Here is a 72,089-nt window from a genome sequence, read left to right on the forward strand (position 1 = left end):
TTACATGTGTTATATATATTAAAATGTCATGGAATCAGAGTGTAAATACCATAAGTTAATTTTATAATTACTCTTATCCCGTCATATAGTATTTACGGCAAGAGCTAAACTTATCTTCTTGGAAGATCACAATCAAAGAAAGATTTAATGATTTCAACCTATCAATTAATTCAGGTACACTTCCGCATCTAATATTTATTTTATTCTTGATGATTTGACATGATTATTTTCATATTTAATATGATCTAGTTCTAACAAGTGGCATCATCGTCAGATCGTGTTGAATCATTGAGAATCAAATTTATTTTATTTTATTTTATTTTTTCTTTTGATTTGATTTGTTACTAAAGTTTTAATAATTTTATATATTAATTTGGTGTGATTTATAAAGAATTAGGGTATTCGATAAATTTACAATTGGTTGAACCTTGGGGCTGAATAATGCGGTCAGGATTGACTTATATTTCTATATACTACTATGCTTCTGCGTTACATGTTGATGTGATTTATAAGGATATTGTTTTTTTTTGTCCATTATAGTCGTATCGACGATTCTCTTGGATATTTTGATGGTGAATACCCAAATTTTAAATTGCTATAGTGGCATAAAGTTATAATAAGGTTTCTTTAGTAATTATAATAGTAATTATTTGGTTTTGGTTTAATTTGGTAAATCCATTATTAAAAAATTATTAATAAATAATTAAAGATTTAGGTTTTCGGTTTCTAATAACGTCATTTAGACAACCTTCCTATAGGTTATTTCGGAACTATGACGTGATTAGAAAATTTAGTTTTTTTTTACTGTTATGGATTATAGAATATATATTTGGTATTGATATATTCGATTCAATTTAATTAAAGATTTAATTCACTAGTTTTTTACTTTGACCTTGTCTTTTGGTTAAATGTTGATTGTTTTGAATTCGGTCTATCATTTGTAATTTATGAATTGATTGCATGTTTAAGGAATTCTTTAAAAACAATAAAAAAACTTAAGTTTTTTATTTCTGATAGCATTTTTTTATGTAACCTTATTCTGGGTTATTTCGGATATTGTAGTGCAATAAGAAATTTTAGTTTTAACATTTGAATAGAAATATTAAATCTGAATACTAATATTTATTTTGAGACGACTTAATTAAAGCAATAATTCGTTAAAGTGACCCAGTTATGAAAAATATTTTGATTTTCAAATAAGGTTATGTACATGTAACTAAGGATATGCTACTATTGATCAGTGCAAAGCAAGATTAATAGTTGATATAATTACATGTACAACTTTGGTAATAAGCATGTGATAATTATTTAGTTTGATGTGTGAGTAATAAATAGGCCCAAAGGAATATTTTTGCTTGACATGTTTTTATTATCAGTGTTTGGTTGCCGCACTAGATATCACTTAAGGTAATATTTTGTCTAAAGATAAAATATTAATGGAGTATCTGATATCTTGAGATAAGGTTTAAGTGTTTTTAAATCTAATATTATTTTGGTAATCTTTTAATTAAAAGATAAAATTAAGAGAAATTGAATGGTTGACAATATTTTTATGGTTTTATTTATATTATTAATGCAATATATGTATATATTCAATTCAATTTTCAGTTATGATTGTTGATTATTATAATATATATTTTTTGAAACAAATTAATTCATATTTTGGCTAAGTATGATATTTTAGTAGATTTGTTGAAACAAAATGTCGCCAAAGTGACATTTTTTGTGTAAACTGATTTATTTAAAATATCAAGATGATGTGTTTCTTTTGATTCATGCGTTTATTAATTGGCCCAAAGGAAAGTTAATATTTGGTCGAATTTCAAGCGATATCTGTGGTAATAACATGTGACAATTATAAGGTATTTTTTATGTGATCATTACATTAGTCCAAAGATTAATACATTGTTCAACATAACTTATTGTCAATGATTGATTACTACAACAAGAGTACATTTTACTGTTAATATTACTCTCCAAAGACTTAATATTGATATAGTGTTTGGTATCTTGTGATGGGAATTAGCCATTATTTTGAATGCATTTGTTTACTTGGATACCATCCTTAATTGGATTTTGAGATGTGAAATTTGTTCAAATTGCATAAGTTAAGTGGTCCAAAAGCACAATATTTAGAAGCCTTTAGGGGAACATAATATGAAAATATTACTAGGGCTAATGATTTTCTTAACAAAATTAAGAATGTTTTCCCCAAAGCAGTAAGGTTTAAATGACATTACTTTTGACTTCTTTGATATCTATAAAGTATGTGTCAAGGAAATGTGAGAGAGTACGTGTAACACCCACAGACCGATACGGGTGACCCGATCCGATTCGAGGTGTCACATTAGGGTAATCGGAGCGACCCAGAATAAAAATTCAATAAAAATTTTAACTTTTTAGAAAACATGTAAGACCATTAAAGAATTTACAAATAAAATACAAGTTCAGAAAACCATTCATATACTACAAATAGAATTAAAATCATACAAGTTTCAGACTCATTATAAAAACCAAATGTGGCCTATATGCCCCCTAATTACACTTAAACCTTACTCTGCCAACTAGCCAAAGGAACTCCCATTATAGATGTTGATAGCTGAATTGGATCAAATCTTTTAAACTGAAACGGTGAGTAAAAGAGTAAACTTTGGGAAGCTCAGTAATACAGAACTACCAAATGATGCTGAATGACTTACAGATAAATGGAAAAACAAATTTTCCTTATTAATTCAAATGTCTATAGGCTTTCGGGATGAGCTGAAAGACATGAAGATTTCAGTTTAGAGGAAACATTTAGAGGCCCAAGTTCAGGAGATCGGAATAGGATGTCTAGTGTGTTCCAACAAAACATAGTAATATATATAGATCCTTTAAAAACGTTACTAGTTTAAAACATATTGTAAAATCACATTAATACCCTCCAACCGAACACCTATATGCAGTTTCCCCATAACTGCATCCATAAGGACTTACCTTAAGCACACAACAAAGGAGCCACCCTAAGGGAGTACCTTGGGGTATATGGGCCTACCCAAGGGTCTCTTTAGGTCCGTAAAAAATTACCAGCTTGATAGATCTGAACCTCCATACTCCAGAATCCTACCTATACAATATCCGGTAGAAATCAGATTTAGCAGTAACTTTCAAAATCATGATCCAGTAGAATATCGTAAGAGTGACAATGAATGTAACCCCCTCAAACTGATGCGGATAACTCGATCCGATCTGGAGTGTCACATTAGGGCCACCGGAGTGACCCACTGTAAAAAACTCAGAAAATTTAAAACTTTTATTAAAACATGTAACTAACAAATTGATTTATCATTGTTCAGAAATAAAACATGTTTTCATACTCGTGTATAAAACAAAATACAATTACATGCCCCCTAATCACTTGTACCATACTCTGTAAGCAACGCCGGAAGAACTCCCTTATTGATATCGATAACTGCACTGATATAATTCTTTTAACCTGCAATGATGAGTAATAGAGTGAGCTTTGGAAAGCTCAGTAATACAGAACTACCTGATGATGCTAAAGAACATGCAGATAAATGGAAAGTCATAATTTTCTTATTGAATCAGACGTATACAAATTTTTAGAATAATCTGAGGTTCCACTGGTAGTTCATCGAATAGAATCCATGAATATCTCAGTTCATAGGAAGCATTCATAGTATCACGTTTTTAGGATATCGAATAGGATGTCTAGTATGTTCCAACAATACAATAAAATCATAATAGGGAACATTCATAGTCACATTAGGCCCATTCTGTTTATTAGCTTGATCAGAGCTATACTATTGTAATTCAATCCAAAAGTTCAATTACACCTTGACACAAATTCCATAAATCATCACATTAAATTGGTGCATCAATAAAACAGTAATCAAAGAACTCAGTGTACCTCATATTAAAACCAATAAAACAGTTCAGTAATAATTAGGGAACACACTAGAGGATCCAAGTATTTTTCAGAGGCATTTTGTAATTATCGGTAAGGATAACATGAAGCTCGTGCAATTTGATCGGATTCTAAGAACAAGGTCCTATTAGAGAGAATCGATTATTAACCAATCTAATCAGACATTTAAAGTTGATACTTTAGAATTCCACTATGATTCATGTGCATCAGGAAAGCGTTCCAGAATGCCCAGAGTGATTTGAGCTAATAAAGGAGAAACGAAGCTTCAAGACATTTACAATCCATGTTAATCGATCGGTTTATCGAACAATTCGAATTGAACAAGATCTCTGAACTAATGCATGTTGACCCGTCAATTTACTGCCTTTTCAGAGTATTTACTCTTTAATACCAAAATTCTTGTCCATAAATCATCTTCGTAATCATCGCTGAATAGATATTCCAATAGTCTTTATTTCATTTCCATATTTCAACGATATCAGGAAATACATACGTACTTGATTCATGTTTTATGACCCATAAGGATAATTCATCATGTAAGTTCAACAATGTTCCCAAACTCATCAAATCACATATTTAATCCTCAGTCATTGAGGTTACTCAGTTCGTTTATCAGTCAAGTTTATCCCGATTACTTTAGAGCTTTCCATATAATCCAGACGTTTCTGAATTTCATATATATATATATTGTACTTCCGTTTAATTTAATTTGGTCTTCCTAGTTGATTTGTCTAACAAACATTCATTTCTTATTATCGAATGCGACCTAGAGTTGAGTTGAGCTGAGTACTTTCAAAATTATCATTGAACCACACTTGAGAAGACGAACACGCATTCAAGTAACATCTATACATTTCAGGTACTGACATATACACTAGCATTGATTGCTCGGCTTAATATGTGATCCATAACTTTTAAGAGCAGTACCATATCCATGTTTATTTGGATTCCTTAATTAATCCAACACTTCTACTAATTTTAGGTCATAAGGGTATTTTGGTCATTCTGGTGCCCAGTTTTATTCCATTCTTTTCAGAGCTCAAGGATATCCAATCATTCCTGAGCTTGGTAATATTCTTGAGTCTTTTTCATTACAGGGGTATTCTGATCATTTTACAGATCCGATGTATTTCAATTCTTTCCTTCAATTCTGTCTTATTATTTAATTCCAACTTATCATTTATTCCAGACCTTTAAAATAATTCTTATAAAAGAGCACCCTCGATAATTTATTCTTAACTCGAAGATTTTCAGATCGATTGTCTTCTCAGATGTTACCAATAGGTTATCAGAAATTTTATGTACAAAGACAAGATCTTAACAATTAAATATGTAATTCATTGAGTTAAGTAAAAATCCTCCAAGAACTTTCTCATTCAGGGTCAACTCGACCTATTTTTACCTTTCAAGGACATTTTCATAATTTTTTAACCAGATGATTTCGGTATTAACTCTTAACGAGCATACTTATAATTTAAAGATCCTGTGGTTAGTTGTTTCCTCGAACATTCTCTGATCTTGAAATGATTCCTTAACAGACTTCTAGTATCTTGCAAAATCCCTATTGAGGTTAAAAACCGGTTATCCATAATTTCCAAGTAAAACTAACATTTCTTATGCACATCAATAAATTTATCAGATCAATATGTCTTTTCAGATTTACTAATCCACTTCCAGTGACAATTCTTGTCATTTTCCAATATAAGGGTAATTTCATAATTTTACCTAATCGAAATATTCTCATAATTTCTCATATAAGTACCTTTAACATTTAACCTTTGATGATATAAAATATAAGTTACAAATCTAGGGCTGATTTCTTTATCATTTATCACAAACTTATAATTTAATTCTAACAATTCCTCAATCTCTTATATTAGTCATTCAATCCGTATTCAGTTACAGAATTTCTACCACATTCATATCGAGTGAATAAATTATTCAACTCCACAAAAGTGACCAACGTTATCTTATTCATGCATTTACCAATATCAACATATTCCATAAAGCATAAAGAGGTAGTAAAGTATTACCTCGATTTTTGTGCCATACTGATCGACCATTAATTTCCATTTGAACGCCCTCGATCTTGAAATCAACTTCCAATAATTCCTCAGATGTATATCAACAGAAATTACAAAAAACACGGAGCTTAATTCCGAAAAACGAATCGAATCGGGTGATAAATCAGTCAAAAACAGCTTACCGAGTTCGAATTTGACGAAACAAACTTCAGTTTAAGATTCAGGACGTTAACAAAACCCAAAATATGACTCTTAAATTTAATCTCACAAACTTGGTTTCTAACTTCCATCTTTTTCTCATGAACACGGACCATCCACCGTACAAATACGACTTCAAATAATTTTCCTTTCCATAAAAATAAATTATTAGAATCTAATTAATAATTTGGGGACTCAATTTGCAAAACTAAAAACTTGAAGAGCCAATAATATTTAATTACTAACACCATGGACTAAATTATTCTTATTTAAACCATTATGCCATAATCATAATAATACGAAAGCTAAAAGACAAGATTAAGTTTTTTTAACAAACTTGGATGACTAACCTAGTAATTTCGCCTTCCTCATTTTATCACATACTCAAACTGAAACCAATGGAATGCAAGAATACCTCCCCAGTATACCAATTTCTGATGGCTCAAAGCACCGACTCAAATGAGCTAATAATTGATCCTCGGTGATGCTGTTTGATACGTTGACTTTCAACAAAGGTTTTAGCCTCTCATCGGCTCAACAATCGCTGATTAATTGCATATCTAAAGCTTGTAACCATTGAAGAACCCTATCATCTCTATCGCTCTATTGAAGCAACAATTCCACGTCATTTTTATCAACGAATATGTCCGTCAATCGTTCCGCGAGTCTGATTCAATTCCTTATCTCACCGTTTTGTCTCGTGCCTGATCCAGATCCAACGCCACACGAGGTCTGAACAACACCTTCCTTTCATTCTTTTGATATGTTTCTTGATCTCTTGAGCACAAGCTTCACTGTGCGTGTAAAATTTCAAGATAACCTCTTGAGATTATTGAGCAGATTCTCTTTTAGATTCATCTCCTTTCTTTGCATCTTCTTAAACCTTTTTCTGCTCCATGGTCCTGACGAAGATTAAAGAGATTGACGAGGCTTATCTTGGGTCAACTATTAAAACGTTCGTTACTGTTCCGGCTTATGCATGACTTCGGCACTGCTCGTGAAATCGACGAACTCGGCTCGGTGATTGCTCAACAGCCCGGACCCTCTCTCGACCACTAACTGAAGGTTCTTTTCGGTGTTTTTGTCGATGTTAACAGTCCATATTAGCTTCTTCCTGCATATAAAATTCTGCTTTGATGTCCTGTTGTGAAATCCGCTTACTTCCACCACATCCCCTAGTCGATATCGGTATAGCCCAATAAAAGTAGTGAGATCAATCTCATATTCTTGTCTAACCTTGACTTGTGACATTAGAACAGGTTCATCTTCAATGAAATCAATGTTGCCCAAACTCGAATCTTGATTCAGGTAGTAGAGAAGGATCCAAGTTAACCCCGATGTAGTTGTTCCTTATGAAGCTGCTGTACAGGCTGGAATTTTGAGTGGTGAGGGTAACGATAAGGTTCCAGACAATGTCATTATTATTAATCTAATCCACCCAATAACTTGTCCTCTTTTACCTACTCTATCCTCATCAATTTGTTTAATAATATAAAGATATGATAAAATAATTATTTGCCAACTAACTTCATATCATTTCACATATTTAAACTTAAAGAAATCTAACCCCATATTGGGGTGTGACAATTCTCCACTCCTTAAAAGGATTTCTTCCTCGAAATTCATTCATGTCATATAATTGCATAAATGAAACCTCTATCGGTTCTTTCATATCTTTCAGTAGCTTTTTCAGAAGTATCGACACTCTATTAATCCTTAACCAGCTGAGTATACATTTTCTTCAGAACTCTCCCTCATTCCAATAAAAGAATCAGAACGATAATATCCTTGTAGAATCAATTCAGCCTTGGTTACGAAAATAAGCTCATAGAGCTGTAACATATCTCAATTCATTTCTGTAGTCAGGTCAAAATTTCTTGAATGAGTAACTCTCAAATGGCTCATGACGTACTTTACAGAATTTAAACAAACATTACTGGTATTCGTTTATGCAATAGTAGAGTCTTAACGGATAGAAAACTTAAGTTGCTCGTTACAGGTAGGGACTCAACTTTGGACTTCAGGCTCAGAGAAGTACGATTGTTGTCTAGGGGCATGTACTGATCAGACATCTTTTGACATTTGATTCGGTCGGTCTATCATGAAAATTTTGACTAAAACCAAAGCTCTGATACCACTAAATGTAACCCCCTCAAACCGATGCGGATAACCCGATCCGATCTGGAGTGTCACATTAGGGCAACCGGAGTGACCCACTGTAAAAATCTCAGAAAATTTAAAACTTTTATTAAAACATGTAACTAACAAATTGATTTATCATTGTTCGGAAATAAAACATATTTTCATACTCGTATATAAAACAAAATACAATTACATGCCCCCTAATCACTTGTACCATACTCTGTAAGCAACGCCGGAAGAACTCCCTTATTGATATCGATAACTGCACTGATACAATTCTTTTAACCTGCAATGATGAGTAATAGAGTGAGCTTCGGAAAGCTCAGTAATACAGAACTACCTGATGATGCTAAAGGACATGCAGATAAATGGAAAGTTATAATTTTCTTATTGAATCAGACGTATACAAATTTTTAGAATAATCTGAGGTTCCACTGGTAGTTCATCGAATAGAATCCATGAATATCTCAGTTCATATGAAGCATTCATAGTATCATATTTTTAGGATATCGAATAGGATGTCTAGTGTGTTCCAACAATACAATAAAATCATAATAGGTACAATAAACAAATCATAGTCTAGTAAATCTCATAAATTCATAAAAGAGTTTAACATTTGAAAATCATAGTTTAAACTCTTTTCTTGTACACCATCAGTAATTTCCAAAACTATTTTCCATATAGCTTACTCTAAGCACACAACAAAAAGAAAGGCAACCTAAGGATATGCTTTAGAGCTTGTATCCTTAAGCCCGTAAGTCCAAGTCCATATAGTTTACCCTAAGCACACAGCAAGGGAAGCCAACCTAATGTATCTTGGGGCCCCAAGAGTCACATTAGGCCCATTCTGTTTATTAGCTTGATCAGAGCTATACTATTGTAATTCAATCCAAAAGTTCAATTACACCCTGACACAAATTCCATAAATCATCACATTAAATTGGTGCATCAATAAAACAGTAATCAAAGAACTCAGTGTACCTCATATTAAAACCAATAAAACAGTTCAGTAATAATTAGGGAACACACTAGAGGATCCAAGTATTTTTCAGAGGCATTTTGTAATTATCGGTAAGGATAACATGAAGCTCGTGCAATTTGATCGGATTCTAAGAACAAGGTCCTATTGGAGAGAATCGATTATTAACCAATCTAATCAGACATTTAAAGTTGATACTTTAGAATTCCACTATGATTCATGTGCATCATGAAAGCGTTCCAGAATGCCCAGAGTGATTTGAGCTAATAAAGGAGAAACGAAGCTTCAAGACATTTACAATCCATGTTAATCGATCGGTTTATCGAACAATTCGAACTGAACAAGCTCTCTGAACTAATGCATGTTGACCCGTCAATTTACTGCCTTTTTAGAGTATTTACTCTTTAATACCAAAATTCTTGTCCATAAATCATCTTCATAATCATCGCTGAATAGATCTTCCAATAGTCTTTATTTCGTTTCCATATTTCAACGATATCAGGAAATACATACGTACTTGATTCATGTTTTATGACCCATAAGGATAATTCATCATGTAAGTTCAACAGTGTTCCCAAACTCATCAAATCACCTATTTAATCCTCAATCATTGAGGTTACTCAGTTCGTTTATCAGTCAAGTCTATCCCGATTACTTCAGAGCTTTCCAGATAATCAAGACGTTTCTGAATTTCATATATATATTGTACTTCCGTTTAATTTAATTTGGTCTTTGTGGTTGATTTGTCTAACAAACATTCATTTCTTATTATCGAATGCGACCTAGAGTTGAGTTGAGCTGAGTACTTTCAAAATTATCATTGAACCACACTTGAGAAGATGAACACGCATTCAAGTAACATCTATACATTTCAGGTACTGACATATACACTAGCATTGATTGCTCGGCTTAATATGTGATCCATAACTTTTAAGAGCAGTACCATATCCATGTTAATTTGGATTCCTTAATTAATCCAACACTTCTACTAATTTTAGGTCATAAGGGTATTTTGGTCATTCTGGTGCCCAATTTTATTCAATTCTTTTCAGAGCTCGAGGATATCTAATCATTCCTGAGCTTGGTAATATTCTTGAGTCTTTTTCATTACAGGGGTATTCTGATCATTTTACAGATCCAGTGTATTTCAATTCTTTCCTTCAATTCTGTCTTATTATTTAATTCCAACTTATCATTTATTCCAGACCTTTCAAATAAGTCTTACAAAAGAGCACCCTCGATAATTTATTATTAACTCGAAGATTTTCAGATTGATTATCTTCTCAGATGTTACCAATAGGTTATCAGAAATTTTATGTACAAAGACAGGATCTTAACAATTAAATACGTAATTCATTGAGTTAAGTACAAATCCTCTAAGAACTTTCTCATTCAGGGTTAACTCGACCTATTTTTACCTTTCAAGGGCATTTTCGTAATTTTTTAACCAGATGATTTCGGTATTAACTCTTAACGAGCATACTTATAATTTAAAGATCCTATGGTTAATTGTTTCCTCGAACATTCTCTGATCTTGAAAAGATTCCTTAACAGACTTCTAGTATCTTGTAAAATCCCTATTGAGGTTAAAAACCGGTTATCCATAATTTCCAAGTAAAACTAACATTTCTTATGCACATCAATAAATTTATCAGATCAATATGTCTTTTCAGATTTACTAATCCACTTCCAGGGACAATTCTTGTCATTTTCCAACATAAGGGTAATTTCATAATTTTACCTAATCGAAATATTCTCATAATTTCTCATATAAGTACCTTTAACATTTGATGATATAAAATATAAGTTACAAATCCAGGGCTGATTTCTTTATCACTTATCACAAACTTGTAATTTAATTCTAACAATTCCTCAATCTCTTATATTAGTCATTCGATCCGTATTCAGTTACAGAATTTCTACCACATTCATATCGAGTGAATAAATTATTCAACTCCACAAAAGTGACCAACGTTATCTTATTCATGCATTTACCAATATCAACATGTTCCATAAAGCATAAAGAGGTAGTAAAGTATTACCTCGATTTTCGTGCCATACTGCTCGACCATTAATTTCCATTTGAACGCCCTCGATCTTGAAATCAACTTCCAATAATTCCTCAGATGCATATCAACAGAAATTACAAAAAAACGGAGCTTAATTCCGAAAAATGGATCGAATCGAGTGATAAATCAGTCAAAAACATGTTACCGAGTTCGAATTTGATGAAACAAACTTCAGATTCAGATTCAGGACGTCAACAAAACCCAAAATATGACTCTTAAATTTAATCTCACAAACTTGGTTTCTAACTTCCATCTTTTTCTCATGAACACGGACCATCCACCGTACAAATACGACTTCAAATAATTTTCCTTTCCATAAAAATAAATTATTAGAATCTAATTAATAATTTGGGGACTCAATTTGCAAAACTAAAAACTTGAAGAGCCAATAATATTTAATTACTAACACCATGGACTAAATTATTCTTATTTAAACCATTATGCCATAATCATAATAATACGAAAGCTAAAAGACAAGATTAAGTTTTTTTTTAACAAACTTGGATGACTAACCTAGTAATTTCGCCTTCCTCATTTTATCACATACTCAAACTGAAACCAATGGAATGCAAGAATACCTCCCCAGTATACCAATTTCCGATGGCTCAAAGCACCGACTCAAATGAGCTAATAATCGATCCTCGACGATGCCGTTTGATACGTTGACTTTCAACAAAGGTTTTAGCCTCTCATCGGTTCAACAATCGCCGATTAATTGCATATCTAAAGCTTGTAACCATTGAAGAACCCTATCATCTCTATCGCTCTGTTGAAGCAACAAATCCACATTATTTTTATCAACGAATATGTCCGTCAATCCTTCCGCGAGTCTGATTCAATTCCTTATCTCACCGTTTTGTCTCGTGCCTGATCCAGATCCAACGCCACACGAGGTCTGAACAACACCTTCCTTTCATTCTTTTGATATGTTTCTTGATCTCTTGAGCACAAGCTTCACCGTCCATGTAAACTTTCAAGATAACCTCTTGAGGTTATTGAGCAGATTCTCCTTTAGATTCATCTCCTTTCTTTGCATCTTCTTCAACCTTTTTCTGCTCCATGGTCCTGAAGAAGATTAAAGAGATTGACGAGGCTTATCTTGGGTCAACTATTAAAACGTTCGTTACTGTTCCAGCTTACGCATGACTTCAGCACTGCTCGTGAAATCGACGAACTCGGCTCGGTGATTGCTTAACAGCTCGGACCCTCTCTAGACCACTAACTGAAGGTTTTTTTCGGTGTTTTTGTCGATGTTAACAGCCCATATTAGCTTTTTCCTTCATATAAAATTCTGCTTTGATGTCCTGTTGTGAAATCCGCTCACTTCCACCACATCCCCTAGTCGATATCGGTATAGCCCAGTAAAAGTAGTGAGGTCAATCTAATATTCTTGTCTAACCTTGACTTGTGACAGTAGAACAGGTTCATCTTCAATGAAATCAATGCTGCCCAAACTCGAATCTTGATTCAGGTAGTAAAGAAGGATCCAAGTTAACCTCGATGAAGTTGTTCCTTATGAAGCTGCTGTACAGGCTGGAATTTTGAGTGGTGAGGGTAACGATAAGGTTCCAGACAATGTCATTATTATTAATCTAATCCACCCAATAACTTGTCCTCTTTTACCTACTTTATCCTCATCAATTTGTTTAATAATATAAAGATATGATAAAATAATTATTTGCCAACTAACTTCATATCATTTCACATATTTAAACTTAAAGAAATCTAACCCCATATTGGGGTGTGACAATGAAGTTATTTATATCACATAATTACCCTCTACCCAAACACCATATGTAGTCCCATGATTTACCCAAGGGAGTTCCTTAGGGCCTTAAAGCCTACCGAAGGTCACCTTAGGTCCGTATGGAATTATCAGCTTGATCAGTGTTGAACCTTCATACTCCAGCCCACCCAGATAACGTCTCAATAAAACAATTCAAGTAGTAACCAGTAGATCCCATGATCCATAAATCAGGAACAATTATATTTTCCAGTGAAAACATGTAATCAGAGAACACATATCATGTAACTATAGTTTATTAATAGTAAATCAACATTAATAAATCCGTAATTTCAGAAAATCAAGTTTTAAAACATGTAAAATAATTACATGTCACATAGGGAACACACTAGAGGATCCAATTACTCTTCGGGGATACTTGGTATTTATCAGGTAGGGAACCATGAAACTTTTGTAATTTAATAGGATTTCAGAATTAATATCCCTATAAAAGGGGTTTGATAGCTAATGGATTCATCAGTCCTTCGAAAAGTGATTTATCAATATCATATAATATTCGAATATTTTCAAAGACACTTAGTAATCAAGAAAGTATTCAGAATCTTTTGCCTCAAAGTTACTTAAGATTTCAAATGACAGGAATGATTCCATTATTTAGGAAATCAAGGGAATTTTAGACATTTGGTTATAGGATAACTTTTTAGTAATTTATTCTAATAAGAGTGAAATGATGATTCATGGTATTTAAGATTTATGTTGATTTATCAGGATATAGAGTCAACTCAAACTGAACAAATCCTAGCACTATAATCCTTATCAACCAGTCAAATCGATGCACTTCAAGGATAGTCACACTTTGATACTGACGTCACTAGCCAAACTGATCGTCTTCAAATCATCGTGGAATAGATCTTAGGGAGACGAGCATGTATTCCAATGGTATTTATTTCATTTTTATATTACAACGGTATCAAGAAATGTCAACGTGCTTGATTCGTGGTTCAAAACCCTTATGGACGGTATAACATATAAGTTCATTAGTGTTTCCAGACTTATCCAAGTCATCCACTAAATTCTAGGTTATAGAGGGTACTTTGGTTATTTAGTATTCAAGTTTATCGCAGTCTTTTCAGAGTTTCCTGAGTAATTCGATCGTTTTAACGATTCGGATAAGTATAGTACTTTCATTCAGTTCAACTTTGTCATATAACATAGTCATTTCGAGAAATTCAGACGTGTAAAGTACCTTCGATAATTTAGTCTCTGGGTGTTTGCCTAGGAAATAAAAATTCTAGGTCATGTTGGTATTCGAGGTTGATTTATTCACTTTAGAGCTTGAAGGTATTTAGTCATTATAGGGCTTGGAGGTACTTTGGGCCATTTTACACTTAAGGGGCATTTTGATCATTTTACTGTTCAAGGGTATCATGTCATTTTCTTCAATTTAATCGTATGAATCATTCTAGTAATTTATTTATCAAGTGGTTTTATCCAAAAACCAAAAATTCTAAATTTTTTGTCATCTTGGAGGTTAAAAATCAGTTATCCAGGATTTTCTAAGCAAAAATAGCATTTTCCATGTACATCAGTAGTTTCATCGGATCAATATGTCTTTTCGAAGTTATTTGTCCACTTCCAGGGATAATTCTTTTATTTTTACATCATAAGGGTATTTTCATAATTTTACCCCATAAAGGTATTTTTTGAAATTTTACCTAAAATAAGTATTTTCATAATTTCTCATCCAAGTACCTTTGACATTTAACCTTTAAAGAGACAAATCAAAATTTACAGATCTTGAAGTTGATTGCTTCACCACTTAATCACAGAACCTGTAATTTAATTCTCATCGGTCTTCCAATTTATTGTACGAGTCATCTGAGTCATATTCAGTTTACCAACTTTACACCATATATGATTCGAGTCCAGTAATAATTAACTATATGTAAATTATCAATAAATTTATTCATGCAACCCATATCAACATGTTCCTTAAAGCATGAAATAAGGTAGTAATGTATTACCTCGATTTTTGTGATCCACCGATTGAACATTTAAACTCCATTCGATCACTATCGAACTTGAATCCAACGTCCAATAATATCTTAAGATACATATAAACAAAAATTACATTATAAACGGACCTTAATGCGGAAAATAGATCGAATCGAAAGGTAATTTGCTGAAAAACAACTTACTGGGTTTTAAATTGAGGAAACAAACTTCGGATTCAAACTCAGGACGTCGAAAAACATAAAATATGAGTTTTCAAAAACTTTGACTTTTTGGTCAAAGTCAACGAGTTGACTCAGTCTAGGTTGACTCGGTTTAGACCTGTTTGATTAGATCAGTTTGTTTGACTGGACTGGATCCAGAAGACTCCTAGACCGGTAAAGGAGGCCCACGCGCACTGCAAGTGTGTGGCAACGCGTGTGACGATGACGAGACTTGTTTTGAACGGCTGATTCTCCCCTGAGAAACTATACACTTAAAAATCCACATCAACCATTTAACCAACCCAAAACAACTTAAATCAATCAGAAATATTCAAAACGTACCCCTAAAATGGCGATCAATGATGGGATGATATTCATGTGTTCATACATGTCGTTAATCAAGAAGTGAATCTAGAACCTCAACAAGATAATATTGAATAACTCTCCATTTAAGATGAGAAATTGTTACGGAAGAATAAACTCAATAACATCAAAGAACAAGTATATTAGTAAGATCCACGATATGAGAGAAATATTATTTTAGATTATTATGTTTCTATTTGAAATAAGGATGACAATGGAATGATAGAGGCTGATCTAATCAAATTTCGTCATGTCATAAAAGTTTTGATTCTAAAAAATGGACTAATGTAATGTAAGAAAAGTATAAGGTTTATATAAGATAATAAAGTTTGAGAACTTGTCTCATTACCTGAAGGTGCAAAATTAATTGGATGCAAATGGATATTTAAAACCAAAATGGATCCAAAAGGTGATGTAGACAGGTATAAAACATTTCTTGTATCTAAAAGATGAACTCATTAAGAAGACAATGATTTTGTAGAGACTTTCTCTTTGGTTTCATTGAAAGACTTTAAGGATAATTATGATACTTGTTGCTCATATTTGATTTTGAGTTACATAAGTTGGTGAAATACTTTATACGGTGTAGAAAATTGTGTCTGATGATATAAAATTAATGATATGCAAATTAAGGAAATCCATTTATGAGTTTAAGTATGACTCCCGTTAATTGTATAACAAATTTTACCAAGTGATTATCTCGTTTGGTTTTGAGATAAATTTGGTTGATAATTGTATATACTATAACTTCAGTGAGAGTAAAACAAATAATACCCCTTATTGCTAAAGGAAACAAGCTTAATCTTGATCAGTGCCCTAAGGATGATTTTGAAACTAAGGAAATTCAAAAAGGTTCCTTATGCTTCAAAATAAATAACGAATTTAGTGTATACTCAAGTTTATATGCATTCGGATATAGCGTATGTTTGTAGGATATTAAGCATATATTTAAGCAATTTGTGTATGGATTGTTGGAGAGCAACCAAATTGATTCATACAATACATTTAAGAAAAAAAATGTTACAATATCACATATCGGAGGTCTAGTAAATAAGAGATCATCAAATTTATAGACTCCAATTTATTGAATTATGGATGCAAAATTTTGTCACATAAACTGCTAATTATTGATTGATAAGAAAAACCACTTGAGTTATTTTGTGACAACTAAGTTATAGTCCTTTATTTCATATATATAACATAAAAGCCTTAAAGTCTAAGCACTTAGACATTATGTTTCTAGTTGTTAAAGAAAATTCAGAGTGTTTATGTGTTTATAGAACATATTGGTACAAACTCAAAATTGCACGCTTACTAAGAAATTGTCACCCAAGGTCTTTCCTAAGCACACTACTCATGTGGGTGTAATATCATTTAAGGATATTCGGTTTTAGTGGGAGTTTGTATCTAATGCTTGTTTATTATAAACACAATTTCAGTTACTTTAGTTTAAAGATATTTATTTTAAGATTATTTTCTGAAGAAATAAAGTTAATTTTAGTTTATCCGCACTCTTTTTTTGGTAAAATTTGATCTCACTAATGTTTAAAGAGGACCAGCTGGAAATGGACATGTACGATTCACATTGCATGTAATTTCCATGCTACACTCCATATTTGATCTATGTCATTTGATTGTGCTTGTATACGTGATCATTGTCTAGTCATGATTGATATGACAAAGGCTACTTTGATCCTATATGGATATAGTTGATGGACGAGATTGTTATAGAATACTTATTATATGATAGCAAATTTTGAGCTCTTAAGGTTGTACATTTGTCAGGAAACATATGTTGCCCTACTAGGAGATAATTGGAGTAAAATCCATTTTTGTGGGCACATATGTATAATGTACAATGTTATCATAAAGTATGACACAAAGTGACCAATTATGTTACATGTGTTATATGTACTAAAGTGTCATGAAATCAAAGTGTAGATACCATAAGTTGAACTTATAATTTGATGAGGGACAAAATTATAAATACTTAAAAGATTAACCTAATATTCAATCTATATAAAGAGGTAGTGGTCCCCAAGAAATAAGTTAACATGTATTACTCTTATCCCGTCATAGAGTATTTACGCAAGAGGACACCTATTTTCTTAGAAAATCACAATCAAAGAAAGATTCAAATATTTCAATCTATCAATTAATTCAGTACGCTTTTGCATCTAGTATTTATTTTATTCTTGATGATTTGACATTATGAGATCTTGGTTATTTTTGTAATTTAATATGATTTAGTTTTAACATATTCTCATATTGACTGGCAATTCCATCGTTGTTAGTATTGCTCTGAACAACATCATTGTTCTCATTTTGACTTGCATTTTCATTGTTGTTGCTGTCGTTGTAACTCTGAGGAGCATTATTCTCATTTTGACATGTGTTTTCATTGTTTTTGGTGCAGGTCTGAGCAGCATTTTCATTTACATTCGAATCGTGGTCCTTTTGAGTAACCTTTGAAATTTTATTTTCATTGTTGTCAGTGTTGCTCAGAGTGGCATTGTTCTCGTTTTGACCTGCATTTTCATTGTTTTCGGTGAGCAAGTTGGGTCATCGTTGGCTCTTCGGCTGGGCCGCCATTTGTTTGTTGAATTGAAAATTACAGCAAAGAAGATGATGTTGGATGAAATGTGTGAGAGAGACAATATATAGAATAAATAATAAATTTTGCAAGAGAGAATCAAGTTTCAGACTTGATTTGGTGGTAATGTAAAGAGGCTCTAATCCTAGGAAGAGGTAGGACGGCAAGAGCAAAAATATCTTCTTGGAAGATCACAATCAAAGAAATATTCAATGATTTCAACATATAAGTTAATTCAGGTACGTTTTCGCATCTAGTATTTATTTTATTATTGATGGTTTGACATTATGAGATCATGGTTATTTTCATAATTTAATATGATTTAATTCTAACATATTATCATTTTGACTTGCATTTCCATCGTTGTTGGTATTGCTCTGAACAACATCATTGTTCTCATTTTGACTTGCATTTTCATTGTTGTTGCTGTCGTTATAACTCTGAGGAGCATTATTCTCATTTTGACCTGTGTTTTCATTGTTTTTGGTGCAGGTCTGAGCAGAATTTTCATTTACACTCGAATCGTGGTCCTTTTGAGTAACCTCTGAAGTTTCATTTTCATTGTTGTCAGTGTAGCTCTGAGTGGCATTGTTCTCGTTTTGACCTGCATTTTCATTGTTTTCGGTGAGCAAGTTGGGTCATCGTTAGCTCTTCGGCTGGGCCGCCATTTGTTTGTTGAATTTTTTGCGTTGAAAATTACAACAAAGAAGATGATGTTGGATGAAATGTGTGAGAGAGACAATATATTAAAAATATTATATATTATTACTTTAAAAGAATTTTAGATTTTGCTGGCGTAGCATTTTTCATGTCATTAACTTTGTATATGTGGCACTATCACATTAGTGTGTGATATTATGTAAGTTTGTCATGTTATCTTCATGTTGGTTGAATAACGATTTTTCATCTAATGATGGGATCTTTTGACCCCAAATGAAATAGTGAGGGTAATATGCTCAAAAAAAATTGGAATCAAATTGACACTATTATCGAATGTTATGGGTGTTTTGTCGCATTATGTCTTTTATATAATACCCACATTCATTTTTATTTATTTATTCTTTTTTAGTTGAATTTAAGGCGTGTTTCTAACAAAATAATAAAAATAACGTGTTTGACAGAATTTAATCATTTTTCTTTGGTTTATTAATATAATAATAAATTAATTATTCAGAATAATGAAATATATTTTCATTATATAGAGGCCTATTTTTTGAGTTTTCATTCATGGTCTTGAAAATGTCTGAGACAACTCTAAGTTTGATGGGCTAATACTGAGTTTAGTTAAGTAAGAATTAGGATCAATTCATGTTAAAAAAGGATTTTGTATAAGGGTCAAATGTGAGAGCACTTATGCGGGCAATTTGTCCATTCACAAACTTTTTTTTAATTAATCAATGGTATCCGATTTATTGACCGATTAATTCAGATCGAGTATTGTAAAGACGAGGGCGAACCACCCAACTCAGTTTGTTTTATTCGTAAATGTCAGGATTCGAACCTCTGATCTTACTTAAGGGACCTAGTACCTCATCTTTCTAAACCAATTAGTTGTTGGTTCACAACATATTAATTTATTCTTGTTTTTTACGTTGGATAAAAGAAAAGCTCAAGAGAGGTTATTAGTGTCTTCCCTTCTAGCTTTCTCTCCCACTTCATTTACCCCTCTTTCTCCCAAAACTTAGAGCATGGTAGTCAAATAATCTAACTTTCTAGAGAGATACAATCATCCATGTTTAAAAAGAACAAGAATCATCATCCTTGTATCGTCGAGAAAATCTGCATAAAAACTAGTTCTAAGGTATCCATACGTTATTTTGAATGTTTTAATGGAATCTTTGATATTTGACTTCAAATCATGTTACTTACGAACCAATCAACGAGTTGAATCAGGGATTCAAATTATGGTCGCGATTGCGTTTTCGGAGGGAACCATTACCGTTGTATCGCGAGCATAGCGGGCGCTATTGCGGTGATTGCGGGTGTCTCAGACAAATAATAGTGTTTTCAGAGGGTATCGCTAACGTTATATCGCGGGCGCTATCGTGTTCGCGGACCGCTATTTAAATCCACGTTGAATGTTAAATATTAGATTGCATTTCATACCGACTTTGTTTCCCGCAATGAACGGGCTAATGAACAAAGATACTCTCTTTTCTTCAACCCCAAGTTTGACTTTAATCATTGAACTGCACGTAGCTATCAGTCCCACCTTGATCATTAAGTCAACACGTCAATCTTAAACGTGCACGACGCGCTGGACTGATGAATGGTTAGGGAATTCAAAATGAAAAAGAAAGAAAGAAAGCAAAATCATGGCGTTTTTCATGTAGGAACTTTTGATAGATGAAGAAAATGAGTGCCTTTTGATACCCCTTTGGGGCCCTTGTAAAAGCATGCTTAATCAATTTGTTGAAAAAGAATCATCCCATTCAACAGTGCGTTTCAGTACTGATTTATCTGTTTTCATGTCGAATGTTTCTTTTGCCTCCAAATAATTTAACATGAGCTTCATTTTCTTCTCTTTGGTTTTTTTCAGCTTGTACATATTCTCTTGTGTTCATGGCTTGGACAGATCTTCCAATTGTTCGCTGGATACATTTCTTCAGGATTTTGCTTTCAGAGCACTGGTTATTACACACAGGCCTCACACTGGTGCTTTGTACAAAGCTAATCTTCCTACTGATCTCTCCGGCATGGAAGTTTCCATCGCTCGAATCCGAAGCCGGACGTTGTGGAAGCAAGGGGCTAATCTGAGTAGCTTTCGCATCCCGTCGCAGACCGTTCCCGTTCCTCGGGTCCGGCGGCTCGCAATCGTCTACGAGAACCTCGGGAATCGGTCTTCTCAGTACTACAGTATTTCAGGTTACTCGCTGATCACTCCTGTCGTCGGTTTCATGGTTTTTGATGCTTCGAATGCTAGAGCCACTAGGCTAAGAAGTATCGGCATCGACACGATGGGGAAGCCTATATCAATCCATTTTTCCAAAGCGAAGTACTCGGCTTCCGCACGATGTGCGACTTTCAGCAGCAATGGGACAGTTGATTTCAGTCGCATAATGCTTCCCAATGTGTGTTACACTTCAAGTCAGGGCCATTTCTCTGTTGTTGTTCCATTGCAGAGGAAACAAAGGCCATCATATCCATGGGTGATAGGTGTTGTGCTTGGCTTTTGTGCACTGATTTTGGTAGGCTACTTCGGCTTCGTATCGATTAAGCTTTTGAAGACGAAACGGGTTCAGGCGATGGAAAGACAAGCTGATGAAGGTGAAATTCTCAATAACAGATGGGTGAGTTGCAGTAAAATGCCATCTGCAGCAGTAACTAGAACTCAACCAGTCCTTGAGAATGGAGGTTTTCCATAGCAATTTCATTTGTTATTTTTTAGTATATCTTCTTTTCTTTTCTTCTTTGTTCTTTGGCCTCGGAGATTATGTGGATCAAAATAACTAAATTTCTTTTAACTGTCTACATAAAACTAAATTCATGTTTAAAACTGGTCGAACAAAACTTTATTACCAATCTACTATAGATGTACCATATATTATGAGGAGGAACGAGACCAGTATTCTTGGACCAACTGTCCGAACAACGATCCCTCCTTATTCATCAGCTTCATCGGCTCATCGAACTCCACCAATTTCCCTGTTGATTTAAGAACAAATCACACATCTTGATTCGAACAATAACAGTCGAAAACGATGAACTATTTGTATATCAATTTATCTTCTCACCATCACTAAGGCCAAGCACCATATCGCAGTCCATCACAGTTGGTATTCGGTGAGCTACGGTTATCACGGTGCAGTCATCGAATTCTGTTCTTATTGTTTTCTGGATGATTGAGTCGGTTGCATTGTCGATCGATGCGGTTGCTTCATCAAGCACTAGGATCCTGCTTCTCTTCAGCAATGCTCGTCCGAGGCAGAATAATTGACGTTGCCCTGTGCTCCAGTTTGATCCATCTTGTACAACTGTATTATTTGTGTGTGTGTGTTAATGGAAGCAAATGCAGAGCTTCAATGAGAAAAAACAATTCTGAAATCTTTGTTTTTCTTACCAATTGAGTTCAGGCCGCCTTCTTTCGCTTGTACCGCCTCTCGGAGTTGACACTTTTCAAGAACCTTAACAACATCCAATGGTTAGAAGTACATCTTGTCAGCTAAATTACAAGATTAGTTATTGGAGTATAATATGGTAGAAATTAAACCATACCTCCCATATTTCACTATCACTATGCTGCTCTAAAGGGTCTATATTGTATCTAACAGATCCACCAAAAAGAGTTGGATCTTGAGGGATGATCCCCAAATGTGATCTCAAATCATGTAGCCCGATTTCACAGATGTTAACGTTATCAATGACGATTTCTCCATCCTCGGGCTCTACCAGGCGGAAGAAAGCGCTGATAAAAGTTGTCTTTCCGCTACCGGTCCGGCCAACAATCCCAATCTTACTTCCTCCTTCGAATATGCAGCTGATGCCATGAAGAACTAGCGGAGCATTAGGCCGATATCGAACCTGCTCAATGAATTTGATGTTTCACCATGCATTCCCTGCAAAACGTATAACTCAACAGATGGAGAACATTTTGATTATACCTTCAAATTTCGAATATCGACTTTGCCAACACAAGGCCAGTTGTGTGGAGGCCGGTTTGCTTCAATTACTTCGGGAGCTTCACTAGGAATATGCATGTATTGTTCTAGCCTTTCCACGGAGACAACGTCATTTGATAGAAAACCCTGATATTTCACAGAAAGTACTAGGAATACATTTAACGAAAGGCCATATGACAGTGCCATTCCAATTAATCCTGCCATTGAAATTCATAAACAAAACATGGTTTGAGAATAATTCACGTATCAAGTATTATCAGGGAATTAAACTCAGCTTGAACAAACCAGATGCAGATGATCCAAGAGGAATCAAAGTCATCGAAAGGGCCGAGAACGAAAGAACAATGGCACACAATATCTCCAACCTTTGGATCAACCACTCGTTTGCAGAAAAATTATAAAAGTCTGGACTTGCATTGGCATCAATCAGGTTCATATTCTTTAGAAAGAACAAGTCTTCCACTCCGAAAGCTCGGATTGTCATGGATCCAGCAATGGATTCAGCGAGTTGGCTGGCAACCGAAGACTTTGTCGTACCATTGATTCGCATCAATTCCTTTGCAGAAGCATAGTAGTGTCTCTAATTGTTTCGAAAAAGTAGAAAAGATTAAGAACTCATTAAAGGAAATAGAATCTATGATAATAAACAAAAACTTGGTTCTTGCATATAGGTAAGACCTGTAAAAGTATAGTAAGATAAATCATGGGAATGATGACAAATGCAACTGGCCAGGCCAGCACGGCCAATACACAAAAGCTGAAGTATGTATTCATGGTTGTTCCAACTGTGATTGATAACTTGAAAGCCATTTCGAGGTCGATGGTGCTTAAATCCGAAGACACCTGTTAAAGTAAAATCGAAACCGAGACAGTAAGTTCATGGAGAAAGGATTTGTTCATGGAATGAAATTAGAACTTGAAGCTGTGCTTTTGAGAAAACTTACCCGACTCAGTATCCTTCCCACAGGTGTTGAGTCGTAAAACGACATTGGAGCTCTAAAAAATGACATCAACAGTGTTGAAAATATAGATTCTGAAGCTCCACATCCAAGAAGAACTACATAAACTGATCTGAGGAGCAAAAAGATTGCTAAAGAGCATCCAATCACAGTGAAAACCGTGAGTAATTCCCTTTTACTCACTTGAGAACTTTGGATCTCAGATGCTAACCAGTAGCTTTGAATTGCCTGTCCTATTATGAATACCACATGGAACAAAATTGCCAAGGTGAAATATAGAAAGCCCTTGTGGTGTCTCAAATACTGCAAGTAAGGCTTGAAACCTGTATCTCCTGTTTCTCTTTCTTCTTGCTTAATTAGTTGTTCTCCATTAGCCATTATTGGCTCTTCCTTCACATGTACATTCTCGATCACTTCTTTGGATGCCATCGTTCTCCCGTTAGAAGAACTCGAAATGTCCATTTCGTATCCAACCGTGTTATTGTGAGCGTTTACAAGGTCCTGGAATTTTCGGCTTGAAGCTAGCAGCTGATCATAAGTACCAGCCTCTACAATTTCCCCAGCAAACATCAACTATCATAAAAATAAAAACGAAAAAGAAATTATCAACAGATCATATTCATATCGTATTCGATATTATCGACTCGTTTAACATGATTGCAATAGCAGCAGTATCCAGCTTACCAAGACGGAATCAAAAGCCAGAAGGAAGTCTACTTGATGGGTCACAAGTAAGACAGTTTTAGCAGACAAAGCTCTCATCACATATTCCTGCATAAAACAGCAGAGTGCATGATTTAAGCATGTGTATATATATACGTATATAAGAAAACAAGTTATGTATTCACATTAAAAAGACTTGTTGCGGTTTGAGCATCTACAGCACTGAAAGGATCATCCAGAAAATAGACATCTGCATTCCGATACAATGCACGAGCAAGTTGAATTCTTTGCTTTTGTCCACCGCTGAGATTGGCTCCTCTTTCTCCTATTTCAGTAAGGTCACCAAAGGGAAGTATCTCCAGATCTTTTACTAAGCAACACGTCTCGAGCACTTCCCGATACCAGACAGGATCCATCACAGAGCCAAAAAGAATGTTTTCTTGGATACTTCCTTTCTGGATCCATGCTGTCTGAGAAACATATGCCATCTTCCCATGTACATGAACCTGATGATCCAAAAGTTGAAAAGATTAGTGTGTGAAAAATATCACGATGAGGAAATTGAGAGTTCATCACTTACTGTGCCATTGCATTTTGGAACTTCTCCGAGAGCCGCGGCTAAAAGAGTTGATTTTCCTGAACCAACTTCTCCACAAATGGCAATCTTTTCTCCTGGTTTAACCACCAAATCTATGTCCTTTATGGTAGGTTTCGATGAAGGATTAATATCCCAAGAGATTTCATTACACTTTATGAGAATGGAGATATCAAAATTTTTGTCATCACAACAGTTTTGCTCCGACTTTCTGTTTCCCAACTCTGGCGCCTCAAGGAAGCCCACAATCCTATCTAGTGACACCTTTGCCCCAATGAACGCTTGAACGATATCGGGTATAACCCTAACCGGCTCCTGAATGATGCGAATGCTCGCCAAAAATGTGAAGACATTGCCGGCATTGAGGGAAACCCCTAACAAGTAGCAAGTCCAGAAAGTAACAGCGGGCACTATAATTGGAGAACACCAAAACAAAACTAGCAGGTACCCTTTCTGTGACAGAATCCCCAATATCGATTTGAATTCATCCGTCCTTAAACTCTCGATAACGTTCTTGAAATGCGTCTCCCAAGCATGTAACTTCAACACCTTCATATTCGTGAGCGCCTCCGTGATCGCTTCAAGCCTCTTATCTTGTGCCGACATGATTTTCTTGTAATACTTGAGCTGTGATTTGGTTAGTGGATAACTTGAAACCACGATCGATATTATTGCAGCTAACGCAGCAAAAGTTTCCAGTTCCACGGAAGAGTATACGATGAATAACGCTAGACAAAACTGAAGGATCGTCGCCCATATCTGATGAAACCAATAAGGAAACTCGCCGATTCTATAGGCGTCAACCGTGACATAACTCACTATCTCACCAGGAGAATGAGTCATTGTAGCAGCATTTGATAGCTGCAGTTGCTTTCGATATATTGCAGCAGATAGCATAGACCTAAGTTGAAGGCCAACCATTCTTGTTATAAAGAACCATTGCCTCTCAGATAAGGACTCCAAGCATTTTGCTATGAGCAGGCCAAGAGTAAGTACATATGCTCATACTTAAAAGCTTCTTTACCTTGAACAGTTGCAATAAAAGCCCTAAGAAACAGTGGACCTGTAGAGAGTGTGAGAACCTTGATCAATGCAAAGATCCCAGAAGTTAACATAGCTTTCCAGTGAGAATATACAATTATCCACACAGTAGAAGTTGAAACACTTGATTTCCTTCGTTTCTGTTTGCTCAGTTGGTCGTTATACTTCAAGTAGCATGCTGTTGCACGACATGCCGGCTGCATAGCCGGAATATCTTTGTTCTCTAGAATTTTCTCCTTACCCTCATGCAGTAGAGGATTCAACCACCAAAAGAACATCTTACTTAAAACGCCAGCATTGGCAAAAGGAGTGATGTTATGGCTGAAACTGGTTTCATCATGTTCCTCACCCTGCAAAGGTGCATAGGAAGCATCTAAATCACCGATTTGATCAGTATCGTTCGAACCGTATCCTCTAAAGGCGCATGACAGAAATAAAATCGATCCGGGAAAAGACGAAACATCCAAAATGATCTTCAATGACGCTGTATTGTCCGCAATCGCCTCAAGTAGGGATGAAATGCAGAGGAAGACTGCATACAAGAAGGCAAATGTCGAACAAGATTTCACAGCTATCAGATAATTTAGCTGCTTCATGCTTACAAATACAGCTAAAACCAGCCATGAAAATCCTTGAAACAGCAGCACCAGCCATCCATCCATGGGGAAAACTGTACCATCCATGTCGAGTTTCTGGAAAATGGTCCATAACCCCAAGGCCAAATAGGTAACACTCAAGATTCCATTATAAATTGCTGAGAGGATTGAGACTAAAGAGATGCTTTGTGACTGAGAATTTGTATTGATCTTTCTTGAGGTCAATTTACAAACAATGATGAGCAAGGCCACAAAGAGAAGAAGCACATCAACAGAAATGGTGAAAGCATGGTTGAGACATGAATATGGATTGAGAATTGCGGAAAAACCATAATTGCATGTCTTCCCAGTTTCATTTGAACAGCTGAAGTTGTTACAGAACAGAATGCATGCACTTTCTCCCATCTTGTCATCAACTCTTCTGTTCTGCAGCACCTCAAATCATCAGATTAATCTAAAGTTTTCAATGGCAATTTTTCAATGTATTTTCAGATTCATGATGATGATGATGAGAATGTTTATACTGCAGAGTGAAGGGAAATTTAACATGTATCATCTAAAACAAACAAACAAGAAACATAGGTTAGCAACAAAGTAACAATTAAACTTTGAAAAGATTGATCCTACTGAAATGATAGTCTTACTAACCTGGAGAGTGATGAAGTATCGATTATGTAACAAGAGAATGATCCTTAGACCTATGCATACTTATCTCTCTTTACATATTTACCAACTATACCAACATCCATACTTTTTTTAGCTTCTAGTGTACGTAGGGATGAACAGAGGGATGTTGGGGTACAGTCGTATTTTATCAAAAAAAGAATTTTTTTTTGTATAAATTTAGATGAATACAAAGTAGTATCTATTTGAAAAGTTTTAATCATTTGACAATGAAAGCTCATATTCCTGCATAAGTGATGTTCAAACTCAGACCTCAAGAGATCTCATACATTTTAGGTAATTTTTTGCAATTTTTTTTATTGATGATCTAATTTTACTCTTGAAATTTAAATTTTGCATGCCTAAACTTTAATATAAATTTTTAAATTCATACCATGATATACAATTTTATAATTTTAATATACTCCTGAAGGCATGTACTAATATAGTATAGAATCGTGGAAATAAAGCAAATAACATAAACAAACAAATATGTGAGGTTAGTAATCCTGGGACAGTCACTCATGTTGTGTGTCTTTATTCTCTGTTGACAATGAAATCACGAGAATTTGATTTTTCGACAAAGTGCGGTCTGACAATTATTGGTTTGAATAGAGGTAAATATATTTAATTTTGATAGGGATTAGATTATAAATTTACATAAAGTATAGGGATTGGAAATCATTTTAATCAATAATTTAAGCTCCTGCATTCACTTTTAGAATAATCTTGAAAGAAACGAGTCCAGATTAAAAAAGGATCGAGTTATAAAGTTCGCTTCAGAGATTGAATTATAAAATTCCACTAAAATTTTAGAATATTGAACTAGGGATTAAAATAGCGGTTGTAGTCACGTTTTTGATCGCGTCATGTTTGTCGCGATTGCAGGCATAGCGGGCACTATTATAAAGATTGTGGGTATCGCAACCATATAATAACAGTCACAGAGAACATCACTACTGATATATCACAGACACTATCACGGTCGTGAACCACTATTTAAATACCCGAGTTTAACAAAACATGCATGTTATTTGAACTTGAATAAATGCAAAAGTTTAATATTAAAGTTTTCACATGCTTAAACTTCACCTAATACATAATCATGGCTCATACCAAACTATTAAAGAAAATTCACAAGTAAAGACTACTTTACATTAACTTTTAATTAAGAAAATAAAACATTTAAAAATATTTAGTGTAAAGTACACAAGTAATCTCTTGATTATTAAAAGTTAAGGAATGATCATTCAATTTATTGGACGTTGCTTTATTAAGTTCTTCGACTATTAAAAGTTATAAAATAGTCATCTGACTATTCATATGTTTTAAACACATCTTTTTTTGATAAAAAAATTAACGGGACTTTAATATATTAACTAAGATATGATAGTCATTTGAGATTCTAAGATCAGATTTTATCATATATTACTATTAGTCAGTATGTTAACATCCAACTTAAATTATCATCAATTTTTTAACCGAAAAAAATATGAGTTTAGGGCTGAAACTCTTTCAACTTCGTATCCTCCTCCTAATAACTAAATATTTCTTTCTTTTTCAATATTTCAAGAATATGACTAATTCAAAAAATATGATTTTTTTTCCTCACGTACGAATGAATGGAGACCAGACGAAACTCTTGTATTTTATTATGTTATATTTATCTCATTCAAGGGTCGAATTAGAAATTTTTTGTAGCAGGGTTAAAAATATTTTTTGTTTTTTTATAAATATATTTTATTTAATTGAGAGAAAACTGATAAATTTTTCTCTATTTATATTTTAAAAATATATTTTTTAATATTAATTAATACTTAAAAAAATAATTAACGGAGCCAAGGCTCCTTTGACCCTATGAAATTCCGCTCACGGTGTCATTGTTTTTCACCTAATAAAGCTTAAAACCATATATATATATATATATATCACAATTTTTCTAATATTTGGCTTTTTTTATGAATCATACTTGCACGAGAATCAATTTTTCCATAAAGATTCATACTTATTCCAACATTTGATAAAAATAGCATTGTTTATGTAGGGATGGATCAAAGTAGGTTGACGGGAGTCATTGGCCTTCTAAAAAATTTAAATTTTTATATATTTGAAATATTTATTAATATTTTTATCTTATAAAATTTTATAAATGATACTCTTTAATATAAAATTGTGTCTCTGTTCCTAGGTGATATAAGATCCATACCTATGAAAGGAGCATTGGAGATAGTGAAAATCAAATTGTCAACAAGTCAACGAAGCTTTACTTTAAGAAAGGCTATAATATTACATACAATAAATATGAAAATTTTGCCTCCACTCACTAGAAAGAGTGGATTTCAAGCTTTTTAATCACAAAATAATTCATATAGATTCATCTATTAAAAAATGGCATTTATTTTAGTCCAATAATACTATTAAAACTAATACCATAGTCAATATTTAATATTAAAATATCATATTAATCTAGAATCTAGTACCGAAATTTTTTGAGATGTTACATTATTCTCCTTCTTAAAGAAAATTTCCCTCAAATTTATCTTGAAAAAAAATAAAAGATCAAGATTTTTTTCTTTATATTATCTTCAGGTTCCGTGTTGTTCGTCTACTTTATGATTACTTCAAACAACTTTCAATGATACAATGTATTTACACTTATGCTTTTCGATTTGTGCTATTATTATTATTATTATTATTATTATTATTTATTTTTTTTATTTCTGTGGCAGACCAAATTACAAACCCAACCAGGCCAAAATTACAAAAGGCCAATTGGCCCAACCTAAAGCCCGAAATTATATTACAGCCCAATTACACAGGGACATTCACCCCGAACAACCTAGCAGGCCCAAATCAGTTAATGTTTAAAACTCTAGGTCCCTATTTTCCAGCCGCCGTTATCGCCATCAAGAACCGATGTCACCGTTGCCGACCGACAAGCCATCGTCGGAGCACGCCATCGTCGCCGGTCACCACACCTTCTCTATTTATCTATCAACCAAGTTAACCAAAAATTATTAAAAAAAATAAAAACAATCAAATATAATCCCATATCTGCTCCAACATGCTGCCACCAACTCCGTCAGATCCCAACTACTTCCTACCAACACTAATCAAACCAACATCATTTTTATTTTGTTTTCATATATGTAAAGGGGTTATAAAAACCCCAACAAATGAAAGTAAAAGCGGTTCCTTGTAATAACCATATCTCGTATACCTTTCCGTACACGAGATATAGAGGTCACATCATGTTATAAAACTTTTTTGTCATTTGAAAACCCATGCAAATTTGTTTTATTTTGATCAACTACAAAATATGATGTTTATAAAGGAAACATAATAAAACTATCACTTTAGTACATTACAAAATATTTACTATAGTTTAATTACATGCCAACTAAGTTCTCAAAATGAATAAGATTATTATAATGTTACTGGTGAGTTAACCTTTAAATGATGAAAGTTGCTGCAACAACTACACTCCTTACGCAACTAAACCTTGCCTTTACTTACGCGTGAAATAAACACACGTTAAGTAATTACTTAGTGAGACATAATACTGCAACAATATTACAATTATACAATAGTATCTTATGAATACTGAATAAAGAATTTAATTTCGTCATTTATAAGGACCAGTTAAACCATTCTCAATTCAACCATAATTATTTCACACCATCATGGAAGTTATTCATATTATACCTATCCTACTTATCCTTTTGTATATTTTCCCCTTTATTCTTTATTTTCCTTGTATACTTTAAATGTGAAAGTACTATACATGTATTGCACGGAGGTGCTAATTAATCATGTATCTTTTATAATCATTAAGACAACACCTTAAATACTATTAATACACCGTTTTATATTTTCATTTGGGTATCCTTTCATGCCCATTATGTTCTGTGTATGTTTTCCTTTATAATATCCCTTCATACTAGTAAGGCATTTTTGTACCTTATATATATATATATATCATCCCTTCATATCACATTTCAATATCTTTATTCTTCTATCCTAAAGTATTTAGCTTTTCATTTAACTCGCATATTTGACATTTTTCTATCAAATGCAGAGTTAATCCATTATTCTTTTATTCAACAGAGTTTAACCTTTCGTTTTTACTCAACAGAGTTTAACCGTTCATCTAACTGGTATAATTGACATTTTTCTACCAATTGCACAGTTAGACCATTATTATTTTACTCAACGGTATTTAACTATTCATCTAACTGGCATAATTGGCATCTTTCTACCAATTGCACAGTTAGGCCATTATTTTTTTACTCAACGGTATTTCACCACATTTTTACCAATTGCATAATTAGGCCATTATTCTTTTACTCAACGGTATTTAACTGTTCATCTAACTGCATAATTGGCACCTTTCTACCAATTGCACAGTTAGGCCATTATTCTTTTACTCAACGATATTTAATCATTCATCTAACTGATATAATTGACATATTTATACCAATTGCACAGTTAGGCCATTATTCTTTTACTCAACGGTATTTAATCGTTCATTTAACTGGAATAATTGGCACCTCTCTACCAATTGCACGATTAGGCCTCAAAGGCACTTAGCCTTTCAACTAATTGGCATAAATGACACCTTTCTGTCATAAGCACAGTTAGGCCTCAAAGGCACCTAGCCTTTCATCTAACTAGCATAAATGACACATTTCTATCATAAGCACGATTAGGCCTCAAAGGCACTTAGCCTTTCATCTAACTGGCATAAATGACATCTTTCTGTCAAAAGCATAGTTAGGCCTATTAATCTTTTATTTTAGAGCAATCTCTACTATAATAATCATTTATAATATCAATTAACCCCTTTGAATCAATATACATTCTATGATTTATAACCATAATGCCAATCCAATAATACCACAATTTTACTACAATTTACATGGATTACTCATTCACTACAATTATGACAATTCACCTTCCTATTATGAACTTCTGACAATTTCACATATATTTTCCCATATAAACATTCATACACTTGGTAAGAATTTCTTAGTTCGCACACATAGTGCCCATACGGAACTTCATACACTCAGTATGAATTTCCTTATTTTGCACACAAAGTGCCCATACATAAATTCATACACTTAGTATGAATATCTTACAATTTTTGCATGTTTAGTGTCATTTGGTAATCACCATACTTACATTAATAGATCATACAACTTTGCCTACCATAACATATACGTACGTAATTAAATGTACTCACCTGACTTTCCTCTTAAAGTATCCAAAACATAAGGCTAATTACTCTGGTACTTTGTCTTTGCCCTTAGTTTTGCTTGTCTCATGAGCTTGGTTCCGATCTACTCAATCATCCATTAAAACAAGCACCATACCTAAAGTTAGTATTTTTCTCAAACCATTAAATTTAAACAATACTCAAAAGGACATATCATTAATTTTCTATAACAATATCAACATTTGTTTAACATTTCTGGCTCTATAGTATCGATACTACTACCCTAGTACCGATACTTCTATACTATAGTATAGATACCCCCTTCTGGTATCGATACTGATTTTAGGTTCGATGTTACCTAGTATTGATACTCTTACCATGGTATCAATACTAGCATACTATGGTACTGATACCCCCTTATGATATCGATATAGGTTTTTGATTCGATGTTACTTGGTATCGATACCCTTATCATGGTATCGATACTACCTCTTCGGTATCGATACTGATTAAATCAATATCGATACTACTCAGTAATTCACCTCATTTTAGCCTATAGTATCGGTACTGTTCTATCAGCACCGATACCCTTGCCCAAATTTTCCAGTTTTAAACCCGATTTTTAGCTAAATTGGGTCAATTTTTTTTATATTTACACCCAACAATGCCATTTAACTCTTCTCTACTATAGTACATTACAAAATATTTACTATAGTTTAATTACATGCCAACTAAGTTCTTAAAATGAATAAGATTGTCATAATGTTATTGGTGAGTTAACCTTTAATTCATTAAAGTTGCTGCTACAGCTACACTCCATACTAATCCTTGCCTTTACCGCGTGAAATAAACACACGTTAATAATTATTTAGTGAGACATAATACTGCAATGATATTACAATTATACAACAGTATCTTATGAATAAAGAATTTAATTTTGTCATTTATAAGGACCAGTTAAGCCATTCTCAGTTCAACCATAATTCTTTCATACCATCATGGAATATATTCATATTAGACAAATCATACTTATCCTTTTGTATATTTCCCCTTTATTCTTTATTTGCCATGTATACTTTAAATGTGAAAGTACTATACATATATTGCACGAAGGTGCTAATTGATTGTGTATCTTTTATAATCATTAAGGTGACACCTTAAATACTATTAATACACTGTTTTATATTTTCATTTAGGTATCCTTTCATGCCCATTATGTTCTGTTTATGCTTTCCTTTATAACATCCCTTCATACTAGTTAGGCATTGTTGTACCTTATATATATATATATCATCCCTTCATATCACTTATATGCCACTCATATCACATTTCAATTTCTTTATTCTTCTACCCTAAAGTATTTTTCTTTTCATTTAACTTGCATATTTGACACTTATTTGTCAAATGCACAGCTAATCTATTATTAGTTTACTTAACAGTATTTAACCTTTTGTTTTTACTCAACGGTATTTAACCGTTCATCTAACTGGCATAATTGACACCTTTCAACCAATTGCAATTGCACATTTATGCCATTATTCTTTTACTCAATGGTATTTAACCGTTCATCTAACTGGCATAATTGGCACCTTTCTACCAATTGCACAGTTAGACCATTATTCTTTTACTCATCGGTATTTAATCGTTCATCTAACTGGCATAATTGGTACCTTTCTACCAATTGCATGGTTAGGCCTAAAAGGCACTTAGCCTTTCATCTAACTAGCATAAATGACACATTTCTGTCATAGGCACGGTTAGGCTTTCATCTAACTGGCATAAATGACACCTTTCTGCCATAAGCATAGTTAAGCCTCAAAGGCACTTAGCCTTTCATCTAACTGGCATAAATGACACCTTTCTGTCATAAGCATAGTTAGGCCTATTAATATTTTATTTTAGAGCAGTCTCTACTATAATAATCATTCATAATATCAATTAAACCCTTTCAATCATTATACATTCTATGATTTATAACCATAATGCCAATGCAATAATACCATAATTTTACTATAATTTACATGGATTAATCATTCACTACAATTACGAACAATTCACCTTCCTATTATGAACTTATGATAATTTTACATATATTTTCCCATAAAAACATTCATACACTTAGTAAGAATTTCTTAGTTCGTACACATAGTGCCCATACGGAAATTCATACACTTAGTATGAATTTCCTTATTTTTGCACATAAAGTGCCCATATAGAAATTCATACACTTAGTATGAATATCTTACAATCTTTTCACGATTAGTGTCATTTGATAATCACCATACTTACATTAATAGATCATACAATTATGCCTACCGTAATATATACGTACATAATTAAAATGTACTCACCTGACTATCCTCTCTAAGTATCTAAAACGTAAGATTGATTACTCCGGTATTTTGCCTTTGACCTTAGTTTTGCTTGTCTCAAGAGCTTGGTTCCGATCACTCAAGCATCCATTAAAATAGGAACCATACCTAAAGTTAGTAATTTTCTCTAACCATTAAACTTAAACAATACTCAAAAGGACATATCATTAACTTTCTATAACAATATCAACATATTTTTAATATTTATGGCTCTATAGTACCGATACTACTACCCTAGTATCGATACTTCTATACTATGGTATCGATACCCCCTTCTGGTATCGATACTGATTTTAGGTTTGATGTTGCCTAGTATCGATACTTTTACCATGGTATCTATACTACCATACTATGGTACCGATAGCCCCTTACAATATCGATACAGGTTTATGATTCAATGTTGTTAGGTATCGATACCCTTATCATGATATCAATATTATAGTATCAGTATTGTTCTATCAGTACCGATACTCTTTCCCAGATTTTCTAGTTTTAACCCAATTTTTAGCCAAATGTGGTCAAATTTATTTATATTTACACCCAACAATGCCATTTAACTCTTCTCTACTTATTCATACTAACTTTCCTTCATTTAGCCTCTTAAAACCTCTAAAATCTTTCAGGAATATTCAATTCTAAGAATCTAACCACTTTTTCTAATATGTTCTTAATCCTATCTAATGCTTTTATTCTCTCATTTACCTCTTTGACAAGTCAAATCTACCATTAACCATCAATAAAAACCAATATACTAATATATCATTTCAAAACTCAATTTCTAAAATCTACAATATTTCCTTCATTTCATAGTTTTAACCTCATTTAATCATTCCTTAAGTTTCTATATCACTTAAGGTTACAAGAACTTACCCATAATTTAAAGGAAAAATCAAATAATTAAAGTTTACCTTTGGAGCTATGGAGGATAGCAAAACCCACGGGAAAGAAGGAAAAAGAAGAAAAATAGATTCTTTAACTTACTTTCCCCTTTATATTTAAATCCCTATAATTTAAATAGGTTTTAAATTCATTTCACTTAAAATGACCAAAATGCCCTTTCATTATTCTATCTCTTACACATTGGTCTTACTTAAGCCATTTCTTATACTTTACATTTTATTCAATTTAGTCCTCCAAATTTTTAATTCCTTTCAAATTAGTCACTGACCTACTATGCTTGGTATTACAATTCTCCCCTTAAGAAAATTCGTCCTCGAATTTTAAAAACTTTATGCGATTACCAAAATACTTCAAATATCTATTGAACCTGACCTCCCAAAAGTCCTTAATTTCTTCACTTTCAATGTAACACCCTCAACTCATACCCGACCCGGATACGAGTCCAGGATGTCACATTGACTATACAAAACAATAGTCTTAAAAAATGATAAAACATTTGAACTTATATTATTAAAATACAATAATATACATATGTTAATACAAGTTTATCAAAATACTCAAATCATACACAACTTGACTCTTTGATTACATGCCAACATTCATTTACATAACAAAAGGACCTACTGATCAAGTTGCCTATGATCTGATAGTTGCATGAGTAATGTTGTCCAGCTGCTTAACTTGTCTCGTCTACTTTCTCGGATCCTACGTATGAAACACTCACACGCTAAGTCATCGACTTAGTAAGGCAATATAATAATAATAAGAAAATATCATGAGAATGCCAGAATGAAATGAAGTGCAATAAACATATGCATTTAATTTGTATAATGTACATAACCATGTTTCCTACACATAGACTCATCACATTAACACTCATAAGTTCATATTAATTAGTTCACTAGCCCATGATACCATACTGAGAACCTAAGGTATGTGAGTATTGTGAGGTTGTGCACTATGCTGTCACCACAACTCGTATAAATGCACCAAAGTGCCACGTAGAATTGCACCAAAGTGCCGCGTAGAATTACACCGTAGTGCCATATAAGATTGTCCCTAAGAACCACGTAGAAATTCCTTAAGAATCATATACATATGCCAAGGATCAAGTATGTCTCTCAAAAGACCTCACATATGTTCCAAAGAATACATATATGTCTCGAAGGACCGCGTAGACCCTCTATTCTTGGCATGCCAACTATACCTATAGTTCTCATCTATATAACATGGGCTTTTCCCAAATTACATATTGTATCACATAGACATATCATTTCCTTACCTTCATCGCATGGCTCATATAACTTTGCATACATATTCATTTAAAACATGTTACACAATGCACATAATATGAATTCATATCATGCTTCACAATATGAAAGGAATCATGCATCAATGTATTGAATCTAGACTTCTCACAAGTCTAGAACTGAATATATCGCTATAATCATGTTATGCATATGCACTCACCTATATTTCCTTGCTTTTTCCTCGATCGATCTTACTAGGCAATCATTCTGGAACTTGTTTAGGCTCTGTCTCTACATAGTAATTCATTGATACTTATTAGTATACTAATTAATATATTCTAAACTATCATTTCTTGGGCTAAAAAAAGTCATTTTCATCTTTTAATGAAAGTATGCATCGATGCACTACACCATGTAGCGATGCATCCCTTGACGGGTGCATCGATGCACTATCTATAAATCGATACATAAATCCTATTCGATGTTTGTATTTAAGGGGGTGCATCGATGCACTACTTGTGCATCGATACACTGATGTCATTCGATGTTTTTATTTTAAAATAATGCATCGATGCACTTCATGTGCATCGATACACCTTGAACAATTTCTGGGATTTATCCTTGATGCATCAGTACACGTTGAATGTGCATCAATGCACATTGCCCAGAAATTTCATTTTTAGCATGAAATCCCTTTATAATCGTTTCAACACATTATATTTCCCCTCTTTTTATATCCCTAACTTGCATACTCTTACTTAAACTAATTATTATCCATTCCATACCTCTAAAACTTAGAAATCCAATTCTCCATATAGAATTTAAGAATCTTACTCAACTTCCAACACGTTCTTAATCTAATTCTAACACTTTCTATTCCTTAATTAGCTTGATGACAAGTCAAATCTCACTTCTAATTCTTATTATGAACTCTAATCCAAGATTTCACTTTTCTACTTCCTTTATTTAATTCTTCATGTACTCCTCATCTTATGGTTTTAAGATAATCTAAGCTTTCCTTAAGCTTAGTTATCATCTAATGAATAATAAACAACCCTAAATTCATCAAAATTTTGATTAACAAGAAAACTCACCTTTAGCTTGGTCTCACGGTGGAGAAGAAGAATGAAGAAGAAGAGAAGTCTGGAACTTTAGTTATTCCTCAATTGCCTTCCACGTGAATATAAAATATCCTCTACTAATATTTAATTATTTCCCTTATTAAAAGACTCATTTACCCCTTTTGTTCCTCCTTCTTTGTTAATTGATCCTACACAAAACATTTCAATCAATTCTTTGAACTTTTTAATTTATCCAATTTGGTCACTGAATTTTAAAATCTCACAATTTGATCACTAATCCAGTATGGAGGATATTACAAATCTTCCTCCCTTAAGTAAATTTGTCCTCGAATTTTCATTGTACGAACAAATGAGGATATTGAAGTCGCATATCTTCTTCACGTTCCCACGTGACTTCTTCTACCTTGTGATTTCTCCAAAGAACTTTGACCAACAGAATCATTTTATTTATTAATTGCTTAACTTCGTGAGCCAATATTTGTATGGGTTCCTCTTCATATATCAAATCAGGTTGGACTTCTACTTGTTCTGGTGCAACGATGTGAGAGGGATTGGACTTATATCTTCGTAACATGGACACATGGAAAACATTATGGATTTTCTCCATTTCTGGTGGCAATGATAATTGATATGCCACTGGTCTTATTCTTTTAACAACTTCATATGGCCCGATGAATCTAGGATTTAGCTTTCCTTTCCGACCAAATCATAATACTTTTTTCCATGGTGATACCTTCAGAAACACTTTATCCCCAACTTCAAATTAAATCTCCTTTCTTTTAAGGTCAGAATAAGATTTTTTTCGATCAAATGCCACTTTTAGGTTATGGTGAATTTCCTGAACTTTCTCTTTCATTCCTTGAATCAAATCTGGACCAAGTACACTTCGATCTTTGAGCTCATACTAGTTTAATGGCGTACGACATTTCCTCCCATATAACGCCTCATAGGGTGCCATTTTAATACTAGACTGATAATTATTGTTGTAAGCAAACTCCGCTAGTGGTAAGTATTTCTCCCACGACCCTTTAAACTCAATATCACATGCTCGCAACATATCTTCCAATATTTGAATTGTTCCTTCTGATTGTCCGTCTGTCTGAGGGTGAAAGGCAGTACTAAAGTTTAAACGAGTTCCCAATGCTCCATGCAAGGATTTCCAAAATCTTGAGGTGAATCGAGGATCTCGATCAGAAATTATAGAAACAGGCACTCCATGCAATCTAATAATTTCTCTAATATACAGTTCTGAATACTTTTCCATAGAGAAATATGTTCTGACAGGAAGGAAATGTGTTGACTTGCTCAATCGATCAACAATTACCCAAATTGAATCTCTTTTGGTTAGAGTCAGGGGTAACCCCGAAACAAAATCCATTATTACATTTTCCCACTTCCATTGTGGAATGAAAAGTGTTTGTAATAATCCATACGGAACTTGATGTTCGGCTTTGACTTGCTGACATGTTAAGCACTTGGACACAAATTCAGTAATGCTTTGTTTCATCCATGGCCACCAATACTGATCTTTTAAATCCATATACATCTTGGTTCTGCCCGGGTGCATCGTCAATGGACTATAATGAGCCTCTATCAATAAATCTTTCTTTAACTCCTCATCATCTGGTATCACAATTCTTTCTTTATAATACAATTTCCCATTAGACTTCACCTCAAAATCCTTAATTTCCTTATTCTTTACTTGCTCTATTCTTTTCAAACATATTTCATCTTGGCTTTGCAATTCTCCTATTCGGTCCAACCATGATGGTTTAAGTTTTAACTACGCACATAAACCACCGTATCCAGTCAAAGATAACCTTACATCCATAGCTCGTAAAGCTGCAAATGTTTTTCTACTCAAAGCATCTGCTACCACGTTAGCCTTTCCAGGATGATAATCACTTATTATATCATAATCTCTCAAAAACTCAACCCATCTCATTTGTCTCAAATTAAGCTCTTTTTGAGTCATCAAGTATTTCAAGCTCTTATGATCCGTATACAACTAACATCGTTCTCCATACACATAATGACGCTAAATCTTGGGAGCGAACACCACTGCAGCCATTTCTAAATCATGGGTGGGGTAATTCTTTTCATGTGGTTTTCAACTGTCTCAATGCATACGCTACCACCTTCCCTTCTTGCATTAATACACACCCCAACCCATTATGGGACGCGCCACTGTATACTACAAAACCCTTACCAGATTCCAGTTGAACTAATACAGGAGTTTCTGTCAGAATTCTCTTTAAAGCTTCAAAACTTTCTTGACATTCAGAAGTCCAAACAAACGGTACATTCTTTCTCATCAGCTTCGTTAAAGGCAACACTATCATCGAAAAATTCTTAACGAATCTTCGATAATAACCGGCAAGTCTAAGGAAACTCCGAACTTTAGATACATTCTTTGGAGCTTCCAGTCCATTATAGCTTTTACCTTTTGAGGGTCCACCTGAATCCCATCTGCAGAGATCATATGCCCCAAGAAAATTACTTTATTTAGCCAAAATTCACATTTGGACAATTTGGCATAAAGCTTCTTATCTCTGAGAATTTGCAAAACTATTCGCAAATGTGCGCTATGCTCTTCAATGGACTTCGAGTAAACCAGTATGTCATCAATAAAGACAACAATAAACTGGTCCAAATAGGGCTGAAAATCCTGTTCATGAGATCCATGAAAGCAGCAGGTGCATTCGTTACTCCGAAGGGCATTACAATGAATTCATAGTGATCGTATCTCGTTCTGAAAGCCGTCTTCGGAATATCTTTCTCCTGAATCTTCAATTGGTGATAACCCGAACGTAAATCGATCTTCGAAAATGCCAAAGCTCCTTTTAGTTGATCAAACAAGTCATCAATGTGCGGGAGGGGATACTTATTCTTGATGGTTACCTTATTAAGCTGTCGATAATCAATGCAGAGACGCATTGACCCATCATTCTTCTTAAAAAATAACACCAGAGCTCCCCAAGGCGACACACTTGGTCGAATAAATCCCTTCTCTAACAACTTTTGCAATTGATTCTTTAACTCTTGCAATTCTTTTCGGAGCCATCCGATAAGGTGCCATTGCAATCGGAGTTGTTCCCGACATTACTTCAATTTGAAATTATACCTCTATATCTGGAGGTAATCCTGGCAACTCAGCAGGGAATTCCCGAACTATTGAAATCTCATCTACTTCTTTCTTTTTAGCTCTTGTATCTATCACATTTCCAAGAAAACCTTGACATTCTTGTAGCAATAGCTTCTTAGCAGACATTAATTATATTACATTTGCTAAAGGATCAAAACTTTCACTTATCATAGTTATTTATGTTCCTCTTGGACTCTTCAGGGTTACTTTTTTCGATCTGTAATTAACTTCCTCATAGTAATGGAACAAACAATCCATTCCCAGAATCACTTCAAACTCGTCAAAGGGTAATTCCATCAGATTAGCAGGGAATTCAATTCCCTGAATCTTTATGGGACACCCCTTACAGACTTTGTTCACCCGAGCACTATGGCCTAAAGGATTAGTTACTATAATCTCATTACTCGTAGCTTCTAAGGGAATCCTCAATTCCTTTACTAACTTACTTGTAATGTAAGAATAATTAGAACCCAGATCAATAAGTACCAAAACTAATTTATCATACAGCTGAAAAGTACCTACTATAATATCAAGGTCATCACGATCTTCACTTGTCTTTAAATTGTATACCCGTGCGGTTGATCGAACTTTAGGTTGAGTAGAGAATTCAGACTGGTTCCTTCCTCTACCTCTTCCTCGTCCTCTCTCTGAGGCAGAACCAACTCTCTCCGATGGTACATGTTTACCAACCATCAACGGACAATCCCAGAGAAAATGCCCAACATTTCCACATCGGAAACAAGTCCCAGCAGCCATCTGACACGCCCCAAAATGGTTTTTCCCACAATGCTGACGATGTCTTGCTTGACCCTGGTCGGATCTCCTAGCACCAGATCCCACTGTCTGTGTCTGTCTAGGCCTTGCATGACTTACTCCCCTAGCAGAGGATGCAACTGATTCTGATCTAACTTGTGATCGAAATCCTGAGTCTCTTCCTCTTTTTGGTGGTGCTGAGCTAGAAGAAGCACCTATCCTCTTTGATGTCTGAACTCTTGAGTCCCCGAATATCTTATTCTGAGCCTTTTCAAGAGCCTTTACACGATTGATCACCTCTTGGAACGAGTACAAATTCAATACTATCAGCATCTCTTTCAATCTAGGGCGTAAGCCCTCCATAAACCATTCACACGCATCTTTTTTAGTAGGCACAAGCTCAGATGCAAATCGACTCAGCTTGTTGAACTCACATTCATACTCATATACAGAGCGGTTCATCTGTCAAGTTCATAAACTCATGCTTCATCTGCCGAATAAATTGATCTCCAATGTACTTGTTTTTAAATTCATCTAAGAACAAAGACCAAATTAACTGATCACTAAACATCCTCATGGTGATGTTCGTCCACCATATTCTCGCCTGACCCCTCAATAACGAGACAACTCCATCTAATTTCTCCACTTCAGAGCAGTGGAGACCATCCAACATTCAAATCATTTAACCAAAGATTCACAGCAACATGACCTTCCTCAGATTCTCCCTTAAATTCTGTAGCTCCCAAACTTCTCAACTCTTTTGCTACATTCATTCTTTGAATTGGTGGGGCAGGAGGTTGAAGACGCGTCAGAATAGCGTCCAACGTCCTGAAGAAAGTGTCTTGGTCTTGTACAGGCACTCCCTGAAATGTATGTCCTTCACCTTGCCTGGCCAAGGCAGGTGAATTACTGCTTTCAGCAGGCCTATCTTCTTCCGCTTCACTTCGGGAGCTATTATATCCGGATATCTAATAAACTAAACACATTATTCTATTAGCAAAACAATATACTCATACTATACCAGATCAGATGTTCTCACTATTTGTTGGCATGTATTCCATTTAAAGACTCTATGGACTCTGGTTTATGCCTAGAATCGGCTAAACCATAGCTCTGATACCATTAAATGTAACACCCTTAACTCATACCCGACCCGGATACAAGTCCAGGATGTCACATTGACTATACAAAACAATAGTCTTAAAAACGATAAAACATTTGAACTTATATTATTAAAATACAATAATATACATATGTTAATACAAGTTTATCAAAATACTCAGAGCATACACAACTTGACTCTTTGATTACATACCAACATTCATTTACATAACAAAAGTACCTACTGATCAAGTTGCCTCTGATATGATAGTTGCAGGAGTAATGTTGTCCAGCTGCTTAACTCATCTCATCTACTTTCTCGGATCCTACGTGTGAAACACTCACACGCTAAGTCATCAACTTAGTGAGGTAATATAATAATAAGAAAATATCATGAGAATGCCAAAATGAAATGAAGTGCAATAAACATATGCATTTAATCTGTATAATGTCCAAAACCATGTTTCCTACACATAGACTCATCACATTAACACTCATAAGTTCATATTAATCAGTTCACTAGCCCATGATACCATACTGAGAACCTAAGGTATGTGAGTACTGTGAGGTTGTGCACTATGTTGTCACCACAGCTCGTGTAAATGCACCAAAGTGCCACGTAGAATTGCACCGAAGTGCCGAGTAGAATTACACCGTAGTGCCATATAAGATTGTCCCTAAAGACCACATAGAAATTCCTTAAGAATCATATACATATGCCAAGGATCAAGTATGTGTCTTAAAAGACCTCACACATGTTCCAAAGAATACATATATGTCTCGAATGACCGCGTAGACCCTCTACTCTTGGCATGCCAACTATACCTATAGTTATCATCTATATAACATGGGTTTTCCCCAAATTACATATTGTATCACATAGACATATTATTTCCTTACCTTCATCACATGGCTCATATAACTTTGCATACATATTCATTTAAAACATGTTACACAATGCACATAATATGAATTCATATCATGCTTCACAATATGAAAGGAATCATTCATCAATGTATTGAATCTAGACTTCTCACAAGTCTATAACTGAATATATCGCTATAATCATGTTATGCATATGCAGTCACCTATATTTCCTTTCTTTTTCCTTGATCAATCTTGCTAGGCAATCGTTCTGGAACTTATTTAGGCTCTGTCTCTACATAGTAATTCATTGATACTTATCAGTATACTAATTAATATATTCTAAACTATCATTTCTTGGGCTAAAAGAAAAGCCATTTTCATTTTTTAATGAAAGTATGCATCGATGCACTACACCATGTATCGATGCATCCCTTGACGGGTGCATCGATGCACTATCTATGCATCGATACATAAATCCTATTCGATGTTTGTAATTAAGGGGGTGCATCGATGCACTACTTGTGCATCGATACACTGATGGCATTCGATGCTTTTATTTTAAAAATAGTGCATCGATACACTTCATGTGCATCGATACACCTTGAACAATTTCTGGGATTTATCCTTGATGCATCGGTACACATTGAATGTGCATTGATGCACATTGCCCATAAATGTCATTTTTAGCACGAAATCCCTTTATAATCGTCTCAACACTTTATATTTCCCCTCTTTTTATATCCCTAACTTGCATACTCTTACTTAAACTAATTATTATCCATTCCATACCTCTAAAACTTAGAAATCCAATTCTCCATATAGAATTTAAGAATCTCACTCAACTTCCAACATGTTCTTAATTTAATTCTAACACTTCCTATTCCTTAATTAGCTTGATGACAAGTCAAATCCCACTTCTAATTCTTATTATGAACTCTAATCCAAGATTTCACTTTTCTACTTCATTTCTTTAATTCTTCATGTACTCCTCATCTTATGGTTTTAAGATAATCTAAGCTTTCCTTATGCTTAGTTATCATCTAATGATCAATAAGCAACCCTAAATTCATCAAAATTTTGATTAACAAGAAAACTCACCTTTAGCTTGGTCTCACTGTGGAGAAGAATAATGAAGAAGAAGAGAAGTCTGGAACTTTATTTATCCCTCAATTGCCTTCCAGGTGGATATAAAATATCCTCTACTAATATTTAATTATTTCCCTTATTAAAAGACTCATTTACCCCTTTTGTTCCCCCTTCTTTGTTAATTGATCCTACAAAAAAACATTTCAATCAGTTCTTTGAACTTTTTCATTTATCTAATTTGGTCACTGAATTTTTAAATCTCACAATTTGATCACTAACCCAGTATGGAGGATGTTATATTCAACTTATAACATTATTATCCAGAAATTTTTCATCTTTCTTTTGTAATATAATCAATGATCACCTCATACACCTTAAGAGGTTCTGAACATCTTTTCTATGTCATGTTCCCTCTCTTCAATTTCACAAGTAACTAAGGCTCGTGTGATTAGCAACATTATAGTACCACTCACTATACCGATAACAACGTCAAATCTTTTAAGGCAACTCGACTACTGTCGACTCTAAATCACACGTAGATAATTCCTCTTGATTCTTGTGATACTAAATCATACTATAATAACCAACTACTTTGAATTTCATCTCTCGATCTAGAGGTAACCCAAGATATTGATCTAAAAAACCATCTCTAATTTCCCAATTTGATGAAATTATCTAACAATCCTACTTTTCTTATTTGAGTAACTATTACATTACCCAAACATTATTCTCTTCACAATAATTATCAATGTCATTTTAAGCAATGATCTTAACTCATCAATTTTTAATTCCATAAGATTCACCCAGAACATAGTCCCTGGCATCTTTATTAATTGTCTACTACCTTTCCACTCATACTTTTACCATGACCCATTAAGGTTTACGGCTATCCTTTTACTCAAGATTGGTTCTACAGGAATTCATCTAGCTCTAGCCAACCTTGTACTAATGTATGAGTGCATAGATCAAGGGTCAACTAATACTAATACAGGTTCATCAAAAGATGAAAAGTACATCTTACAATTTCTGGATCATCCAAATCCAAACCCTGTGTTTCTATTAGAGGTTAACACAAATCATTCAGATTGCATGAAATTATCCCAAGATTTCTTTGGACAATTTCAGGCAAAGTGACCGATCTCACCACATTGGAAGAAAGCTCAACTAAGAAGTCTGCATACTCCCTGATGCACTCTTCCACATGTCTGACACACTGTTCTTTCTCCAACTGCTCTGCCTGAGCTAGCAGCAACCGAATAAGAATGTTTTATTTTATGTGAAATTACTGCAGAACCCTCTTTATCTGAATCTCTCAAACTTAAGTCGTTGCCTCTCTTAACATAATAGGGAGTTTAAAGCGTTCTAACCCTTTTCCCCATCTATAAACTAAGTTTCGTTGTTAATGTCTACTATTGTACTCTCTTGATAGCTTTGGCTCGGTTAATAACTTCTTGCAAGTTAGGCAAACTCAAAGCCAACATCATTTCTTTTAATTTTGGCCTCAACCCCTCAATAAACCAATCGTGTTGGGCCTTATCATTTGGAACTACATTCGTAGTAAAATGGCTCAACTTATTATACTCAACCTCGTACTCGTGTACTGCTCGATCACCTTGTTTCAAATTTAGCAACTTTAACAGCATTGCTCGTTTGAAATGTTTACCCATATACTTGTTCTTAAATTCTTCCAGGAAGAATTGCCAAGTGACTTGCTCCGGTGGTGCATACATCATAGTATTGGTACTGTTCTATCAGTACTGATACCCTTGCCCAGATTTTCTAGTTTTTCACCCGATTGTTAGTTAAATGGGGTCAAATTTCTTTATATTTACACCCAACAATGCCATTTAACTCTTCTCTACTTATCCATATTAACTTTCCTTCATTTAGCCTCTTAAAACCTCTAAAATCTTTCAAGAACATTTAATTCTAAGAATTAAACCACTTTTTCTAATATGTTCTTAATCCTATCTAATGCTTCTATTTCCTCATTTACCTCTTTGACAAGTCAAATCTACCATTAATCATCAATAAAAACCAAAATACTAACATTTCATTTCAATACCCATTTTCTAAAATTTATAATATTTCCTTCATTTCATAGTTTTAACCTCATTTAATCCTTCCTTGAGCTTCTATATCACTTAAGGTTACAAGAACTACCTATAATCGAAAGGAAAAATCACCTTTGGAGTTATGGAGGATAGCAAAACCCACGGGAAAGAAGAAAGAAGAAGAAAAATAGTTTCTTTGACTTACTTTCCCCTTTTTATTTAAATCCCTAGAATTTAAATGGGTTTTAAATTCATTTCACTTAAAAGGATGAAAATTCCCTTTCATTATTCTATTTAGTCCTCAAAATTTTTAATTCCTTTCAAATTAGTCACTGACCTACTATTTTAGGAATTGCATTCCTTTTTCCCCAAAATAATGGAGGGTAGAAAAAAATATTTTTAAATTTTTTTCACTTCTTCCGATTTTTAGAAAAGAAAGATCCGAAATAAAAATAAAAAGGAAAAAAGAAAAAGAAGAAGAAAGGGAAAATACTTCTCGACTAGATCTCTAACCGGAGATTGGAGCCTCTATTGCCCAATCCAGACGATGAGGAGCAGCGCGCGAGAGAGGATTATCCGTTTATTTTGAGATTAAGGGAAGTGATTGTCTTAAAGAATAAGAGGTCACTTTCAATATTATTAAAATAAAAGTGTATCATACCAAGTGAAATTGACTACTTTAAATTTGGTGACCGAGAAAAACATCATGTTCTTTTAATTAAATTCACCGAGAAAAGACTGTTAGATCGAATCTAAGAGCTCATCTCGATGTATTTAAATAATTGAGCATCCTTATTCTTATTAATGGTTGGAAAAATAATTGATTAATCATATTTGTTTGATATATGTATTTAATTTTCGTTTTTATTTTATATGTTAGATGATGATTTCGAAAATAAATAACACTCAAATTAATATTTAACTTTAGGAATGGAATTGTAATATTTCTTTATTTTGATAGGAGTAAAAATCAACTACTTTAAGGCATGAGAGGTCGATTCTTCTCGATAGGAAATAATTAAATATTATTGTGTTTCGTCCTAAAATTCAAAGAATATTATTTGTATGGGATCTTAAATTAAATTAAATTCGAACTCGTAAATTTCATTGCAAAGACAACTAATTAATCAAGTAGGTACCGATTTAGGGCGTTGTAAGGGTGTTAATCTTTCCCCATGCGTAACTAGCTCCCGAACTCATATTTTTGGTAACATAAACCATATATTTGTTATTTTAATTAAAATTAATATTTTTATTAAAATTACAAATACGTTTTTGGGTGCCCAATCACGCCCTAATCAAAGATTGGTGGCGACTCCTTGAATCACATTTTATGATTAACAGGTTATCAAATTATTCGAAATGAGATCTTTTAAAAATTAAATTTTTTGAGAAAAATCGTTTCAACAACATGGCAACTCTGATGGGGACTTTTTTTAGAGGGTTAAGCCATTAGTTAATTAATTAATTGTCTTTGTAATGAAAATTACAAGTTCTTTCTAATTTAGTTTTTGATCCCTTGTTAGGTTTAAATAAACTTTATTTCTATGATTTAATTAACCATTAAATAGTTGTATTGATTTGATTGCTAATGTTTTCAGATTAATTATGTGTGTGTGTGTTTTAATTGAGGGAAGAGTTTTGTGTATTGTGTGATTATGTGTTTTCCGCTTTTCCTAACACAATGTGCACTTGAATTATCATAACATGAGCTAAAACCCAGCTCCATCCTATTTAAGTAGGAGTGAGAAATTACTCCCTTGTGTGGTTTTCACCTCTGTATGGGATAGTGAATCGCTCATGGGGTTCACGCCTTATGGTCCTAGTGATGGTTTTCACCTCCGTATAGACATAAGGAGGTGTGTCCTTTCGAATTGAACTTGATCTGAAAGCCTGTGATGGGCTAGTGTTGAGGGTTTTGGCAGCTGAAGGGGGCACCAAAAAGGACAATTCAAGAACCTTTTACTTTAGAGACAAACCCAGTGAACCTATAACCTAGGCCTAACCCAAACCTTAAGAGTCCCGTAAGGAGATTACACAGGAAAAGCTCCATTGAGTCTTTTAATTTTTCTAGTTTAATTTTGTTTTTCGAATAAATGTATGTGAACTAGAGATCATGTGGTTAGGCTTATAATTTTTGAATAAGCATGCGAACTAGATGACATGAGGTTAGGATTTTTATGTTAAATAAAGTATAAGGGTAGAAATAATGTTTGGGTAGGAATTATTATACCATGTATGGGTAGTACCTGTAAGGGTAAGTTTTATTTAATGCTTATAGTATTTATTGCCATGTTGTTTATCTTATGTACTAACCCATTTTTTGTTATGTGTCTATTTTATTTTGATTTTATTTTCTTGCATTTGTATCTTCATATCATCCGAAGATGTTAATTCGCAAGTGATTGACAAAGTAATAAGATTTTTCATGATGAGACAAGAAATTATTAGCCATGTAGTCTAAATCAAAAGATCCAAAGATGTTCAAACGATCCATAAAAGAAATACATCCGATGATTGAAGAAATTTGAAGTTGATTGAAGACTTCCTTTGAAGGCGCAAAGGCTAAGATGTTTCTTCAATAGATAGATGCAATCAGATCAAGGACAAGAAGATTCTTCACGAAGGCATGAAGGCCACTTCATAAAAAATGAAGATCTCACGATTCAACCAAAAATAATTTAAGGACGCCAGGTGTAATAAAATGTACACCGACAACTTTGGGTGCAATGTCGGCTCAAGGAAGTCAAGAAATGAATAATCACAATTTTATTTTGACTATTTGGTTTAATGAAACCTTCTTGTCTAAATGAAGGTTGTTCTATGGTGGTCACTTATGGAACTAACACCTTTTGCATTTGCATTTTGCATCTACATTTGCATTCGCACTGCTTTAATTTAAGCATTTTACATGCATTAATCATGAAAATCTGGGAATAACTCACGGAGAATCTTGTGATAGAAGTTTTTTGAGGTAAATTGAAGTTACCTCATTCATACATAAAAAGGATTGAGATCTATAGACACGATGTTAGCACTGTCTGAAGTTTGAGGCACATCATTGAGATTTGTGGTGCACCGAAGAGTAAGATTTAAATTTTTTTTCAACCCAGAGGCAATAACCTTTAACGTGTAATGAGACATTCCAGTGCCAATCAACAAAAAGTTCTTCCATCCACTGTGAAACCTATTGCACTTGCTTCATGAAGTTTAATGAAACCTTGTTCTCTAAATGAAGGTTGTTCTATGGTGGTCACTTATAGAATTAACACCTTTTGCATTTGCATTTTGCATCTACATTTGCATTCGTACTACTTTAATTTAAGCATTTTTACATGAATCAATCATGAAAATCTGGGAGTAACTCACAGAGAATCTTGTTATAGAAGTTTCTTGAGGTAAATTGAAGTTACCTCATTCGTACATAAAAAGGATTGAGATCTATAGACGTGATGTTAGCACTGTCTGAAGTTCGAGGCACATCATTGAGATCTGTGGGGCACCGAAGATCAAGATTCGAATTTTTTTTCAACCCAGAGGCATTAACCTTTAACGTGTAATGAGACATTCCGATACCAATCAAGAAAAAGTTCTTCCATCCACTGTGAAACCATATTGCACTAGCTTTGTCCTGTTTGAACGTGTTTTTGTTCTTTCTTTTTATACTCTATAAATATTTTGTGGATTGAGCTTATGTCATTTTCCTAGGTTATGATCAATAAATCAAATTTTAAACTTGTAATTCTTTGAATCTTAAATGAATTAAAGGTTCATTTATTACTTCACTAATTATAGATCTTTGACATGTGGCAAGATTAGACCTTTCGTGTTCCCTCCAAAGTTGAACACCCTTACTTGTTTCCTTACATGGCTTGTGCTCATTACCAATAGATCGAATCTTGACATCACCTTCCCTATGAAACAATAAAGTCATTCCCTTATCCTTCCTAAGGGACCGAAATCAGTACTTTTACCTTCCCATACGGACCTAACCTTTTCACACCATTACCTTTTTCAGAATTATTACTCTAAAGTCACACATTTCCCTTTACAGACACAACCGACATTTATTTCTAACCTCAATAAATCCTAGAGGCATAAAGTACAAGATAATCGTGTGTACAATAACCATTCTTGCAAGAAAAAACAAGCTGAAGAGTTACAGATCAAGTTTTTGTAAGAGAACTTAAATAATTGGAGCATACCAGGAGCAAATGGAAGAAGAAGAAACAAAGTAAATAATTGAAATAATTCTATCATACATAAATTACATTGTTTTATGTAAATAAGGTTAATCATGAACACTCGTCCCCCTGGGGATACCTCTTTTACAAGGACTTCCGTGTATGATATGATGAACGACTTTGTTTCATTTATCCTTTCAAGAAAAAAACAAGAAAATATATCCCTAGTTGTCCCCATTTGAACCTGAATTATTTTTTTCTGATTCAACCCTAACCAAGATCAACCTCCATACAGGGGGCAAGATGAAGGAAATCTACTTGCAAGAATAAAAGCCATCAATCTAGATTTTGTTATAGAGAGAGGAAAATCATGGTGAGAAATAACAAGATACCACAATATGGACCGCATAAAAAGCGCTCGAAGGTCAAATCATGTCGACAACATAGAAAAAAAGAATATATAGTAAAAAAGAGAAAAGAAAGCAAAAGAGAGAGAAAACGTGTTGAACTATATTTTGATATAACAATTTATGGCAAAATATTTTTGGACTTGATTGAATTTATTCAAAGTTTTCAAAAATAATTCAAAGTCCATTTAATTTGGAATTGAGCACAAAAAAATTTTATGAATAGTATCGATACTGTGTGAACAATAGTATTTATACCATGAACAGTAGTATCGATACCATGAACAGTACTGATGCTAAAAAATTCAAGAATACAAAAATGGTATCGATACTGTACAGTAGTATTGATATCATGAACAGTAGTATCGATACCGTGAACAGTTGTATCGATACTATCAAGCCAAACGGTCATAAAATTCAAATAATAAAAAATGTAGTACCGATACTCATTGAAGGAGTACAGATGCTACTTGTTCTGGGCAGTTTTATTTTGAAGAAAATGAATCCCCAGTGGCTCCAAAACATCCCCAACGGCTATAAACGACCACAAACTCATTCCAACCTATAAAAACAAGTTGAGGACACTTGAAGACATAGAGAACACCTATCCAAGCAATCAAATACAAGAAAAGAGTTTTTCAATCTTAGTTTTCTATTCTCTTATAAATATTTTGTTCTTGTGAGCGTAATTCTTGTAAACATCCTACCTTAGAGAGGTCTTTTTGTTTACATTTCCTTTCTTTGTAAAGGGGTTTAGGTTCTAGCTGAGCCTGTTAAAAGCTAGGGATTGGTTCTAGTTTAGCCTATGAAAAACTAGGGAGTTTGTAAAGGTTACTCTTGATCCTTGAAAAAGAAAGAACAAGTTAGTGAATTTGTTAGAAAATCTTTAGTGAGGAGCTAAGGTAGTGGATGTAGACTTAGTTGAGAAGTTGAACCACTATAAATTGCTGTGCAATTTTTCTATATTTCAATCTCCTTACTCCCTAAATACAAGAACCGACTCAACCTCTCTTGGCGAACCCTTTCAGTTATCGACTCGCACTTCCGAAAATCCCAATAATTGGTATTAGAGATTGACTCGTTAGAAAGTTTAACAACCTTGAGACGATTCTAGAAGAATCTTTATCGATTCCCGACGCAACCGACAAAGAGATGGCTTCAACCTCATGTACCTATTACATTGAAGATTCACAACCGATCAACAAGCCACCCTTCTTCAATTGAGCAAATTATGCCTATTGGAAAAATAGGATGATGTCCTTTATTCAATCATGAAAGGTTACTCCACTCCACCGGTGAGATGGACGATTGGAGTAATAAAGAGAAGAAAAAGTTCCATCTTAATGCTAAGGATATGCACATTCTTTTTTATGCTTTAGGTCTAGATGAATATAGAAAAATCTCCTCTTGTTCGAATGCCAAGGAGATTTGGGATAAGCTCCAAGTCACTTATGAAGGAACCGACGAAGTGAGGGAAACAAAGATAAGTCTTCTCAATCATAGCTACGAGAATTTCAAAATAAAACTCGATGAAGATATCAAAGTTTGTCAATAGTCTCAGAGGATTTGGAAAAGTAATCCCTAATGAGAAGCTTATGAGGAAGATGATATACTCTCTTCCAAAGTCTTGGTAATCGAAGAAGACAATTAATATCGAAGCTAGAGACATAAAGTCTCGCACTCTCGATGAGCTGATTGGTTCCATTCTTACTCATGAGTTGATGGTGAAGGAAGATGAAGAAAAACAAGAAGAAGAAGGAGATAGGCATTGCCTTCAAATTCACCAATGAAAGCTATCAAGATTCAAGTGATGAGGTGGATGAAGATGATGATGAACAAGAAGATATGGCCAAGCCCTTTAAAGAGTTCAAGAGATTCATGACTTCCAATGAAGTAAAGCATGAATCAACCAATAAGAAGAGTTCCCCGGTGTGCTTCAATTGTCAAAGAAAGGGGCATGTCAGTTATGAATGTCCTCTTCTAAGAAAGAATTGTAGCAGCTTAGAGTGTTGAAGATGACTCCAATGATGATGAAAGAGTAGCCAACCTATGCATCATGGCCATCGAAGAAGATTTTGAGGTATCTTCTAACTCAAATGAATTTAATTCATATTCTTTTGATGAGTTATAAGATGCTTATAATGAGTTGTATTTGGGATTTGAGACCATGAATTCCAAATATAAGAAATTAATTTCAAAACTTAAAATTGAAAATAATTTAATTTTAAAAGCAAAAGTTTATTTTGAAAATCAAAATGAAATTTTGAAAAATGATTTAGAGTTTTCAAAATTCAAAATCAATGATTTAGAAAAAGAAAATTTTGATTTGAAAGTTAAGCTTGAAAGCTAAACAAAAGAAAAAGAATTAATTTCTAAAACAACTCATTATGTTTAAAAATGACAAAATACTCACATTGTCATTGTTATGGTCATATGGAACATGCTTGTCCTATAAAGAAAAGAAAATATTTTAAAATTAGACAAGTATGGGTTACAAAAGGAACAAGGGGCATTGAAATTAATGTTCAAGGATTCAAAGCAATTTGGATATCAAAATCGAAATAAATGTCTCTTGTAGGTGTGTGGGAGTAATGGTTATGAAAATGAAGATATTCAAATGCTCTAGCCACACGTTGAAAAAGGAATGGGTAACCTCTAAGCTTAAAGCTTTTTGTTTTTGATTATTTGGTTGCTCATTTAAGTTTATACAAGCATGAGTTTTGATTTTAAATGATTATGTTTTGTTTTTAATCTCATGTATGTTAAGAGGAAACTGTGATGAACATTTTAAATTTTTAATGATTTTTCATAATTTTTAGTTCATCATAATTAATTTAGGTCAAAATTGGTTTTAAATGCAAATAATATCTCTCTAACAATTGATATCAACTTTTCAAATACTTTGATTTTACAAATTTTAATTTTTGACTAAATTTAAATGTTTATGCATGTGTTTTAAATGCAATAGATATCTCTCTAACAATTGATATCAATATTTTCAATGCATAACATTTTTGGAAAGCTTTATGCATATGTACTTAATTTCAACTATTGGTATTGCATAAAGTATTTTAGACTTGGATACATTGAATTTCATGTGTTACTAACATATTTGTTATTCCTTGTTGAAATTCAATTTTGTTCAAGTGTCAATCTATTAAAGCTAAATTTGTTTGGAATACACTTATTGAGGGGGAGTTTTGATTTTTCAAATGTTTTTAATGTTAAATTACCACTTACTCCCCAATGTTATTTTGAACTTTAAAGTTGAATTATTTTTGATATAACAAAAAGGGGGAGAAATATGATTTGAAAAATTCAATTTCTTAATGAAAAAGGGAGAGCTTAACATTTTCACATATTTTCCAAAAATTGGTATCTTTTTCATTAAATATTTTATTAAGGGGAGTTTTTCCAAAAAAAATAATTTTCAAATGTTTTGTTATATCAAAAATGGGGAGATTGTTGAACTATGTTTTGATATAACAATTTATGGCAAAATGTTTTTGGACTTGAATTAATTTTATTCAAAGTTTTCAAAAATAATTCAAAGTCCATTTAATTTGATATTGAGCACAAAAATTTTTTGTGAATAGTATTGTACTATATGAGTAGTACTGATACTATATGAATAGTATCGATATTGTGTGAACTGTCGTATCGATACCATGAACAGTAGTATTAAAACCATAAACAGTACAGATGCTCAAAAATTCCAGAATGTAAAAATGGTATCGATATTGCTACAGTAGTATCGATACCATGAATAGTAGTATCGAAACCATGAACAGTACATATGGTCAAAAATTACATAATATAAGAATGGTATCGATACTGCTACAGTATTATCGATACCATGAACAGTAATATCGATACCGTGAACAGTAGTATCGATACTATCAAGCCCAATGGTCATTAAATTCAAATATTATAAAGGAAGTACCGATACTCATTGAAGGAGTACCGATACTACTTGTTCTGGGTAATTTTATTTTGCAGAAAATGAATCCCCAACGACTCCAAAACATCCCCAACGGCTAAAAACGACCACAAACTCATTTCAACCTATAAAAACAAGTTGAGGACACTTGAAGAACATAGAGAACACCTATCCAAGCAATCAAACACAAGAGAAGAGTTTTTCATTCTTAGTTTTCTATTCTCTTGTAAATATTTTGTTATTGTGAGCTTAATTCTTCTAAACACCCTACCTTAGAGAGGTTTTCTTGTTTACATTTCCTTTCTTTGTAAAGGGGTTTTGGTTCTAGCTGAGCCTGTTAAAAGCTAGGGATTGGTTCTAGTTTAGCCTGTTAAAAGCTAGGGATTGGTTCTAGTTTAGCCCGTGAAAAACTAGGGAGTTTGTAAAGGTTACTCTTGATCCTTGAAAAAGAAAGAACAAATTAGTGAATTTGTTAGAAAATTCTAGGCTAAGGTAGTAGATGTAGACTTGGTTGAGAAGTTGAACCACTATAAATCGCTGTGCAATTTTTCTATCTTTCAATTTCCTTACTTCCTAAACACAAGAACTGACTCAACCCTTCTTGGCGAACCCTTTCAGTTGCTGACATAAGAACCTATTTATCCTTTTCTTTCATAACTGTGAGCCCTGACCTATATTACGTGCCTAAAAAGTTCCTTCTAGTCATACATGGATTTCAAAGTGGAAAGACTATCTTCAGATTTCATTACACCCCTCAGTGTTAATTTTATTTGCAAAAAAAATAGTTTTCTAAAATCTTTAATGCATGATAGGGAAAAATAACAAAATTAGGGTTCAAGACGTAAAATTTTAGATGGCGTTTTGAAAACAAATGAGAATTTAGTTGAAAACCTGTAAAGGTGGCTCGAATACAAAGAGTATCAACCACTGCACAGAAGACGATCTTATACATCTTGATAAAGCACTGCACAACCCAAAGGTGCCCATAAGGGTTGGGAACCGGTGAATATTTTCAGAAGATGAGCATAATGATTGTTTTTCATCATGAAGGATACAAGATTTCAACCAAAGAAGCCAACCTGAAACACATTACCTCCTCAAATTAACCTGAAACATTACATTCCCAAGTCAGCCTAAGCTTTATATCAGCATTAATCCTTACACTTGTCAATTGTATATAATTCTTGAAGGATTAAAAGAGAAGTTGATTTATTTGATATTCAATGAACTCTTGTTTTACAATTTGTTTTGATTGTGAGCCTGAAAAAAATGACAGCATTTTTGAAATTTATTCAACAAATTTTTGACATTTCTAAAAATAAAAGAAATGAGAAAACATTTTCAAACACGACAATCTCAAGTGAAAAAGGTTCTTGAAACTGGTGAGGCTCATTCTGCCTCTATTGAAGAAAAAGAATAAATGATGCCAAAATAATGAAGCATTCCACAATCTTGAAAGCAAATAGTCTGAGAGATCAGAATGACTGAAAGATAGAACTTGTAGCACTTCCTTGTGACATTGTCGGTAACCCGTTAAGAAGAAGATGATTGCCTTATTCGAAAGGGGCACATATCCCAGCTCATAGAAAAAGTTCAAGAGGTTTCTGTTAAAAGAATTGGCCACTTCTTAAATGTCCATTTGTTTTTAAGACCACATAGAAAGTGAAGGCCCCTAAACTTTGACTAGAACAAGGAATACACATGACATCACTTCTGTTTGCCCAAGATAACATCTTGTGGTTGTTGACGAATGGTACTAGGATCAAATCATTCAAAATCAAATATTTACTCTTGATGGTTCCACATTGGGGCATGACCAAATAAACATATCATGTTGATATAACAAGGTTTAGATCAAGAAGACCTTGAAGGAGAGCATCACCACTTGGAGTGACAGGGTCAAAAGATGAAAACAAAAAGAACTTACCTTGAGAAACATACCATTCATGCTTCAGTTGGAAGAGTTATCCTGAGAAATAAATTTGATTGAACGATCGAGTCATGGATAGAAATGGCGTCTAAGCCATATACCTGATCATAACAAGAATTCGAGAGAGAAAGCATTTCTTCCAAAAAGAAGACAGAAAAACAAAGACCATAAGATGATCAAACATATCCTTAAAAGATTGCAAACATGAGCTGGCAAGTTGCTACATCAATATTGATGTAGAATCCATTCAAAGATAATCATGTGAAGGAAGATTGAGGTCTCCACTTTGATGCGAGAAGAAAAATGATCAACATTCTTTCATACAAGAAAGGCATACATTACATTTAAAGACATTTAAGTACATTCCTACATATATACATAATTCTTACATATTTTCAAGAAAAGAAGATAAAGAAAAGTCAAGATTCAGAGTGGCATAACTTCAAGAATCGAGGAATCCAATCCATAAAACTATCATTATTTTAAAGCGGGGCATTTTACCTAATCAAAATGATTTTTTTTAAGAAACCAAGTTTGATTTTCAAGGGTTTCTTACTTAGTAAGTCCTTCGGGCCATTAGTAAGTCTTTCGAGCATGATGATTAAATCATTCGGGTCATCTATAAGACTTTCGAGAAATATGATAAATCCTTCCGACCATCCATAAGGCCTTCGAGCAGGATATTTTCACATATTTTTCGAAAAATGAGAAAACGATTTCCATAGTTTCTCATTTAAATCTTTTCTGAAAATTAAAATTTTTGAAAAGTAAGAAAATGATTTCCAAAGTTTCTTACCTAGTAAACTATTTCCGAACTTAGTAAGTCCTTCGGGCCATCAATAAGTCTTTCGAGCATGATGATTAAATCATTCGGGTCATATATAAGCCTTTCGAACAAGATGATAAGTCCATCAAGCCATCCATAAGGCCTTCGGGCATGATGTTTTCACTTGTTTTTTGAAAAATGAGAAAATGATTTTCCAAAGTTTCTCATTTAAATCTTTTCTGAAAATTGAAATTTTTGAAAAGTAAGAAAATGATTTCCAAAGTTTCTTACCTAGTAAACTATTTCCAAAATTGGTAAGTCCTTCGGGCCATCAGTAAGTCTTTCGAGCTTGATGATTAAATCCTTTGGGTCATCTATAAGCCTTTCAAGCAATATGAAAAGTCCTTCGAGCCATTCAAAAGGCCTTCGGGTAGAATATTTTCACATGATTTCTGAAAAATGAGAAAACGATTTTCAAAGTTTAATTTTCTGAAAATGAAATTTTTTAAAAGTAAGTAAATTATTTCCAAAGTTTCTTACTTATTAAGTCCTTCAGGCCATCAATAAGTATGTTTAAATCCTTTGAGTCATTTGTATGTCTTTTGAGTAATATGATGAGTCCTTCGGGCCATCCATAAGACCTTCGGGCAGGATGTTTTCACATGATTTTCGAAAAATGAGAAAACGATTTTCAAAGTTTCTCATTTAAATCTTTTCTGAAAATGAAATTTTTGAAAAGTAAGAAAAAGTTTTCCAAAGTTTCTTACTTAGTAAGTCCTTTGGGCTATCAATAAGTCTTTTAAGCTTGATGCTTAAATCCTTCGGGTCATCTTTAATTCTTTTAAGCAAGATTATAAGCCCTTCAGGCCATATATAAGACCTTCTGGCAGGATGTTTTCACATGATTTCCAAAAATGAGAAAACAATTTCCAAAGTTTCTCATTTAAAATTTTTCTAAATTTGATTTTTGAAAAGTAAGAAAATGATTTCCAAAGTTTATTACTTAGTAAGTCCTTCGAGCCATCAGTAAGTCTTTCGAGCCATCAGTAAGTTTTTCGAGCATGATGCTAAAATCCTTTGGGTTATCTATCAGTCTTTCTAGCAAGATGATAAGTCATTCGGGCCATCCATAAGTCCTTCAGGCAGGATGTTTTCATGTGATTTTAGAAAAATGAGAAAATAATTTCCAAAGTTTCATATTTAAATATTTTCTGAAAATTGAAATTTTTGAAAAGTAAGAAAGCGGTTTCCAAAGTTTCTTACCTAGTAAATTGTTTCCCAAATTGGTAAGTCGTTCGGGCCATCAATAAGTCTTTCGAGCATGATACCTAAATCCTTTAGGCCATCCATAAGACATTCGGGCAGGATATTTTAACAAGATTTTCAAAAAATGAGAAAGCAGTTTTCAAAGTTTCTCATTTAGTATTTAAAAAAAATGAAATTTTTGAAAAGTAATCGATTCAAATTTCCTAAAAGAGAGAGGTTCAACTGACACTTAAGTCGAAGCATATTCCCATATTTGGTGGTTGCAAGACAAGTTTCCACAAGAAAAATCGATTTTCAAAGATACTCTTGAATTCCAAACCTTCAAGTATGACGTTTCCAAATTCTCAAACTTATACTAACAAGTGGTAATGTTTAATTTTCATATTTGATATTCTTGAAGATAATAGAAGCAAATCGAACTCGATTTAATCTTCCCTAAAGAACAGTGGAATGAATCAACGTTTCTAGATTTGATTTACTCTGAAGATGCAGCAGAGCATATCCCTTTTTTTCTAGATTTGATCTTCCCTCAGGAACATTGGAAAAATCTTCCTCGATTCAATCTTCCTTGAAGAATAGTGGAATGAATCAATGTTTCCATAACTGATTTACCTTGAAGAAGCAGTAGAGCAGATCCATTTTTTCCAGATTTGATCTTCCATGAGGAACAGTGGAACAAATCTGCCTAGATTCAAAATTCCCTGAAGAAATGTAGAATGAATCAACGTTTCAAGATCTGATTTACCCTGATGAAACAACAGAGCATATCCCTTTTTCCCATATTTGATCTTCACTGAGGAGCAGTGGAACAAGTCTTCCTTGATTCAATCTACCCTGAAAAGCAATGGAGCGAACCAACATTTCCAGATATGATTTACCCTGAAGAAGCAGTGGAGCATATCCCCTTTTCCAGATTTGATCTTCCCTGAGGAACAGTGGAACAAATCTGCCTCGATTCAATATTCCCTTAAGAACAGTGGAATGAATCAACGCTTCCAGATCTGATCTACCCTGAAAAACGGTGGAGCAGATCCCTTTTCAGATTTGATCTTCAAAAATATCTCTTGAGATGTTCATTTCCAGTCTCACTTGAGATAATATCAAGAATTCTAAACACATATTCGATCGGACGAAAATTCATTGTTATATTCTTGTTAACACAAGAATGGGCAGAGAGGGGCAACTGTCGACACCTATTTTCGTCTGGAGACTGTTATTATTATTATTATTATTATTATTATTATTATTATTATTATTATTATTATTATTATTATTATTATTATTATTATTATTATTTATTTTATTTCTGTGGTAGGCCAAATTACAAACTCAACCGGGCCCAAATTACAAAAGGCCAACTGGCACAACCCAAAGCCCGAAATTATATTACATCCCAATTACATAGGTCATTTGACCCAAACAACCCAGCAGACCCAAATCAGTTATGGTTTAAAACCCTAGATCCTAATTTTCCAGCCGCCAGCAATGATCACAATCGCCACTACCGACTGACAAACCATCATCATCAGTCACCTCACCTTCTCTGTTTAGCCATCAACCAAGATAACCAAAAATTATAAAAAATTCAAGAAAAAATCAGGAAAAATAAAAAAAAAACAATCAAACATAGTCCCAGAAAATTTAGGTAATTCAAATCCCCGATTTTCCTCACCATATATGCTCTAACACGCTGCCACCAACTCTGTCATATCCCAACTACTTCCTATCAACATCAATCAAATCATCAGCATTTTACTTTTGTTTTCATAGGTGTAAAGGGTTATAAAAACCCCAATAAATGAATGTAAAAGGTGTTCCTCTTTCCCCCAAAAAAATGAGGGTAGCAATAAAAAAATATTTTTAAATTTTTTCACTTCTTTTGTTTTTTAGAAAAGAAAGATCTGAAATAAAAATTAAAAATAAAAAAGAAGAAGAAAGGGAAAAATACCTCTCGACTGGATCTCTAACCAGCGATTGGAGCTAGGGATGGCAACTCAACCCGAATCCGACGGGTTCCGACCCGACCCGACCCGATCGGGTCGGATTTTTTTAAAGAAAAATTGGGTTCGGGTCGGGTCGGGTCGGGGTTTTTTTAAATGTACTGTTCGGGTCGGGTCGGGTTTAGGGTGAAAAAAATCTGACCCGACCCGACCCGACCCGAAAAATATATATAATTTTATCCTATATATTTAGGGATAATTACAATAATGTCCCTCCATATATAATTTTTTTCAATTAAGTCACTGTTTTCATTGAATAAATTTTTTTTATTATTATTTCGGGTCGGGTCGGGTCGGTTTCTAAGTCATATATTCGGGTCGGGTCAAACCTTAATTTCGTCGGGTCGGGTCGGGTCACGGGTGAAAAACCCTTTCTTCTCGGGTCAGGTCGGGTGGCCCAAAAACCCGACCCGACCCATTGCCATCCCTAATTGGAGCTTTCGTTACCTAATCTGAACGGTGAGGAGAAGCTCACGAGAGAGGAGAACAACATACTCCAGAATCAACTTGATCCAACGGTGGATAGAGAATATCAAAGCATAGGAAGACGAGAGGTTTTCGACCTTTTTCGTGGAGCTTAGGGTCGATTCTCGTGAAACCAAGGGCAGATACGTGACCACCACATCGAGGAGAGACGCCCTGGAGATTTTTGGCCCGAACGGCCACCGATAATGGCCGAGGAAGCGGTCGGCAGCGGGACTCCCGCCGGATTCTGGGATTGTTAGAGAGAATGTAGAGTTTCTCTCTCTAAAATAAAAAAAAACAAAAAAAAGAGAGAAAATGAGCATAAATGAAAAAATGAAAAAATAGATTATATAGGTTAACCGACGACATAGTTTTGGTCTCAATCTTCTCTGTTTTAGGCCCGAAGGGTCTAATCCCTCACGTTATTTCTTCATTTTCCTTCGTTTACATTCATGTGTAAATGCTAATTTTTGGTTTATTTTCTTTCATATCCCACTATTTTACGCGCGTTTTTCCACTTCGGTTATTGAGCCCCTATTTATTTTATTTCCTTGATTTTATTCTCTGATTTGTGCTTGTTTTAATTTAGTCAATATTATTATTTTGGTTTATTCGAAATTAGTCACTGCTTTTTACATTATTTTATTTTTATTACTATTTGGGTTCTATTTTTTATTTTATTATGATTTGGGTATGATATTTTCAATTTATGCATTTTAGTCACCTATTGATTATGATTTGACTATTGTTTTTATTTTTTTATTTCATTGTCATCACTTTTACACTTTATTTTATTTTTTTAATATGCTAATTTTTTTGTTTACATTCTAGCCATATTTAAATTTTGTTTTTTTTTTAGTTTTGCATGTTGCTTTTATGTTATTTTATTTTAGTCATTAATTAGTTTTGTTATCTCTATTTTAAATTTAATTGCATGGTATCCTCATAAGCATTTCTCAACTCGATTCAAATAATTTGACTAAAGGATTATCAGTTTATTTTGAGATTAAGGGAAGTGATTGTCTTAAAGAATAAGAGGTCACTTTCAATATTCTTAACATAAAAGGGTGTCCTACAAAGTGAAACTAATAAAATTGATTACTTTAAATTTGGGGACTGAGAAAAAGATCATGTTTTTTTTAATTAAATTCATTGAGAAAAGAATGTTAAATCGAATATAAGGTATCGTCTCGATGTATTTAAATAATTAAACATCCTTATTCTCATTAATGGTTGGTAAAATAATTTATTAATCATATTTGTTGGATATATGTATTTAATTTTCGTTTTTTTATGTGTGTTAGATGATGATTTCGAAAATAAATAACACTCAAATTAATATTGAACTTTAGGAATGAATTTGTAATATTTCTTTATTTTGATAAGAGTAAGAATAGACTACTTTAAGGCATGAGAGGTCGATTCTTCTCAATAGGAAATAATTAAATATTATTTTGTTTCGTCCTAAAATTCAAAGAATATTATTTGTATGGGATCTTAAATTAAATTAAATTCGAACTCGTAAATTTCATTGCAAAGAAAACTAATTAATCGACTAGGTATCGATTTAGGACGTTGTGGGGTACTAGTCCTTCCCCACACGTAACCGACTCCCGAACTCAAATTTTTGGTAACACAGACCGCAAATTTGTTGTTTTAATTAAAATTAATATTTTTATTAATATGACAATTGCGTTTTTGAGTGCCCAATCACACCCTAATCAAAGATTGATGGTGACTCCTTAAATCACGTTTTATGATTAACAGCTCACGAAACTATTCGAGACGAGATCTTTTAAAAATAAGATTTTTTAAAAAATTAAATTTTTTTTTTAAGAAAAATCATTTCGAAAACTATTTTTTATTACAGGTTCCTCCTTATAAGCTAAATTCGATTCAATATCATTCACTCCAAGTGAGACGATATGAGACGGATTGGAGTGATACCTTCTCCGTATAGATACATAAAATATATTGCAAATTTAATCTAATTCATGCGGCAACTAAAATCTATGGAAAAAAATCTAGGATTACGTTCATCCTTGTTATCAACACATAATATTTTCATCCATGGAAAAATCTTTAAGAACATTTTGTCTCCCACTTCTTTTAAGTTTGCTTATGATTTCTGCTTATCTAACTATACTTGACGTCTCTCTTGAATTGACACCACCTTGTCTTCAATCTCTTGAACTAACATAAGCTTGAAGCATGTCCTCCAAAAGTTGTAAATTTTTTTATGATTGTCTATCTATGTAAGGGTAGAATATCATGAAAAAACTTCCTGTAAAAAAAAGGTAAATTTAATTGATGAATTTAAATATTTACATTAAATTCATAGTCCTTTTTATTATTACAAATTAAAAGATAAATTTTAATTTGAATATTAGTAGGATAATTACTCTTTTAATAAGTAAATTTAAAAATGTATTTATTATATTTTTAATTTTGAATATTAAAAGATAATTATATACTTTTGTATATTTCAAATTAAAATAATATATGTTTAAGTTTGAATAGTAAAAGGAGTTTATTTTATGACCATTGTAAATTAAATATATTATTTAATTTGAATATTAGTAGGATAATTACTCTTTGAATATGTCAGTTTAAAAAGGTGTTTGTTACCTTTTTAACTTTGAATATTAAATATAATTATATACTTTTGTATATTTCAAATTAAAATAATACTTATTTAAGTTTGAATGGTAAAAGGAGTTTTATCTTTTGCATGTTTCAAATTAAAAGATATTGTTATATGTTTAATGTTGAATATTAAAAAAATATTTGGTTGGATTAAATCTATCTTAAAATTCCCTTATAAATAGTGAGAAAACCTGTTAGGTTTTTTCATATCTCATAACTTAGTTTTTCAAAAACTTTTCTTATCTTGAAAAAGTTTTCCCTTCCACTAGTTTTCTGGTGATAGTCTAAGGCAATGATCGTTCATAATCTTTGCAGATATGCTACTGTAGCTGATCATAAATTGTTTTATCCTGTGAGACAGACGATCAATGAACTCGAGCACCAAAGGAGTAGCCGAAAATCTGTCTTAAGGAAACTGTGTAGGGACATGCCTCAACTGATTTCGATTGATAAATCAAAATAAAAGGAGTATTTTATTTCAATTTATTTTGTCTTATCTTCTAAGAAGTTTAACCTTTTTGGTTTATTTTCTTAGGATTGATTACATTTCAAATTTTTATTTTAGATAGCAATCTTAAGATAAGAGTAAACTCGTTCTATCTCTTATCCCTTTATTTCTTTTAATTTTATAATGATATTTATTCATTATTATTTTTCTATATCATTCTCGGATTAATGCGCGCAATTTTCTAACATTTCCAACAAATTTTAAAAGAATTTGTTTGGGCACTACAATTTTAACTTTTAATTTATTTAGTCCCAAAAATTTTACCAAGATCATGACATTTAGGTTGGACCGGATAATAATTTAAGTTGAAGCTAAAACTATTACATTTTCCATAATATTTTTCGGTCATTGGTGGAACCAACATATAACGAGGGGTGTCAAAATTTTTTGAAATAAAGTTTTTTTTATAAATTTAATATAAAATATTTGTTTAAATAAAATTAACATATTTTAAAAATAATATTGGCAAGCTTAAACATAAAATGACACCCACTAGTCATTTTCGTCTACTTGAAACGAATTCATACAATTTCTAAATTTAACATCCTAAAATAAAATTTCTTTAAATTTGACACCCAAAATGATTTTTTTAAATCCACCGATGTCTTCGGTTGTTGAAATTAGTACACACTATATAAATAATTCGGTTGTAAATCCTATACCTTCCGCAATATAACATTTTCGATTGTAACAAAAATATTATAAATTATATTCATTTTCAAATCGAACAGAATAAATTTTTTTTATTAAAAACTACTTTAAATTATGTTGTCGCATATTAAAATTATCCTGAATTCAATAGGTGGCTATGGGTAGTTGTTTAGTGTAGCAGCGCATAAGGGCCTACAATATTGGAAGAGAGTGATGTTTGTCGAAAGCCATCCTTCATGACAAATTCTATCATAATTTTTAAATTAATGAGGAGCTATCAATTTTAATATAATACTAAAATATTCATCCAAATTCACGTAAGTTCACCTAATATTTTGGTGGATCTTAGACGCCTTTGATTTTTTTTTCTTTAATTATTTGTAATTTACACTTCGATCATATTAATATTATTTTAAGTGCAATTAGGTCAACTCTTTAATTAAATATAAAATTGTTTCACCAAACAAACATTGAATTTCTCAGCCTACCCTTATTAATAAAATGATGATAGATCTACTAAACGACACCTAAATAAAGAAAAAAATTAAAGAAGAAAGTAAAACAGAAACAGAAATAAACTCTTTCTTTCATACATATGAATCTATTATCATATAGATTACGTGAATTTGGACAATAGATATTTGTGAATATTTATTCATATCAGTAGATAATAATTTTAATATATAAATTTAAATGTTATTTAAATTTGTAATACTTTTTTTAATAAAAATTATTAATTTTATTATAAAATATAAAATATCAAGAATTATAATAAAGATGTATAACTATAATCGCAAACAAAATATATATAATAAGGACATTCCCTATAACAATTAACACAAAAAGCTAGTTACTTAAAATCACACATGGATTTGTATAAGAAAACGGTTAAAACCCCTAACCAAATAAATTTGAAAAAATAATATACAAATAGTTCTGACCGCTTCGATAAACTTACTGCAAAAAAAAAATAAGCTATTGACTAATAGTTCGCTAATCACATTTGAATGACGTTAAAAAATTATCTACAAATATAAATCGTGTATACAAATTCAATATGATGGTCTAAAACAATCAACATAACAAATAAGAAAATAGATTACCATTCTGTTTGTGAGCTTAAATAAAAAAATGAATCAAATATATATTTAAATTCATAATATCTAAATTCAAGAAAAAAAATACTCAATATATATTATCATTCTATTTGCGGGCTTACATTAAGAAAAAATTTTAAATATATTTTTAGAAATTTTATTTTATTTTTCTTTCTTTCTACATTTTGCTTATTTACCATTCCTTCAATTCTAGTAAAGTAATAATTATTTAACATTTTATTGTGTAAGGTGTCAATTTATCTTCTATGTTGTATATTATATCACAATAATTTAAATTTTATTTTTAATTAATTTTAGGTGAATACAATATATTACTATTTAAATTTTTTAACCATTTATAATATACACTTTATATACGTAGATGAGATGACTATCCAGCTCAGTTGATAGAGCACAAGGTTCTTATCCTTGAGGTCGTGGGATCGAGTCCCACGGAGGGCATTTCATAATTCGGAGGTCTTCTACGGAAGTTGCTCTCAACATGGTGTTAGGGACAGCCTACAATCTTACCTCCCCTTATCCCATTACATATGGAAACAAGGGACAACCATTTTTTTTATATACGTAGAATGTTTAAATTTAAAATCTTTAAATAAAATATTTTTTCAGTAGTAAAATAGCTCGAGTTAAAAAAATTATAATGTGTGTTTTTTTATGTTATCGTACTGTATTACATTTTTTTCATAATTTTTTAATAAACATTTTTCAGAAGAAAAAAACAAAACCAAGTTGGGATGCAAACAAAAAAAAATTGCCGATCGAAGGCGTTAATGATTAATCAAAAAGAATGATTAAAGATGTCCAACAAAAGAACTTCAACGACGTAGTCCTTTCTAATTAATTATTTGGACCCCACGAATACGAGATGTTTAAGGTAAAACCGTTTTAATATGCGGTTAAGGAAAGACGTCACTGTAAATGTTAATATTTTTTTACTATTTTTAGTAAAACGTTAACATAAACATTAAATTCATAGTCTTTTTTATTATTACAAATTAAAAGATAAATTTTAATTTGAATATTAGTAGGATAATTAGTCTTTTAATAAGTAAATTTAAAAATGTATTTATTATATTTTTAATTTTGAATATTAAAAGATAATTATATACTTTTGTATATTTCAAATTAAAATAATATATGTTTAAGTTTGAATAGTAAAAGGAGTTTATCTTATGACCATTGTAAATTAAATATATTATTTAATTTAAATATTAGTAGGATAATTACTCTTTGAATATGTCAGTTTAAAAAGGTGTTTGTTACCTTTTTAACTTTGAATATTAAATATAATTATATACTTTTGTATATTTCAAATTAAAATAATACTTATTTAAGTTTGAATGGTAAAAGGAGTTTTATCTTTTGCATGTTTCAAATTAAAAGATATTGTTATATGTTTAATGTTGAATATTAAAACAATATTTGGTTGGATTAAATCTATCTTAAAATTCCCTTATAAATAGTGAGAAAACCTGTTAGGTTTTTTCATATCTCATAACTTAGTTTTTCAAAAACTTTTCTTATCTTGAAAAAGTTTTCCCTTCCACTAGTTTTCTGGTGATAGTCTAAGGCAATGATCGTTCATAATCTTTGCAGATATGCTACTGTAGCTGATCATAAATTGTTTTATCCTGGGAGACAGACGATCAATGAACTCGAGCACCAAAGGAGTAGCCGAAAATCTGTCTTAAGGAAACTGTGTAGCGACATGCCTCAACTGATTCCGATTGATAAATCAAAATAAAAGGAGTATTTTATTTCAATTTATTTTGTCTTATCTTCTAAGAAGTTTAACCTTTTTGGTTTATTTTCTTAGGATTGATTACATTTCAAATTTTTATTTTTAGATAACAATCTTAAGATAAGAGTAAACTCGTTCTATCTCTTATCCCTTTATTCCTTTTAATTTTATAATGATATTTATTCATTATTATTTTTCTATATCATTCTCGGATTAATGCGCTCAATTTTCTAACATTTCCAACAAATTTTAAAAGAATTTGTTTGGGCACTACAATTTTAACTTTTAATTTATTTAGTCCCAAAAATTTTACCAAGATCATGACATTTTAGGTTGGACCGGATAATAATTTAAGTTGAAGCTAAAACTATTACATTTTCCATAATATTTTTCGGTCATGGGTGGAACCAACATATAACGAGGGGTGTCAAAATTTTTTGAAATAAAGTTTTTTTTATAAATTTAATATAAAATATTTGTTTAAATAAAATTAACATATTTTAAAAATAATATTGGCAAGCTTAAACATAAAATGACACCCACTAGTCATTTTCGTCTACTTGAAACGAATTCATACAATTTCTAAATTTAACATCCTAAAATAAAATTTCTTTAAATTTGACACCCAAAATGATTTTTTTAAATCCACCGATGTCTTCGGTTGTTGAAATTAGTACACACTATATAAATAATTCGGTTGTAAATCCTATACCTTCCGCAATATAACATTTTCGATTGTAACAAAAATATTATAAATTATATTCATTTTCAAATCGAACAGAATAAATTTTTTTATTAAAAACTACTTTAAATTATGTTGTCGCATATTAAAATTATCCTGAATTCAATAGGTGGCTATGGGTAGTTGTTTAGTGTAGCAGCGCATAAGGGCCTACAATATTGGAAGAGAGTGATGTTTGTCGAAAGCCATCCTTCATGACAAATTCTATCATAATTTTTAAATTAATGAGGAGCTATCAATTTTAATATAATACTAAAATATTCATCCAAATTCAAGTAAGTTCACCTAATATTTTAATATAATACTAAAATATTCATCCAAATTCACGTAAGTTCACCTAATATTTTGGTGGATCTTAGACGCCTTTGATTTTTTTTTCTTTAATTATTTGTAATTTACACTTCGATCATATTAATATTATTTTAAGTGCAATTAGGTCAACTCTTTAATTAAATATAAAATTGTTTCACCAAACAAACATTGAATTTCTCAGCCTACCCTTATTAATAAATGATGATAGATCTACTAAACGACACCTAAATAAAGAAAAAAATTAAAGAAGAAAGTAAAACAGAAACAGAAATAAACTCTTTCTTTCATACATATGAATCTATTATCATATAGATTACGTGAATTTGGACAATAGATATTTGTGAATATTTATTCATATCAGTAGATAATAATTTTAATATATAAATTTAAATGTTATTTAAATTTGTAATACTTTTTTTAATAAAAATTATTAATTTTATTATAAAATATAAAATATCAAGAATTATAATAAAGATGTATAACTATAATCGCAAACAAAATATATATATAATAAGGACATTCCCTATAACAATTAACACAAAAAGCTAGTTACTTAAAATCACACATGGATTTGTATAAGAAAACGGTTAAAACCCCTAACCAAATAAATTTGAAAAAAATAATATATACAAATAGTTCTGACCGCTTCGATAAACTTACTGCAAAAAAAAATAAGCTATTGACTAATAGTTCGCTAATCACATTTGAATGACGTTAAAAAATTATCTACAAATATAAATCGTGTATACAAATTCAATATGATGGTCTAAAACAATCAACATAACAAATAAGAAAATAGATTACCATTCTGTTTGTGAGCTTAAATAAAAAAAATGAATCAAATATATATTTAAATTCATAATATCTAAATTCAAGAAAAAAAATACTCAATATATATTATCATTCTATTTGCGGGCTTACATTAAGAAAAAATTTTAAATATATTTTTAGAAATTTTATTTTATTTTTCTTTCTTTCTACATTTTGCTTATTTACCATTCCTTCAATTCTAGTAAAGTAATAATTATTTAACATTTTATTGTGTAAGGTGTCAATTTATCTTCTATGTTGTATATTATATCACAATAATTTAAATTTTATTTTTAATTAATTTTAGGTGAATACAATATATTGCTATTTAAATTTTCTAACCATTTATAATATACACTTTATATACATAGATGAGATGACTATCCAGCTCAGTTGGTATAGCACAAGGTTCTTAACCTTGAGGTCGTGGAATCGAGTCCCACGGAGGGCATTTCATAATTCGGAGGTCTTCTACGGAAGTTGCTCTCAACCTGGTGTTGGGGGCAGCCTACAATCTTACCTCCCCTTATCTCATTACACATGGAAACAGGGGACAACCATTTTTTTTATATACGTAGATGTTTAAATTTAAAATCTTTAAATAAAATATTTTTCTAGTAGTAAAATAGCTCGAGTTAAAAAAATTATAATGTGTATTTTTTTTATGTTGTCGTACTGTATTACATTTTCTTCATAATTTTTTAATAAACTTTTTTCGGAAGAAAAAAAACCAAGTTGGGATGCAAACAAAAAACAAATTGCCGATCGAAGGTAAAACCGTTTTAATATGAGATGTTTAAGGTAAAACCGTTTTAATATGCGGTTAAGGAAAGACGTCACTGTAAATGTTAATATTTTTTTAATATTTTTAGTAAAGTGTTAACATAAACATTATTTTTTTTATCAAAAATGTTGTTATTGGGCGCTACCTAAAACATTATTTTTTTTACCGAAAATTTTAATTATTAAGCACTACCTAAAATGTTATTTTTTCTATCGGAAATCAGATAGCGAAATTAATATTTCCGATAAAAAGAATAATGTTTTAGGTAACGTTTTACCAAAAATATTAAAAAATATATTAATATTTTCGTAAGATATTTCTTTAACCGTATATTAAAGTTGCCTTGCAACATGACTACCCTATGAGTAAAGAGGGAACAGAAATGATTTTCAAAGTAAGAATGTGACGTAAGATTATTTTATAAAATATCAGTGACAATTAGAGTACTCAAAATTTGGTTAAAGCTATTTAACCGAGAATCCAAGTTTTTTTAGTAAATTATTCGGTTAATTTTAGGTTCGATTGATTAATAGTTAATGATTTTTTTCAAACTCCTATTATCGGTTAATTTAGTTTAGAAACGACATGTTAATCGAATT

At 32.6% G+C, this 72,089-nt stretch overlaps 2 protein-coding genes across 2 annotated transcripts; one reads left to right on the forward strand and one right to left on the reverse strand.

Moving 5' to 3' along the window:
- Window positions 1-16,218: 16,218 nt before the first annotated feature.
- LOC120203192 (ABC transporter C family member 10-like) lies at window positions 16,219-27,283 on the reverse strand. Its single transcript, XM_039203535.1, is given in 13 exon segments — window positions 16,219-16,237; window positions 21,799-21,901; window positions 21,991-22,230; window positions 22,317-22,380; window positions 22,472-22,777; window positions 22,858-23,072; window positions 23,161-23,455; window positions 23,554-23,718; window positions 23,820-24,407; window positions 24,519-24,605; window positions 24,683-25,003; window positions 25,078-26,093; window positions 26,096-27,283. Coding segments are annotated over 12 exon segments (4,437 nt in total). The 5' UTR covers window positions 27,135-27,283; the 3' UTR covers window positions 16,219-16,237; window positions 21,799-21,800.
- LOC120203190 lies at window positions 20,761-21,621 on the forward strand. The gene has a single exon (XM_039203534.1). The coding sequence runs from the start codon at window positions 20,761-20,763 to the stop codon at window positions 21,619-21,621; it is 861 nt and encodes a 286-aa protein (XP_039059465.1).
- Window positions 27,284-72,089: the final 44,806 nt, after the last annotated feature.

The sequence above is a fragment of the Hibiscus syriacus genome, unplaced genomic scaffold, assembly GCF_006381635.1.
Source record: "Hibiscus syriacus cultivar Baekdansim isolate YM2019G1 unplaced genomic scaffold, ASM638163v2 tig00009217_pilon, whole genome shotgun sequence".
Classification (NCBI taxonomy): domain Eukaryota; kingdom Viridiplantae; phylum Streptophyta; class Magnoliopsida; order Malvales; family Malvaceae; genus Hibiscus; species Hibiscus syriacus.

What these genes read in the sequence shown, in the direction of transcription:
- LOC120203190 (XM_039203534.1), top strand. Translation starts at nt 20,761, where the DNA reads ATGAGCTTCATTTTCTTCTCTTTGGTTTTTTTCAGCTTGTACATATTC.